This window comes from Sorex araneus, chromosome 2 (assembly GCF_027595985.1).
Source record: "Sorex araneus isolate mSorAra2 chromosome 2, mSorAra2.pri, whole genome shotgun sequence".
Classification (NCBI taxonomy): Eukaryota; Metazoa; Chordata; class Mammalia; order Eulipotyphla; family Soricidae; genus Sorex; species Sorex araneus.
The window spans coordinates 37,028,366-37,089,929 of NC_073303.1; the positions used below are offsets into that span (position 1 = coordinate 37,028,366).

At 49.2% G+C, this 61,564-nt stretch overlaps 1 long non-coding RNA gene and 2 pseudogenes across 1 annotated transcript; 2 read left to right on the forward strand and 1 right to left on the reverse strand.

Annotated features, from left to right (window-relative positions):
- Positions 1–34,526: 34,526 nt before the first annotated feature.
- LOC129402182 (uncharacterized) lies at positions 34,527–54,860 on the reverse strand. Its single transcript, XR_008628576.1, has 4 exons — positions 54,790–54,860; positions 53,979–54,045; positions 40,025–40,191; positions 34,527–34,620 (listed from the first exon to the last, which is right to left on the reverse strand). It is a non-coding gene; the product is annotated as an uncharacterized LOC129402182 (long non-coding RNA).
- Positions 54,413–57,440, forward strand: LOC129402173 (patr class I histocompatibility antigen, A-2 alpha chain-like; annotated as a pseudogene).
- A 2,444-nt stretch (positions 57,441–59,884) lies between these two features.
- LOC129402175 (U2 small nuclear ribonucleoprotein B''-like) lies at positions 59,885–60,567 on the forward strand (annotated as a pseudogene).
- The last annotated feature ends 997 nt before the right edge of the window (positions 60,568–61,564 follow it).

Below are 61,564 nucleotides of genomic sequence, written 5' to 3' on the forward strand. Positions count from 1 at the left end.
GGCTCAGTGACCACGTGGGGTGCTGGGGATGGAACCTGGGTTGGCTGCTGCAAGGCTCACGCCCTCCCTGCTGTACTATCGCTCCAGTCCCCAAAACTTTCTCTCTCTCTCTCTCTCTCTCTCTCTCTCTGTGACTATATAAAATTTCAAGTCTATGACCAAGTTGCAGAGCAGAGCAGAGAACACCTGGCAACCCACCATTCGCGGCCCCTCCCCTTTCCGCGGCCCCCCACCATGCTCTCACTCATGCTTTAGGGGTATCCAGCGTCACACCCCTCACTTCCTATGCCTAGGAGGCCTCCCGAGTGCATTTCCCGGAAGAGCCCTCCGTGCTCATGGGCCACTTAGCTACATGTCTCTCGGGCTGCCCAGACCCTCCTCTTCCTCAGCGCAAGGTGCCCGGAGGCCCCTCGCCACAGTGGACACCCCTGCCCGACATGGAATGGGGCACAGCCCCTTCCTCCAGCAAGGCTACACACACAAACGATGCGTGCGCTCCCCATATTGCTCCGCGCGGGCACCTGGGGAGGGGGCTTCACTGGGCGCCCTTGGAGGGAGCAGCTTCCCTCATGGAGCAGCGCCAAGACCCCCAGAGAGGCTGGTTCCCTGCCTGGACGCTTCCCTCCACCTCCTGCTTCTGGAGCCGCCAGGTCCCTGGGGCGCTGCAATTCCAGGCCCTACCACCAGGTGGCGCCACGCAGACCGCGCCCCGCAGAATCATTTCCAGCACCAGCCCTGTGAGGTGACCAGTGGGCTTTCTGGCCCAAATGTGAGGGTTGAGGGGAATCACCCTCTCTGAGCACGTCACCCTCTGTTTGCGGCTGGGGAAACTGAGTCCAGCCGGCCCATGTGCTCGGCGGGGAAGCCTCAACATTTTGAGGTCGCAGCCTCTTCACTTGGGTCCTCGGACACCTGGGGCGTCAGCTGCACTTGGGGCGGTGGCCATTGTGTGTTGTGTGTGTCCTGCGCCCAGATCTGTTCCTTCTGGCACTCTGCCTCGGGCCGGGCACGCGCAGCCACGGCCAGTCACAGGGACCTGGGCACGTGGGCCTGGTTCCCAAGGCAATTTAACGCTGAGCACCAACAGCAAACCCCCCTTGAAGGCTCTGCAGGTAGAGCGAACGCTTCCCACGGGAGACGGGCACCTCTCGGGTCTTCTGCAGTGACTGCCCTGGCCCAGTGGCTAGGTACCTGTGGCCCTTGGCCTCTGGCCTGTGGCAGGTGCTGTGGACACCAGGCTGGACAGGGCCGGACCTTGAATGCCAGAGGGAGGACGTCAGGACTGCTCCTTACTCTGGAGCTGAGTCGTGGGGGGCAGGCGGTACCCTGGGGGACTTTTCCCAAGGGTCCCCAGGAGAGCCCAGCCAAGGGGGGCTCAGTGGCTGGCTGGGCCCCCCAGCCCTCCTGCCTCTGCTGCCCGCCCTCAGGTTTATGCACGGGAATTGGAGGATTTGGAGAGGCAGCAGCGAGTGAGACCAGGAGGACCCTGCTGGCCCGGGGGTGGGTCAGCCCTGTGTGACGGACAGTGAAGGGCAGCGGAGAAGGGACTGATGCTTCAGGACAGACGGTCCCCCGGCTCCTTCCCCTCACAGGCAGCGCTGTCCCCACCTGCCCCGTGTCTGTCCTTCGAGGAGAGGGCCCTGCCCACGGCAGGAGGGGCCCCCCGGGGGCTCTGACAGTGCAGACGCACGGTTGGCCAGGCCAGGCATGGAGCAGCAGCAGCATCTGCTGAAGGTGTTTCTGGGTTTGGGGAGGGTCAGCCCACAGGCCCTCTCTGACCCCACCGGCCTCTGGCTGCTCCCGTCTAACTGCCGGTCTGCTGGGGCCCCCTGTCCTGCCGTCCAAGGCTGGCACCTACTTACCTGCACACGAGGGTCCCTACCCTGTGGTCCAACACTGGCACCTACCTGCCTGCATACACCTACCTGCCTTCATACGGTGTGGGGGAGGCTGCCCTGCCCTCCAGCACTGCCACCCACCTGCTCTGTACATGGGGGTCCTGCCCATGTCCCCCAGAGCTGGCACAGCTCCTGGTCCTGTGGGCTTAAGGGTGGCACCTCCTGGATTCTCTACTTGACCATCAACCACGAGCTGGGGCAGAGCCCGGGGTGAAGCCTTTGTCCTGGCGGTCTGGCAGGGTGGATGGGAAGCTGGAAGGTCTCGTGCCTTCTCATCGGTCACCGCACGCTGGGAATGTGTCTCGAGGAAAGGGTTTAGCAGCAGCAAATAAAAAAGGGGGGGTGAGGAGATAAGGAAGGAAAGAAGAAAGGGCTAACTATATATTCATCAATTGTATTTTTGGTATTTGAGGGGGGTGCACCTGGCTGTGCTTAAGGCTCACTCCTGGCTCTGTGCTCAGGGCTCACTCCTGGCTCTGTGCTCAGGGCTCACTTCTGGCTGTGTTCAGGGATCACTCCCGGCTCTGTGCTCAAGGATCACTCCTGCAGATGGGACTCTATGTGGTGAGGGAGATTGAACCCAGTTCAGCCACTGCAAGGCAGACACGCCTTGTCTCTGTACTCTGCCTCTGGCCCCTCTGGCAGAGTCTTTTGTGAAATTGATGAGCGCGTCTTTCTATTTTGGTTCTGTGATTCCCGGAACCAAGTCCAGACCCTCTCAGGTGCAAGGCCAGAGCTCTACCTCTGAACCACAATGAGCACAGGTAGGTGGAAAACACACTACTCATGTGGAACTGTGGAAATTGGAAACACAAATACTTGGAATGTAGTTTTACTCCCGCAGATTTTTGCTTCTGTATCTGGGTAATAGTCTGGTTGATGGATTTTACTTGGAGTCTAGGAAATAAATGGTGGAAGTTTCTAGTTCAGGATTTGGGGTAGGGACAAAGAGTTAAGAAATAGAACATAGAATGTCCAGACCCCGCGCCAGGCTCTCTTCACTGGGGCAACTAGGAGGGGGCAGTTGAGTTTCCTTCCCCACCCCAACAGGGCCCCTGCAGCTGAAAACCTCCAGAAGCCAACCACCACCATACTCACAGCTGCTCTCCACAGCTTAAGGAATCTTCAGAAAAACCCAGGTATGTGGGACCCGTGACTGAAATATCCAAGCTTGCTCAGAACAGGTATGGGCCTCCTCCCCCCAGCTCCCCAGTTTTCCGGTAGCTTGGCAGTCACACCTACAAACTGCCCCCGGCACCATAGAATCTCATCAATGGCCAAGACCCAGCGACTCAGAAATAAAGCTCCCGGGAGAGAGCAACATAGGCCTCACCCATGAGTGAATCTGCTCTATAATTGCATTCTAAATTTTAGAATTCCTGGAACTCTCATACTCTACCCCACTGATGTACCAAGCTTTGGGGGACACAATTTGGGATTTGGGGTGGAAACATTTGAAATATGTTGGTGGGAAGGGGCAACGGTGGTGGGATTGGTGTTTGAATATTAAATGTAATGAATTATTGTGAACAACTTTATAAAAATAAAATAAAATTTAGGGGAAAAAAGCTAAGAAATATTTGTTTCACCCTTTTTTTCTTCTGGAAATGAAAATCTGAGCATTTCAGAGCATTTGTAAATGCTAGAGCAAGTGCATTTGGTGTGTGTGGGGGGAACTTGATTCCTTTCACCTGTACCAACTCAGGAGCCCTAACTGTGGGATATTTAGAGAAGATCATGGGGTCTGCTCCATGGGCTGTCCTGAGTGTGGGTGGGCCACGATGGGCCTGGATGAGTGAGCACATGGGGGCAGCTTTCCTTATTAAGATTGGAAACAGTGTGGGTTGAGAGGGGAGGAGAAGGCAGGTGGGATAGAGAAGAGATCACTAAGAAAATGAGGGTTGGAGGAATCGGTCGGGACGGGAGATGTGTGCTGAAAGTAGATAAAGGAGCAAGCACAATAACGTCTCAGTATCTGCATTGCAAACCATAATGCCCAAAAGTAGAGAGAGAGTGTGGGGCAAATTGTCTGCCATGGAGGCAGGGGGAGGGTGGGAAACGGGGGGTATACTGGGGAGATTTGTGGTAGGGAATGTGCACTGGTAGAGGGATGGGTGTTTGATCATTGTGTGATTGTAACCCAAACATGAAAGCTTGTAGCTGTATCTCATGGTGATTCAATAAAAAAAAAGAAAAAAGATTGGAAACAGTTACACAAGAGGACTAAGCTGATCTTTCTCCTTCCCCTCCCCTCCCCCTCTCCTCTCTGCCCTCTGCCCTCCCCTCTCTCTCCCCTCCCCTCTCTGTCCCCTCCCCTCTCCCCCAAGATGGGAAGAATCAATATTGTCAAAATGGCCATCCTAAATTATTATGAAGTCCAATGTAGTCCCCATTCAGATTCCAATGATATTCTTCAAAGACAAGTTTGTGTGGGATCATAAAGCAGCCCGAATAGCTAAAGACATACTGAGAAAAAAGAAATTGGGAGGTGTCTCATTACCTAACTTGAAACTGTACTATAAGGTGTCATGGTATTGGAGTAATGAGTTATTTTTTTTAACCATTATTGGGTTAAAATCAAGTCCACAGAGATCAGTGCCCAGATTCTCAGCAAAGGACCTGGGTGTGAGGCAGAGTGATGACAGAGGGTGTTGGGAAACCGGACAGCTGCAGGTGAGGAGAAGAAGCTGGATCTGCATCTTGCTCCTTACACAAAAGCCAACTCAAAGTAGACCAAAGACTTTGAGATCAGGCCAGCATTCATTAAATGCACCAAGGAAAATAAAGAATGCTGCAAGGTCTGGACCTCAGAGGTGTCTTTAATGATAGGATTGTTTCGGCAAAGGCAAGAGAAACAAAAATAAGCAAATGGGACTATGTCAAATCAAAAGTTTCTGCATGGCTAAAGTAACATGGGCTAAAACTAAGGTGACACCCAGCTGGGGGTCAGAGCAATAGTACAGCAGATGGAGTGTTTGCCTTGCACGTGGCATACCTGGGTTCGATCAACAGCATCCCATATGGTCCCCCGAGCACCTCCAGGAGTAATTCCTGAGTGTAGAGCCAGGAGTAACTCCTGAGCATCACTGGGTGTAACCCATAAAGCCAAAATTTTTTTAATTAAAATATATAAAAGACATCCAGTCGAATGGAAGAAAGCATTTACATTCAGCACACCAGATAAAGGTCTAATATATATCCAAGGTATATAAAGACCTCATAAAGATGAACAAAAATAATTCCAAAACCCTATCAAAAAATGGGGAGAGGGACCAAACAGCCATTTCTTTGAAGAAGGCAGAGGGCCAGTAAGGCGCATGAAACAATTCTCATCATCTCTCATTATCAAGGACTACAAACGAATGAGATGTCATCTCACGCCAGTGAGCATGGCAGGGCGAAAAACCTGGAAACGATCGGTGTTGGTGGGGATGTCGTGGGAAAGGAACGCTCGTGCCCGCTGGTGGGAATGTGTGGCTCAGCCCTGTGGAGGACAGGACGGGGATTTCTCAGGAAGAGAACAGAGCTGCCGCAACACAGCGATTCCTCTTCTTGGTGTCTACCCCCAGGACACAGAATCATTCATTCAGGAGGACGTGTGCACCGCTCCTCACTGCGGCACTCCGCACCATCGCTAGGTGTCCAGCGTCCACCACATGAAGGATGTTTGCGCTGCCAGCCCCGACGCAGTTAGCTGTGGCCTTGATGCAATGGAGCATCTCGTGAAGTGTGTCAGAAGGACAAACACCAGATGATCTCACTTACCTGTGGGTGTAGAATTAACAGGTCCAGGGAATGCGAGGAATCAGAGGGGCACTAAGATGACCCTGATCCCTGGATTATAGAACTGAGAACAGAGAAGGAAGGAAACTGAGGGAAAGAGGCAGGCAGGAGGTAACGGGCGGGGCGGGCCCGTGCATGTGTTGGCGGGAAAGAGCTGTGGTACCTCTCACCCACGGGACAAACGCACTAGGAGCACAAGGCCCAAACTACGAGAACTCAGCTTTTAAATGTGCCTGTCGGGGAGGCAGGCTGTGGAGTGGGCAGGAACCCGGGACTCAGGTGGAGGGAAGGGACACTGGGATGGTGTTGGAGCCTTGTGTGCCCAGAACTCTCTTATGAACAACTCTGTACATCACAGTGACTTAATCAAACCCCATAAAGGGGGGCAGGAAGGATAGAATAGCGGGGAGGGCATCTGGCTTGCACATGCCGACCTGGGTTTGATCCGCAGCACCCCAAGGGTCCTCTGAGCACCACCAAGAGTGATTCCTGAGCACAGAGCCAGGAGTGAGCCCTGAGCACAGAGCCAGGAGTGAGTCCCGAGCACAGAGCTGGGAGTGAGGCCTGAGCTCAGCTGGGTCTAGCCCAAAAGCCAGAGATAAATAATAAACAACAGCAACAGAAAAACAAAACTGGAAGCCTGCACTTTGGACACTGTGCCCCCATTTTTGCCTGCCTCTATGTCCAATTCAGCAATTGCGAGCTGCCATTTTTCTAGACTGGGACCTTGGAATGCCCCCTCGGAGGGCTGCGAGCACTTCCTTCCCAGCCCAGGAGACATGGCAGCTTCCTGCCTCTTCTGGGTCAGTCCTGGGCACTTGCTGGGGGAGCAGAGTGGGGCGGCATCTTTTAGCTGCCCCAGGACCTTGGACCTGTCGCAGCATCATTTCATATCACTGTACTCTGGAAAAGAGATGATTCGGTATACCTGGTGCCAAAGCAGAAGAGCAGGGTAAGCGCAGGACTCAGAGTACTGACTGAGGCTGCACATGTGCGTGTGTGTGTGTGTGTGCGCGTGCATATGCCTATATGCCTGTGTGTGCTTGTGTGTATGCATGGGTATGTGTGGGTATGCAATGTATTTGTATGTGTGTGTGTGTTTGTGTACCTGTGTGCATATGTCTGTGTGCCTGTGTGTGCATGTGCCTGTGTGTGACTTGTGTGTGCATGTCTATGCATGTACCTGTGTGTACATGTGTATGTGTATGTGCATGTGTGTCTGTGCCTATGTTTCCATATACACGCATACTGTGCACATATGAATGTATGTATCTGTATCTGTGCATGCATACTTGTGCATGTGTGTATGTGTGTATACATGTGTGCCTGTGTGAGCGTGTACATGCATGGGTGTGCATGCACGTGTGTGTGTGTATGTGTGTGAGTAGTAGCCGGGAGAGGATGTGGCCTCTTTTAAGGTCACTTCTGAGCAGTGGGAGCACAGAAGGCAGCTTTAATTCCGTGTCTCAATTGTTTGCAGTTTTGACAATGGGCTCTTTAACCTTCAAGGGACAAACAATAGGACCCCGCCCCGCCCCCCACCTCCCAAGGATATGGAGATATTTGTGAACTGGGCTTGCAAGGACGAAGCGTGGACCCGAGCCAGAACTTGGCTTAGAACAGTGGAATCCACTCCTTATTATTATTGTTTTTAAATTGGGGGCATTGTTGTTGTTTTCTGGAGTTTGGAGGCTGCACCTGGCTGTGCTCACGGCCGCCATCAAGCCCTCGTGTGCCCACTTTCACTCCCCTCCCTCCATTGTGGCAGCGATGCCGGGTCCCACCCCCTCGGTGCAGCACATCCCTCCAAGAAACGGGCCACACTGGGTCCTGGCCATGGCACCGTGCTTGCCTGTTGATCCACCACCCACAGCTGGGCTTTCTGCCCCTCCGCAGGGCTGGCCACTGTCCTGGCTGCAGCTTCTGACCTTCTCCCGGCCCCTGCACATCGGTTCAATTGCAGTGCGGGAACTTTCTGGAGTGCCGGAGGGGGGGGGTGCAGCCATGCGGGGCAGAGCCGACCTGTGCTGGCAGCAGCTGTGAGGTGCTCGGGTCACAGTGCATGGGCTCTGGACACCGAACTTGTGACCTCATGCTCTCAGGATGGGCACTCGACCCACTGTGCTGTTTCCATGGACTCCTATTTTCTATTTTTTTCCCTCTTGGATGGGGGGGAACATCTGGCAGTGCTCAGGGGCCGTATGGTGCTGGGGACCGAACCTGGGGCTTGCACGTACAAGACATTTGGCCAATGGGCTCTGGCCTGAGCCCTTCCCCCCTTTCCCTCTGTTGACTCTTCTGCTGCGGGGAGCTCGTAAGTCTGGGGTCGCCCATTGACTTCTTTCTGCCTTTGCTGCCCACACTGTTGTGCCGTGGCCAAGAAATTATCTCCCAATACGCCGTGAGGAAATTCGTTTTTGGGTATTTTTTTTTATTTTAAATTTAATTTTATTTTTATAAGGTAGTTCACAATATGTGATTACATTTAATATTCAAATACCAACCCCAACACCATTACACCTTCCCACCACCATATTTCAGATGTTTCCATCCCAAACCCCAGCCCCTGCCCCAAAGCAGAATCGAAATAATTTATTTTGTATTTTTTGTTATGGATAAGCTGCTGAAAATGATCCCAAAAAGTTACCTTAGAGGAAAGTGTGTGAAGATTGTTGTATTTCACCAAGGGGCTATTAAGCCCTTCTATAAGAGATTACTCTCATATTGTTAAAGGTTGAGTCTTGTGTGATTATACACATATATATGTACAAATATATTTTCCCCTAAGATTGGTTGCCTTCAACTTTAAACCTTATCAAATGTGGTGCGCTGCTCTTGGAGTACGAATGGTGTGAGGCATGAGATGTCTCGTGGCCACAAATGCAGCCACGCAGTCCAGGGATAGGTTACTCATGGGTGAAGCTCGGCCCCAGCATGTGGAGAGTGGCCAGGAGCATGGCAGCAGGTGAGTTCTGGAGGTTTTGGGCTGCCGGGGCTGGATCCCCTGGGACTCGGAGGAGCCTCACCCCGCCACCTCCAGGTTGTCCCGAATGAAGCAGCCTGGTGCAGGGTCCAGTGCGATGGCTACAGCGTGTCATTTTATGCTCTCTTGCTAGAGATTTATCATGAGTCTCTGGATCAGGCTGTTGAGATTACTTGGCACCAGCCAACGGTGGCTTGTGGGTGTGACTGCCAAGTTTCCAGAAGCAGGGGTAGACGGGGAGGTCACCCATTCCTGGTTCCGTTGAACCTGGAGTTTTCAGTCACAAACCCCGCATGCCTGGCTTTGCTGTGGATTCTCACCACGAGGAAGTTCTTGCCCTCTGTTTCCTGAGAGAAGCCTGTAGAGTCAGGGCTTCCGCCCTGGGCTAGCTGATTTCTCTCTGTGCTGTAAGAGATCTCATTCCGTTCCTTCCTTCCCCTTATCATGATTGTTGGGGTGCTAGGGGTTGCCCACCTGGTCATCGTGCTTGGAAGTACACCTGGCAGTGCCCCGGACTCACACTGGCTGCTATGGGCTGGGCCTGGGAGCCAGCTCGAGGCCACGCCCCAGGGACCCTCCCTTCATTCCTGGGCATGTGTTCCCAGCACTATCTTTTTTTTTTTTTTTTTGCCAAACGATATTTTTTTAAGGTATTAACAAAACCAAACTTCCTTGAATATATGGAATTGGATATTTCCCCAGAGTTATATCCAAAGTGGGTTTGTGGTTTGGGGGCTACACCCAGCATGCTCAGAGCCTACTCTGGGTCTGTGTTTATGGATTCCTGGCAATGAAGTTGTCTATTTTGTTGTTGTTTTGGGGTCATGCCTGGCCATGCTCAGGTCACACCTGGCAGGACTTGGGTGTGGAGAGCCTCCACGGGACCATGCTTTGTAGCATTCTTCGTAATTAACACCTGTGTGCTTCGAAAACAACTCCTAATAAGGAAAAAGGATGTCTTGCCACGCCCATAAGCTGTAACTAACCTATCAGATGCAGACACGTGGGCGTAAGCAGGCAGCGAGAGGTATATAAGGGGGGAAGTCACCGAGCTAGTCGGTTCTCACTCATGCGTCCCCCTTTCCTCCTTCCTCCTCGTCCCCGTTCCTGATTTCTTCTCTAACGCATGAGAAAGTTCCTGAATAAATCGCAGCCAAAAGGATCTCCGAGTTGCGTGTTTCTTCGCTGGATGAAGCGGCGCGCGACACTTGGGGACCATATGAAATGCCAGGGGTTGAACCTGGGTTGGCCGTGTGCAAGACAAGCACCCTGCCCGCTGTACTATCTCTCCAGACCCTAGCTTATATATAAAGGTTTAGTTCTGATCACTCATTTCTTTTCCATTAGCTTCATGCCTGGGATTTATGCCAGTGCCATATTTTTTTAATTAGCGTGGCCTTGTAATATAGTTTGAAATCAGTAAGTATGAGGCTCCCAGTTTTGTTCTTCTTTTTTTTTTTTTTTTTTTTTTTCTTTTGGGTCACACCCGGCGATGCACAGGGGTTACTCCTGGCTCTGCACTCAGGAATTACTCCTGGCGGTGCTCAGGGAACCATATGGGATGCTGGGAATTGAACCTGGGTCGGCCGCGTGCAAGGCAAACGCCCTACCTGCTGTGCTATTGCTCCAGCCCCAGTTTTGTTCTTCTTACTCAGGTTCTAGTTCAATGTGGCAAATTTCTGCCAGGTAAAACTTTATCTGATAACCCTAGGTAACCTAGAGTGACCGGCTGGGACAGTCCATTCCCTTGGTAGGTGTCAATTGGGTGGGTGACGTTTCGCCTACATGACTGTCACTGCAACCTCACCTAGTCTGCATCCTGCTCTGGCCCTAGGTTGCAGAAGTCATCCTCCCCCTCCTGCCTCGCTCCACCTCCCTCCTCCCTCTATCCCTCACCCCCTTACCTCCTCCTTTCCTTCCTTCCTCACACCCCTAATTCAGGAGCTGGGGACCCTGTGGCTGTCAGAGCCCCTGAGTGTGCATCCCGCCCTGCCCCAAGTTGTTCTGCCAGTCCTGCCATGCAGTCGGATTGGTGAGTCTCCCGTCAGTTCTTGCTGAGTTACAGCACCAACTCCATTGGCATGCAGAGACAGATGACTCTGCAGCTCGCGTGTCTGTGGCTGATACCAGACACAGGGAGGTGTTACAGCCTGGCCCATCCAGAGGAGCCCCACGCCTCATGCTGTGAGGAAGGACAAAGCAGCTGGAACATGCCTGCCTGCAGTGCCTGCGCTTCTAGCCCGTCGAGCCCATAAGCAGTGAACCCCGAGACACGGTAACTGTGACTCTCTGAGTTGGCAGATGAGAAGCGAAGATGGGACAGTCTCTGAAGGCTATGCAATTTTCTTATCAAAATTTCTGTGTTTCTACTGGGTTGTCAGGACTATGAGATTTGAAGGTGTCGCTCTAGGAACTGGAACAATTTGGTGGCTTGGCAACTCTATGAGGTTTAGCATTGGAGTTGGACCATTTCTATGCAGGCAGATGTTGGGTCTGGGGCAATGGCTTATGGAACTTTCAGCGAGGGTGGGCAGCTGGGGGTAGGAGGAATCTGCCCACCCCCATCTGAGAAGGCCCCAGAGTTGTGAGCCCTGACTGGTCTGCCTGGGAGACTCAGCAACTTGGCATTCTCTCAAGATCAGTTATGGAGCGGAGCCATTTCTATGCTGGAAAAATAAACTAAAATAAGTTTTCTTTTCTTTTTAAAAGTACTTAGTTTTCACGCTCCACCGAGGTTAGACCCTGGTGGCCATGCTTTTGCACGGCCACTTTGCTGCTGAACTACCAAGATCCAGAGGCCAGCTACACTATTTCTGGTTCCAGCAAGTGCTTGCAGCCATGTCCCTAGACTGTGAACTAAGCCTTTGCCCCATGCCGGCCGAGGAGGGGGAAATATCTTTCTTCCTCAGTTTCTCTTTCCTTTGTGGGAAGAAGCGGCATGGTGTCTGCCATATTATGGGATTTTTAAGCAGGTATGAACTTGGTGGCGCGGGAAGGAGGAAAAAAAATGTATTTTGAACTTGAAACAGTGGGACGCTTGGGCAGTCTCGGGCTGGGACCGATACCGTCTCGTGCTCCGCCGAGATTCGACCCAGGTGGCCATGCTTTTGCATGGCTGCTTTGCTGCTGAACGACCAAGATCCAGAGGCCAGCTACACTACTTCTGGTCCCAGCAAGTGCTTGCAGCCATGTCTCCAGACTGTGAACTGAGCTTCAGCCCCATGCTGCCCCTGGAAGGGAAATGATGCGATTTCCAACATAAATCTCCCTGGACTTAATTACTAAAATACAGAAATCCTAAACTGTGCGGCCTCGACTTCATATCTCTTCATTCTCATCAATGGAAAACTAATTATCAAATACTTCCTTGTCAGTAGAGCCGTATTTTTTGGGGGGGAAACTCCAACAACAATAGTGAGTTGTGTGTTGAAATTCCAACAACAATAGTGAGTTTTGTGTTGAAATATGTAATGTAATCAAGGTAAAGAGAAAATGAAGTGAAATTTATCAGTTTTGCAGGCGGGGGTGAGGGGGTGGGGGTGGGAGGTATACTGGGGGTTTTTGTGGTGGAATATGGGCACTGGTGAAAGGACGGGTGTTTGAGCATTGTATAACAGAGACATAAGCCTGGGAACTTTGTAACTTTCCACATGGTGATTCAATAAAATAAATTTTTTAAAAAGTACTTAGTTTTATTCACTAACATATTTCCAGCTCACAGGTATTTTTAAAATTTTTTCAAAGCACCATGGTTTCCATTGTTATTTATAGTTGAGTTTTAGTCATATAATATTTCAGCACCAATCCCACAACCAGTGTCACCATTCCTTCCATCATTGCCTCCCATTCCCCTCCAGCTCTCCTTAACAACCACTTTCAAGTTAGGTTGTTAAAGTTTGGATCATTTGATTTTAGTATTGTTGGCTCTGGTTTGCATATTTAGCTCTATAATTCCTTAATATCATCAATGTACCTGAATCCCCTTGACATGGCCCCATTTCTTCTCGTCTGTCTCTTCTCCCCCTCCCCTCTACCCTATTTCTTTCCTTCACCCCATACACCGGGGCCAAAGGTGATCTGGGTTTCCTCCCTTTAATACGCTGCATTCCCTCGTCCAGATATTCTAAATACCACATATAAGTGATACCATCCTGTGTTTATTCTTCTATCTTACTTCACTTAACAGTCCCATCTATGTTGCTGCAAATTGCATGATTTCATCATTCATTCCCGGCAGCTGTGTAGTGCTCTATCTTAGCTATTGTACTGAGTCCTTTAATGAATAATGGTGTGCATACATTTTTTGAGTGAATGTTTTTTGGTCCCGTGATAGAAACTAAAAAATGGAACTGCTGAGTCACAGGGGAGCTCAGTTGTGAGTTTACTGAGAGCCCTGCATACGGTTTCCACAGGAGTTGGACCAGGGACTTCTCCAGCAACAGTGGGTGAGCCTTTCCCACCGCAGCCCACCAACAGGGACTGTTCACAGTATTTTTGACAGGGGCCGTTCTCACTGGTGTAAAATGGTATCTCATTGTTGTCTTGATTTTTATTTCCCTAATGCCAAATGATGTTGGGCCTTTTTCATGTGCCGCTTTTCATTTTCTCTTTTATAATTTTTGTTGCTTTTTTTTTTAAACCCTGGAGAACATATGAGGACATTCCAACCCTGATGACTGAAGAAAAATAACCACACCCTGAACCTCCAGAGCTGGGCGATCTGATCAGACCTCACAGAGGTGACTCTCTGTGGGTGGCAAGGAGAAAGGGAGCCCCAAATGCCAGTGAGCTGAGGAGTCACCTGGATGGTTCCTTCAATCCCAGAGGGTCCGGCTGGAGGAGAGTCTGTGTTTAAAACATGGTTGGAGGTGAGGTTGCCGGTTTCAGACCCATGTTAGCAGGAAGAACAGAGACCAGAACACCAGTGACATTACTGACTGCCCCTGTCCCCAGGTGGGCCCTTGTAAATAAGTGACACCTGCGCTCCAGGCCCCACATGCTGACAGAGACTTGGGAGAGGCCCGAGTATGCAACAAGCCCAAAGCAGCCCCGGGGTTCAGCTAGATGGGGAATCACTGAGTCATTCACCAGAGAGTACCCCAGGTGGTGTGGTGCTTAAAATACATGCTTAATTATGTTCAATTTTCATATCTTCTGGGAAGAAAAATGCAAGAGATCCCTGTGATTGGAGATCCTGTGTGTTTCTCTGTGTGGGGTGTGGGGTCTGGCCATCGGAATTAGGAGGTTGGTGTGAGCCCAGCAGCAGGAAAACATCTGAGTCTATTCCCTAGGTGGATTTCCTATCAGTGCAAACAGTGGATGACAAATTTTCTTTTTAAAAATTGTTTTATTTTATAAAGTAGTTCACAATATTTGATTGCACTTGATATTCAAACACCAGCCCCAAACCATTACACCTTCCCACCACCATATTTCAGATGAGATAATATATTTTGTATTATTTGTTATGAAAAACCACTGATAATGCTACAAAAAAATATCCTAAGAAGAAAGGGTATGAAGATTGTTGTATTTCACCCAGGGACCATTAAGACCTTTTATAAAACTGTAAAAAAAAAATTCCCTCTAAGATTGGTCGCCTCCTACTATGAACCCCGTAAAGTGTGTCCTCTTGGAGTGCACGTAGGGTGTGTCTTATGGAGTGTCGCTCGGTCCAGGAATAGGCTCACTCTTGGGTGAGACTCGGCCCGAGCGTGTGGAGAGCTGCTGTGCACAAGGCGCTGTTGAGTGCTGGAGGCTTTCGGCTCCTGGTGCTCGGTGCCTTGGGGAGGGGAGGGGTCTCACCCACCCGCCTCTGGGGTGCCCCAGATGAAACAGCATGGCGCGGGGTCCAGCAGCATGGTTATGGTGAGCGTCTGACAAATTTTCTTTTTCTTTTTTTTTTTTAATTTTATTTTATTGAATCACCACGTGGAAAATTACAATGCTTTCAGGCTTAAGTCTTAGTCATAAAATGCTGAAACAACCATCCCTTCACCAGTGCCCATATCCCACCACCGAAGGAAAAAAACAAAACAAAACACAGTACACCTCCCATCCCGCCCACCCCCGCACCCCCCCCACCTTGTAACTGATAAATTTCACTTTACTTTCTATTTACTTTGGTTACATTCAATATTTAAACACAAATCTCACCATTATTATTAGGAGCACCCCACTAGAGTCAGACCTGTTGTGAAGAGAAATGGTTTTGTATTTCTGTACTTTAACAACTAAGTCCAGGGAGATTTCGTCCGGAACATTGCAAGCTGGTAAACCCCATCTGTGGTCGTCATAATATGGCGTCCCCACGCCCTTCATCCCGGGGAAGGGACAGGCGAGAGAGAGAAATACCTTTCCCCTCCTAGACGGGCATGGGGTCGCAGCTTAGTTCTCTGGCTGGAGACAATCTGCAAGGAGCTGCCCGTGTTGAAGTTGGTTCAGCTGGGTCTGGATTCACGCTCGTGCAGCTGCGGAGGAGCCTCACGCGCGTGCGGCCCCCGGGGTCACATCTCAGCAGCGTGACAAATTTTCTTAATATCAGATTTAGTAAAGGGCTAGAGAGACTTGAAATGTATCTGTGCATCAGGCAACACATGATACTTATACATGTAACATGCAAAACAGACACACTCAGAGCAGACATGGAATACATAACGATATCAGGATAATTATGTGGACGTGGTCATCACAGTGACACAGAGCAGGCTGGAGGCCACACAGGAGCAGAACCCACCATCCTCTCTCGTCCCCTCTCACAGGACACACAGTTCCTGCTGCAGGTCACAGAGTCACTGCCCACACCCCTGACTCCCTGACACTGTTCACTGGGCTCTACACGAGGTCACAGCTGCTTCTGGACACTGAGGACACTGCTGTCACTCACCTCCATGACAACTGCACCTGCACTGGCCCAGCTTCTGAGCCACCATGTCCTGAGTCAGAGTCCATCATGTGGTCTCCTGTCACGGGGCTCATGTGTCCATGCAAGAATGTGTGGTGGGGTTTCCTCTCTGAGGGAGGGAGGGGCTCTGCCTCCCCCCCATGTAGACTCCCCTCATGGGGGAGGGTGCAGGGTCTGAGGATGGGGGTGGAGGGTGAGGAATTCGGAGTAAAGACAAGTTTCCGTTTTCTGAGCTTTATTGGAGCATTTCCCCTCATCAACTGTGTGTAGAGGCTCCCCCGTGCCTGTCCCACACCAGAGACTAGGGCTGTGGGGAGGTGACTTTCTCTCTTCACAGCCCGGTCAGGCGGCTCAGGACCGTGGAGGCGTCACTCACACACATGCTCTCAGCAGCCTCCTCCGCGCCCGCCTGACTGAGATGTTGACACTCGGGCCTCTGCGCTGAGTCTGGAGGGAAACAGATTTTAGGGCCTCGCCTGAGGGAGTTTATTTTGCGTGTAGAAAAATGCAAATGATTTGTGGTCATGGTGGCGTGTGGTGGCTGTCAATACTCCCCACACCCTTTGCCCTGAGAGTGGAGACAATCCCCTCTCCCGAGGTGGCTGGACTTTCGGGCTCACTCCCCGTGGACAGAACAAAGCCAGGGGATGTGCAGCTCCCAGAAGACTGACGAGCCCTGTGGGCCCTGCCTGGTCTACACTCCTGGGCACTCATGGAGATCAGTCACCGTGTAGTGTGGACACGGCTGAGGACACCCACATGACAGGAACTGAGGCTTGTCTCCAGCAGCGCATGGGTGAGCTGTGACGCTCTGAAGCAGACCCTTCCTGCCAGAGACCCAGAGTCAGAGCCACAAGCCCGACACACAGGGGCCTCCCACACAGTGACAGTGAGTCCTTGTTAGTCCATCTCCCAGGGTGGGAAGCTTGGGAATCATTTGTCTCAGAGGGTAAATAGAGGATCAGTCTGGTGGGTTCCTCCTTTAAAACAACAGGGACAGAAGATATTAATGTGATATATTTAAATTATGATATAAAAAATCTTCCAACAATACCCCAGAATGACCAGCCAGATGCCCAGAGCTGTGAGCTGGGATGAACCTAGACCCCCTTGTAAAGTCCTACTGTGCGCCCCAGAATCAGGAACCTGGACTTGCCCCCAGGGCACAGAGGCCTTGTCCTCCCTCCCCTGGGTGTTCTGGGTCTGGAGAGACAGACAGAGACAGAGACAGAGAGAGAACATCTCTGAAATTACAGAAAAATTCCTTCAACTTAGTATTCTTAATAAATCATAGAGTCCACATCTCTGTGACCACCTCCATGTGAAAATAAAGACTCTCCACTCCCCAGACACCCACTACCCCTCCCCTCCAGCCTATGTCGTGCCCAGTTGTCCGCACAACTGATGCTGTGTCCTGTGCAGCCAACTTGAACTTTAGCTGGAGACAGGAATGAGAGCTGAAAGACAGGGTCGGGAGGACTGTATGAGACATACAGCGACTTTATTCCAAAGCTCATTTTCTTTTATAGTATGCAGTGAACACTCCGTGGGAAAGTCAAGGGTTACAAGCTGAGTGAGCTACGTTATCTGTTACTCTGTTTTGCAGCCGTGCATGCGGGCAGTTCCTTGAACTCTCTCAGGAATGAGAATGTGGGTCCTGGCCCGGCCAAGGCAGATCAGGCACAGCTTCCCATCAGCCCCCTTAACAGGGTCAACTGCCAGGGCATGGCGCCCCCACATGCCCAGTTTTTCCTGCTCATTCCCTTCTCAGGGAAAACAAGCAGGGGCTACCAAGGCCAGTCCCCAACACTGACCTTTCCCTGCAACTTTTGGTTTTTGCTTTTTTGGGTCACACCTGGCGATGCTCAGGGGTTAAGTCCTGGCTCTGCACTCAGGAATTACTCTGGGCGGTGCTCGGGGGACCATATGGGATTCTGAGGATCGGACCCACATTGGCCACATGCAAGGCAAACACCCTCTCTGCTGTACTATCACTCCGGTCCCCCTTTCCTGCACCTTATTTCTCTGCTACCCACCCACACTGTTCTGAGTCCCACCCCACGATGTCTCTATTTACTGCCTTTCCTCACTTCTCCAGGAACCCCCCATCCCCATTGCACTAGCCAGGACCCTGGACACTTCCTGACCCCTCCACGCACACTAGGGATGGAGAATCCAGGGCTGGTTCCCAGGAGAAGGCGCCTTCCTGCCTAGAAGCAAAGGTAGAAGAAAGTATGGGGACCCTGGGACCTATATTTCATCTGTGAGCACCAGACATTCAGGGGAGTCAACCTGGAACGTGGGAACCAGCTATTATGACCTGCTCTTCCCCGAGACATGAGCATGAGTGCTGGCTCCCCAGATTGGGACAAAACATCGTCAGACCCCTCAGCTGACAGGGAACACCCGCTTAGTGCACCAAACCCTGTCTTTCCAAGACACCCAGGGAAGGCCTGGCTGAGCAGGAGAAAGGGGCGTTCTCATCTCTGCCACACGGGGGCGCTGTCGCGCTGGTCTCCTGCTCTAAGCAGCTGTGGACCACTTAGGGGTCTGGGCCAGCAGAGTTGATTGACCTGGAGACCAGTAGTCAATGGAGTGAAGATTCTCTGTGAGGAGCCCTAGAAGCAGGACTCAGGAGGGAAAGCTCAGGAGTCCATCCTGTTCCTGACATTTACATCTTTTATTCCCAGAACGCGGCTCTCCAGGCCCTTGATGGCAAGCCCTGAAAAAATTTAAAATTAAATCCATTCCCTTCATGAGGGTTATTTTTATTTATATTTATTAAAATTACATAATAATTTTGGTTTGCAAAATTATTCATAATACAGTGGTTTCAAGCATTCAATTTTCCAACATCAATCCCACCACCAGTGTGACCTTCCTTCACAAATGCCCCAGTTTCCCTCCCACCACCCAAACCTCCTCCTTATTAGGCACATAACAAATTTATTCCATATTTCTTGCTCCAAGAAAACTGAAAGGAATGGCACATGGAATGTTGTGAAAATAAAGCCATACAATTCCATTTGTGAGGATTGATTTTGATAGGATTTTAACTCATGTAAATAAACTAAAATAATTTCATAGAGTAGAATGCCTACTCTCCACTATATAAGTAAGGTTTCAACTCTGATGTCTAATACATATTGCATTAACTTGTATTTTGTAGTTAGGTCTCGTTATGACAAGAATCATGTCTTCCTTTTTGTTTTTTGCTTATGTATTTTGGAATTTACACTAAGTGGGTAACTCCTGCAACTATAAAATATAGTAAGAGAGAAGAGAATAAAATTTAAAGGGGAAATATGAATATGCCTATATAGTATAATGTGTTTTATCCAAAGAAAGGGAATATTGGTTTATATTAGAAGAAATTATATTATAGATACTGTTAAGTGTCTGCTAATGAAGATGAGAGATTGCTATAAAATCTCTATTGATGCATAAAAAGTCTGATAAGACATGAAGACATAGAACATTCAATATTAATGCTATGTTAATTCATTGCTGAAAAGATATAAAATCCATTAGCAACTTAGGAGCAAACATGCCCTCCTTAACCTAGTAGAGGGCAACCATATACACCACGAGTGAGTGCCACACTCGATGGCACGTGCTGAGAAATGTGTCCATTTGAGAAACTCCCTTTTTTCTTTTAATTGAATCACCCTGAGAAGAGTTACAAAGCTTTCCAGTCTAAGTCTCAGTCATACAATGATCAAATACCCATCCTGTCACCAGTACACACCCTCCACCACCAAGAACCCCAGTATACCCCCATCCCACCCCTCCCCGCACCTATGTGGCAGATGATTTCCACCTTACTCTCTTCGTAGAGTAGCTCCTTCTAAGCTTCCTTTACAACTGCTTTCAGGGATGTGCATTCCCTAAGCCTGTCCCTGAAGCTTTATATCATTCCCACAAATGTTTATGATAGTCTAGCTGACCGGAGTATAGTTGATGAGATGTGTGTTTTGTTGAGGTTTTCTACGATATCCCTCTCTTCTGGCTCATTTGATGATCTAATGGGAATTATATGGGCGTTCCTTTGCATGTATGTTGCTTTATTGCACTTGCTATTCTCAATATTATGTCTTTAATTTTGGAATTTGTTATTTTGAAAATGATGTGTATTGGAGTTTTTCTAGTTGAGCCTATTTTCTCGGGGACCCTTCCGGTCTCCTGGATCTCTATGACTATAATCTTCAAATCTAGGTAATTTCTACTTACGATTTTTCCAAATGTTGTTTCTTCATCAAATTTTTGTTCCTTTGTCTCTTTTCAAAGACTCAAGTGATTCTTGTATTCTTCCTCTTGAACTCAACACATAATTCTCTGGTAGGCTGTTTATTACTTTTGACTATTTTCCACCTTCTGTTATTTTCTAGTGTTTTCCTCTTGAGATCTTTGAGATCCTTGATATTTTATTAAGTTGCTATTTGTAGGATATCATTGGTTTTTCCTTTCCCTCTTGCCACAGAGTTTAGGCATATTTGGTAATAATCTCTAAACATTTTAAGACTACATTGGTATGTCCTGATCCCCTTGCTATTAGGAGCTTAGGTATATCAGTCACGCCTATCAAGGCGCTCCCGAGTCACTTTCGTTCCATAATCACTTCTATGCTCTCTTCCCCAACTAGTTAATCAGCTTTTCCCCTAATCAGACTCTGTTAACTTGTAAGGTCAGACCTTGCTAGGACAGTGAACTTGTATTGTAAGTTAATATTGCCTTGCTCCTCTCCTCATGTCTTTTGAATAGTTTACTTTAAAGCAATGCTCTTTTTATATGGACAAAGAAAGACCGTTGTTAATATGCTTTGGTAACATGGGATTTAATTGGCTTCAAATATTATTCACTCCCGGGCATCTGCTTTCTCAACGTAAGCCTCAGCTGCCCTTACTTCCTAGCACCCCCCAAAGCAGGGTCCCTACGAGGGACGGGACGGACCCAATGCAAGCAGTGAGTTATGTGCTACCCTGGCATCAAGATGGGTCTGGCCAAAGTGCCTAATGCTTAACTATAAGTTAAGAGCTTGGTCATGGACATGTCATATCATGATCCAAAAATAATGACGAGACTAGGGCCCTGCTAGGGATAGGAAAGACTAATCTGGCCTGAGCACTGTAGTCTGAGATCGAGATGACCCCAGGAGAACAATTCTATAAGCTTAATTCATCTCTTGCTATGTCCATACAAAATGATTAATATTATGAATACTTTTATGTTAGTTGGACAAGGAGAGGAGAAACACACCCATGGGATTCTGCTTTTGGGTGGGTGTCCTGCTGAAAGAGAATCTGTCCTAGAAGAAGCATCCCCTGAAGGAAAGAACTTTATCCCTATCGATGGTGACCACACTTATGTGTAAGCCCCAACCCCTCATGCTTGGGGATTTAACTAGGCTGTAAGAGTGGGCTGGGGCCCTGCCAGTTCCACTGCGAAATCTAGAGAAGCCAGATCGAGATCCAGACCCAGAGGAGAAGGAGAATGAAGTAGTGTAGGGAGCCATTTTACAGAGCTTGGCTCTTATCTTCTAGTCAAGCGGAGGCTGCTTGGGATTCCTGTAATAAGGAGGCCACTGCTGTCCTTACTGATCTTATCATTTCCCCATTTCTTTCTCACTAGCCAACGGCCATGCCTAATCTGCATTTTACTACTGTTCATATGGGGGTCCAAGCATGCATACTATACTACCTCCTCCCAGCAGAGAGGGATAAGTATTGTAACTGCAGTAGAATAAACTCTCTCTCTCCTCCTCCTTCTGGCGCTGCGTCTGTTCATTCAGCTGCATCCCCTCCTTAGCCCCACAAAGGGTCCTCCCTGTTGGACAGGATGGGACCCCCACAAAGTAGCATGGGGGAGGAAGAAGCAGGAGGAGAATTAGAAGAGAATGGAGATGGGAATGGAATAAACTGCAACTGAGACCAACCAGCCTGGCCCCTCGTTCCTTCCTTCGCCTGCCTCATCATCGCCATCAACCTCCCCAGGGTGGGGGAAGTGGCTGAGACTACTGAACGCGTGCGGCAGGAGAGATAGAGCACTGCTTCCCTGTGCCCGGTGTGGTGCCCTCTCCCTCTCCCCATCTTTTTTGTGTGTTTACACACTATTAATCTTTTGTTCATAGCTTCTATTGAGCTTTCTGTATCACCTACCATAGTCTGTATTTCTGCTGGTAGGATTCTCATTTTAGTACTCATTCTTCTGCACTGCTGACCATGCTTAATACCTGTACTATTGTTTCTTTGACCTCATCCAATATCCTCACAATGGTGTTACTAAAATTATTGTCTGATAATTTGCTAAGTTGATGGTGCTGGTGGCACCCTCAGTGTTCTTGTTTTCACACATTAAGCTTGATGGCTTCTGTGTGTCTTCCCCATCAGGCTTTCTGTGCTGCTACTATGTTGTGAGTAGTGAAATTTGGAAAAGCTGTTACTTTAGGAGTTGTGGAACTGACCTGTTGATATGGTGGAGTTAAGAGTTTGTGTTTGCAAGACTGGAGCGATAGTACAGAGGGTAGGGAGTTTGCCTTGCACGGGGCCGACCCAAGTTCGATTCCAAGCATCCCATATGGTCCCCCAAGCACCACCAGGAGTAACTCCTGAGTGTAGAGCCAGGAGTTACCCCTGAGCATTGCGTGTGTGACCCAAAAAATAAAAAAAAGGTTTTGTGTGCTCCTGGGAATATACTCTAGGGGCCCAAAAACACACAGCAGAAATGTCATCTGCACTTCGATGTTCATTGCAGCACTGTTCACAATATCCAGAATCTGGAAACAACCCCAGTGCCCAAGAACAGATCACTGGGTAAAGAAACCATAGTACATCTACACAGAATAATACTGTGCAGCTGTTAGAAAGACTCACTGTATCACTGTCATCCTGTTGTTCATTGATTTGCTCAAGCAGGCACCAGTAATGTCTCCATTTATCCCAGCCCTGAGATTCTAGCAGCCTCTCCTTACTCATATTTCCTAACTATTGGAGGCTCTTTCAGGGTCAGGGGAATGAGACCTGTTATTGTTAATGTATTTGGCATATCGAATACGCCACAGGGAGCTTGCCAGGTTCTTCCGTGCAGGCGGGATACTCTCGGTAGCTTGCTGGGCTCTCTGAGAGGGACGGAGAATTAATATCAGAGAATACAAGCAAGTATGTTCTAGTCTACCCAATGATGTGCCTAAAGCACCACACATGTGTTTGCTTTTAATATACTTGCTTGGTATATCAAAAATAAACAAGGACTTGGCTGGAGAGATCATACAGCAACTAAGGCACTTGCCTTGCACACACCCAATGAGGTTTGATCCCCAGCATTCCAAAGGGTCCCCCAAGCACTGCCAGGAGTGATTCCTGACAGCAGATCCTGGAGTAACCTCTGAGCATTGCTGGGTATGACCCCAAAACAAAACAAAGAAGGAATAAATGAGGGAGGGCCAAATTGAAGAAATTGTCTTACATGTAGCTGACCCTAGTTTGATCTCTGGCACCACATATGGTCCCCATATATATATTCAGGTATAAACCCTAAGCACAGGAGGTGAAGCCCCAAAATAAATAATTAAAAATAAGTGAGAGGCTAGGTATGGTTCAGTAGTAAAGCACTTGCTTTGCCCGTGGGAGGCCCTGAGTTTGATTCCTGGCACTGAAAAAAAAAATTGTAGTCATATTTCTCCCAAACAAAAATCCCAGGCAATTTAGAAAAATCAAGAACTGATACTAATGCTATTCCCATACACTATCACAGAGAAGAAAGAAAATTTTGTTGTTGGGCAGGGCAGTTGCTAGTGAGCATTAAGATAGCGAACATAAAAGATCTTGATGCTCACTTAGGTGACTTATGAGATCCATGGGGGTTGACAGATAATATAGCAGGTAGTTCGATTCCAAGCATCTCATATGGTCCCCCGATTACCACCAGGAGTAACTAGTCTAGCACCCCTTAGAGCCCCCAGCACCTCACCAGGAGTGATCCCTGAGAACAGAGCCAGGAGTAAGCTTTGAGCCACCAGGAGTGATCCCTGTGAATAGAGCCAGGAGTAAGCTCTGAGCAAAGCCAGGAGTGGCCTGAAAAAGAAAGACAAAAAAGAAAAAGTAAAAGAAAGAATAAACCCAGAAAGCCACAGGTCACTCGTCCATAGCTATTCATTATCTCCTCTCTTTTTTTGCCTTTGGACAGTTGCTAAAAAAACTTTTCAAGATAGTATGTTTGATCAAATAAATTAGTAATAGCCCTGCAGGGGCTTTTTTCTTTAAAAAAAAGTTTTGGTGTCACATATGGCAGTGCTTAGAGCTTACTCCTGACTCTGCACTCAGGGATCACTCCTGGCTGTGCTGGGATCACATAGGATGCCAGGGACCCATGTACTACTGCTCTGGCCCTTCTTATTGATTTATGTATTTTTCTTGCCCAGAACTCCAGTTCTGTTCTCGACTCACAATACTTCTAGTTCTGGTTTCCTCCTATAATAGTCGAAATCCCAATATTTGGGTTCGTATGTGGTGGTACCAGGCATTGAGTTGACTGTCCAATGTTTGCCCTGGACACTGAGCCCTCAAATTTTTTCTAATGGAAATCAAGAGTTTTATTTAGGAAATAAGAGTGAGAAGAGTGAACCCCATAAAGTAAAGGAATGATGTATCCAGAGCTGGGGTGTACAGACAACACTGAATGAGGCGTCTCGTAAGGTAAAGGGAAGAGCCACACACCTAGCATGAGTAGCTTTGGGCACCCCGAAGTGGGGTGCTGACATGTTCATGCAATTATACTTTACTACAGCATCTAAGAATACAATGGTTTTTCTAGAAATTTATTATGATACTGTATATTATTATTATCATCATCACCAGTTAATGATCAGTTGGGAAAAATATATTAAACTATCCTTTTGCCACATATGTTTTTGTTTTCTTTCTGCAGCAGTGGCTCTGCACTCCATGGTCATTCCAGTTGGGGATAGAACCAAGGCTGGCTACATTTACTGGCTGTGCTAGCTCTGGTCTCTACTTTGGCCACAGGTAATTTGAGAAGTACTCAAAATAATCCAGCTGGCCATAGGTAATTCAGAGTCTTGAAGTGAACCTATGGTTTTGCTTCGGTCAGATAAGATCAATAGATCATTAGAAAGGATCATTAGAAAGAATGAAGTCATGAAATTGGCTTAGAAATGGATTGACATGAAGAGTATTGTGTTGAGTGAAATGAGTCAGAAGGAGAGTGATATTCATAGAATGAATGTACTCATTTGTAGGATATGTAAATATGTGTGCATACCTATATAAAGGAAGAAAGAGAGGAAGACAGAGAGAGAGAGAGAGAGAGAGAGAGAGAAGAAAAGGGCCTACCGTTGTGCCTGGAGATGGGACTGGTTCAGAGGTCAGGAGGTAACTGGTACCATTGGTGTTGGGGAAAGAACACTGGTGAAGGGATGGGTGTTGGAATATGATATGACTGAAAACCAACCATGAACAACTTTGCAAACATGTATATCACTGTAATTCAATTTAAAAGATAAATAAAAGGGAAAAAAGAGTTTGTGTGTGGAGACTGTAAGGGAAAAGCTGTAAGGGAGGGGAATTCAACTGCCCGATTCCAAAAAGACCTTGGGGTTGTCTTTTGTGCGATGGAAAGCTGTGTGGCAGTGTGTAAAGTTCTAGGAGCCACTGAGACGATGCAGTTCTCAGGTAGAATCGATGAGAGGTTTTTTTTTTTATTAAAATGTCAAGCATATTCCACCATATTCCAAGGCATTTACTAAATTATACTTCTTTTAAATGCATCATCTCCTTAGCCTGACAGACTATAGATAACAGGTCTTGTTTCACACACAAACACCTGAGTTCTTTTTTCAAATATTGTTTGCTTTGGTTTTTTATTAATTTGGTTAGTTGTAGTTTTAAATTTTTGCTTGTACTTTTTTTTTTTTTGCTTTTTGGGTCACACCCAGAGATGCTCAGGAGTTACTCCTGGCTCTTCACTCAGGAATTACTCCTGGCGGTGCTCAGGGGACCATATGGGATGCTGGGAATCGAACCTGGGTCAGTTGCATGCAAGGCATATGCCCTACCCTCTGTGCTATACTCCAGTCCCTGTTTTTAATTTTTTAATTAAAAATTAATTTTAATTTACTGGCTGTCTTCACCAGGGCCCCTTGAAGGGGGGCGGGTTGAGTTTCCCTTCCCTCCTCGAGCAGAGGCCCGGCAGTCGAAGCCCTCCAGAACCCAGCCACAGCCATGCTCAAGGCCACTCTCCACATGCTCAGACGAGCCTCACACATGAAGGAACTGGCAGAGGAACCCAGGTGTGCAAGACCTGGGGCTAAGATCTCCAAGCCTGCTCGGATTGGGACTGGGCCTCCTCCACCCAGGTCCTCCATTTTCCAGTAGCTAGGCAGCCACATCCTCAAACTGCCCCCAGTGCCGTATAATCCCATCAACAGCCAAGATCCGGAGATTATAAAGCAAAGCTCCTGGAGCTCGTGGATGCATTCATGGCTGTGCGACCTCTTATTGTCTAGTTCTCCCTCTCAGAGAACCCAGAAAGCTATTGAGAGTATCCTGTCTGCACAGGAGAGCCTGGCAAGCTCCCCGTGGGGTATTCAATATGCCAAATACAGTAACAATGATGGGTATCATTCCCCTGACCATGAAAGAGCCTCTAATATGGCACTGCTGGGAAAGACAAGTAAGAGAGGCTGCTAAAATCTCAGTGCTATGACGAATGGAGACGTTACTGGCGACCGTTTGAGCAAATCGATGAAGAATGGGATGACAGTAATACAATGACAGAATAATTTTAATTTTTTAAATTTTTAATTCTTTGCAGTTCCAAGAACAAAATCCAGGACCTTCTCACATAAAATCAGTGCTTCTTGCTCCTTCTTCTCCTTTTCCTTCTACTTTTCTTCCTTTTCCTCTTCCTTCTCCTCCTTCTCCTCTTTCTCTTCTTCCTTTTCCTCTTCTTCCTCTTTCTTTTTATCCTCTTCCTCCTTTTCCTCTTTCTCTTCTTCCTCCTCCTCCTCCTCTTCTTCTTCTTCCTCTTCCTCTTCTTCTTTCTTCTTCTTCTTCTTCCTCCTCCTCCTCCTCCTCCTCCTCCTCTTCTTCTTCTTCTTCTTCTTCTTCTTCTTCTTCTTCTTCTTCTTCTTCTTCTTCTTCTTCTTCTTCTTCTTCTTCCTCCTCCTCCTCTTCTTCTTCTTCTTCTTCTTCCTCTTCTTCTTTCTTCTTCTTCTTTTTCTTCTTCTCCTCCTTTCTTCTTCCTTTCTGTCTTCTTCTTCATCTTTCCCACCACCAATGTCTGTCTCTTATTACCTTGTGATCCATTCACAGACTGCCTCTGTGGCACACACCCAGCCACCAACCACAACCACTTTTTAGGCAGTATACTACCCTGAACGCGCCCAATCTCATTTGGGTCAAACACATGCAAGGCAAATGCCCTGTGGGTCTATGACCTCTAGGCCCTGTGGTTGCAATGCACAATCGCTTTGCCTCTTTTTCACCTCTCAGTCTTGTCCACAGTGAGCATTTGCCACTATCATTGACCTAGTGACCTCTTCTCTGTCATAACCACTCTTCGGCTCCAGTAACCAACTGTGACAAGCTTCCTAACATGGAGCACAGAAACTTCAGTATCCTGCTAGCTGACTTTAGAGCTCTACTTCTCATCCACATTCCCCTTCCAAACTCATGATTTGGGGAGTGGGGGAGAGCGACACCTAGTGGTACTTGGAACTACTAGCAGTTCTGGGAATTGGACACCTGGGACTGGACATGCAAAACTGGTGCTCCAACACTCTGAGCATCTCCCCTGGAAGCTATCTTTTTATTTTTTTCTCCAGTTTGAAAGGGGAGGATAGCAATCTGAGAGAGAAAACTGTGGCTTTGTGTCTCACTGGCAAGGGAAAAAGAAGTTTCCTCTTTCACTACAAAGGTCACACACAGCACAGAGATTAAAGCATAGTAAATGCAGCAGGGAACCGGTTCAATTCCCTGAACCAAATATGGCTCCACGAGAGATTCCTGAGCACAGAGCTAAGAGTTTTAAACTCTGAACAGAGGGGTGTGGCCCCAGAAAAGAAAGAAAAAGAGACTGAAACTATAGAGCAAAGGTGGCTGTTACATAACCCCGGAGACTTTCCAGGCTGAAGGGCGCTTTCCGACTCTGGGGGTGGGGAAGGGGAGCGGTCACCAGGGCTGGAAAAACACTGATTTACAAGCAATCAAAGTCGTCCTTGATAGACAAGCAGAGCTGCCTGCAGCGCGGGAAGCGGGCGGCTGCGTTTGGGTTTCTGGCCGCCAGCCCTGGGCACGTCAGGTTGTGATCACGCCCCTGGGCAGGTCCCTGGGAAACCTGGCATCTGCTTCTCCACAGCCCCTGGGGATCCCGGACTGTGGGTGGGAGAAGCTCCCTCCAGCTCCTCCCGAGGCGCCCGGGATTCTCAGACCCGAGAACGCGTCCTGCTGCCCCAGCCTGGGGAACCGGGAGCTGCCGGGCTGGAGAGAAGCGGCTTCCAGCCCGAGGGAAACAGCGGCCACAGAGTCGGGAACCGCCGGTCCTGCCCGCGTCACTGAAGCACATAGTGCAGATCTGGGCGACTCCCACAGGACAGAGTGACTTTCCCTGAAACAGAAACGCGAGACAGGGACGCTTTACCGCTCGCAAACGCCCAGGCGCGCATGCCCGGGACTCTGTACCCGCCTGTCCTAGGGGGACAAGTCAGCGGGTTTGAACCGCGCGGAATAAGAGCTGGATTCCAGATTTACCAGGAGCAGCTCCTCCCAGCAGGGACAGTTGTGTCCCCTGGTCCTTCCTAACAAATCTGAGAGAAGGACAGAAATCTCTGGCTCGCCTCAGCCGGAAACCCCTGGCTTGGCTTTGCACATACAAGGGAATCGAGCTTCAGGGGGCAGCCAGGGGGCGTTTATTGATGGTCCTGGTGCCCACAGCCTGCAAATTCCTGTCCTGAAAATGTGCTTTCCTGGTTCCTTTCTCTAAAAACCCACTCTTTGGACCTTGTAGACAAGGCAGTTACTTTGCTGTAGGTTCCTAAACCCGCCCCCTTATATGGGGGGGCGTGGAGATGGGGGGACGGGACTCCCACATGCAAAGAAGAAAAGAATGTGCCCCAGACCTCTGAGCCTTCTCCCAAACCCCCTTTACTTGCTTTATATCCCTTGGGGAGGGGCAGGGGTGGCGTCTTGAGGAGAAGACAACTCTAGAACACCACCATCTCTTTCTTGATTGGCCCTTGGGTGAATATGATGTGAAGGACAAAGTGGGGAAAGAGGAAAGAGAGAGAATGAAGAGAAAATATATGGAAGAAAAAAATATAAGGAGGAAATACTTTTTGTTTGTTTTTGATACCTAGGGCTTTCTTCTGACTTTATTCTCTGGCAGACTTGGACCATATTGGATGCCAAGGATCAAATCGAGGCAGGATAGATAGCTTGTTTAATGCAAGGCCCTTGGTTCCACCCCTGATGCTATACATTTTCACTTTGACAATGATACAAAGGACCAGACTGTAAGTTCAGCTCCTTGAACTGCATAGTTCTTAAGCCCTGTGGAGAATATCACACACACACACACATGCGCGCGCACGCACACACACGGTAGTAAGAGAGATGGTTCAGAGGGCTGGAGTGCATGTTTTGCATGCCGGAGTCCTGGATTGGATCCAGCAGTGCGAGTGGGACCGTGCAGTGCTCCACACCCTCAGCACCAAGGCCCCCTCCCCTTGCAGGGCAGACACTGTGAGTCAGGAAAACAACCCCATGACTTCAACTTTTGGGGGCTTTGGTTGGTTTGTTTTGGCTTTGGGCCACATCTGGTGATTCTCAGGACTTACTCAGATCCAACTTTACCTTTTTAAATATGTTTCTCTTCTGTTGTTTATATATATATATATATAACAGGTATGTTTTATATATATAAAGTATATATAAAACAAGTATATATATACTTTAAACACTCATATTTGTGGCTAGAGTGACAATACAGTAGAAAAGGCTCTTGCCTTGCAAATGACTGACCTGGGTTTGATCCCCCACATCACATGATTAGAGATACACCAGGAGTGATCCCTGAGTTCAGAGCCAAGTGTAATTCCTGAGCACTGCCAGGAGTGTCCTCAAAGAAAATAAAACACATCATTTTATAAATGTATACAATATTAGAAGGGAAGAATTCTCTCAAATTTAATATTTAATATTTAAGTATGTCTAAAAGTCTACTAGTCAACTATTCTGACCTGTTATTGCAATCAGTATGTGAACTCTTTCATTTATTTGTTTGGTTTTTTTTGTTTGATGGTCACATTCAGCTGTGCTCAGGGCTTTTTCCTGGCTCTTTGCTCAGGGTTCAGAATGGGTATTACTTGAGGGACCATAATAAGTTTGGGGATTGAACCCAGGTTGTGTTTGGAAGACAAGTGCCCTACCTGCTTTATTATTTCTCCAGACCCCCAGTGAAATGTTTTATTTGCTGTTTGTTTGTTTCAGACCAACCCAGTGATGCTTAAGATTTACTGGTGACTGTGATCAGGGATCACTCCTGGTGATATTCAGGTGAACATATGTGGTGCTGAGTATTAAACTGTGGTTGGTTGCACACAACGTAAGCACTTTAATGCCTAAAATAGGTCTCCAGCCCCTGAGTTCTTTCTTTGTAAGCCTCATGACTCTCTTTGGATGTATCTCACTTCCTTTCACGCTATCAAATCCCCTCTGTATGGGACTAGAGGTGTGGAGAGAGTGGAGAGGCTGCACAAACAGCTTCTGTAGGACGAATTCATAATTGAGGACATGAAACACTTGTGGGTACCCTAGTGAGGGCAGAGGGAAGAAGCAAAAAAGTACAGAGTTCCAAATATCTGGCACTTGCAAATTTTAAGAATAAAGAGTGAAGGACCAAGGGGAGAACCACAGTAGAGCAGGTGGGGCACTTGCCCTTGCCTTGCACACAGCCAGCCTTGGTTCAATCCCTGGAGCCCCATATAGTTCCCTAAGCCCTGTAAGGAATGATTCCTGAGCACAGAATCAGGAGTCATCCCTAGGCACTGCTGGGTGTAGCCCAAAATCCAAACTAACAAACAAAAGCAAGTGAGGCACCAGAGAGATAGCACAGATTGTAGGTCTCTTTAATCAACCTGTGTTAAAGTCCTGGTACTCTATATGGTCCCCCGAGCCTACCAGGAGTGATCCCTCAGTACAGAGCTGGAAATAAATCCTGAGCACCATTGGGTGTGACTCCAAAACATACATATATACAAGCAAACATACACACATACATACATACATACAAATACACACACATGCATACATACATAGTGAGTCAGAGAGAGAGAGAGAGAGCAACAGGGTTCAGGCACTTGCCAGCTGACAATGCTCCCATGGCCAGCTCCACACGCACTCCTCCAAACACCACCAGGGGTCATTCCTGAGTACCAGGAGTAGCCTCATAACTTCCTCAATTCCACCCCCACCCCATAATAAGTCCTAAGAGTCCAGGGATAGGTCAGTAATAGAGCACAACCTTATAGGCATAAACCTAAGAGCTGGCACTGAACCACATATGACTAATGTGATCCCAGTGACACTGCCCTTTGGAATCCCAGGAACAAGAGCAAAATATATGATCTAAGTGGCTCCTGCCAAAATAGAACAATCTTCACACTATTTCCTACATGAATATTTTTTGTAAGCATGTTCAGCAGTTCTTCATAACAGACAATATGAAATGTATTATTTCTGTTGTGTTTTGGGACAGAGATTGGGACTTGGGATGGAAACATCCTGAATTTGATGGTGAGAAGGTATAATGGTGGTGGGATTGGTGTTTGAATATTGAATGTAATCAAACATTGTGAACTAACTTATAAAATAAAAAATAAACTGTTCAAACATCTGTGGATTTTCTCAGATCTTAGCTCTGAGGAAAGATGCTTTAATCAGTCATCCATCTCCCAGGCCAGTTTATATGATGCCAGAGGAAATTCATGGATGGACTGCCAGGCTCCCAGAAGAACCAGGGAATGGGGGAATGTTGCCCCATCTGGGCCTCATTTCCCTACAATTTCATAAGCACTGTGATTACAAAAAGGATGAAAGGACAGTCATGACCAGAGACAGAAATACTCCCAACATGGCGCATCCGGGACACCAGGCCCCGCATGCCAAACAGGCTGTGCTTTGTCTTCCCTCAGGGTCTAACATTCTCCTTTTACTCTGTCTGAGCCTCTGAGTCAGGAGAGAAGCCACAGCCCCGCTCCACGCTTGGGCAAGGAAACCGCAAAGCTGCAGCAGTATTTTTTTTTTTATTTTATTGAATCACCATGTGGAAAGTTAAAATGTTCTCAGGCTTATGTCTCAGTTATACAATGCTCAAACACCCATCCTTTCACCAGTGCCCATATTCCACCACCAAAAAGAAAAAAAAAAGTATACATCCCACGCCCCACCCCCCAACCACCCCCCCTGCATAACTGAAAAATTTCACTTCCTATTCTCTTTACCTTGATTACATTCCATATTTCAACACAATACTCACTAGTGTTGGAGTTTCAACACAGAACTCACTATTCTTGTTGGAATTTATCCCCCAAGAATATGGTCCTATTGACAGGGAAATATTTGATAATTAGTTTTCCACTGATGAGAATGAAGAGATATTAGGTTTTAGGAATTCTGTATTTTAGTAATTAAGTCCAGGGAGATTTAAGTTGGAAATTGAATCATTTCCCTTCCTGGGGCAGCATGGAGCAAAAGCTTAGTTCACAGTCTGGAGACATGGCTGCAAGCACTCGTTGGAATCCCAAGTCATGTAGCTGGCTCTGGATCCTGCTCGTTCAGCAGCAAAGCACCTGTGCAAAGGCATGGCCACTGGGGTTGAGTCTCGGCAGAGCTCCAGCCGGTACCAGCCCCAGCCCGAGACTGCCCAAGCATCCTGCTGTTTCAAGCTGAAAGCACATTTTTTTTTCCCGCGCCACCAAGTTCATACCTGCTTGAAAGTCCCATAAAATGGTGGACACCACACCTCTTCCTCCTGGAGGGAAGAAAAACCAAGGAAGAAGGATATTTCCTCCATTAGCCGGCATGGGGCAAAAGCTTAGTTCACAGTCTGGAAACATGGCTGCAAGCACTCGCTGGAACCCCAAGTCATATACCTGGCTCTGGATCCTGCTCATTCAGCAGCAAAGTGGCTGTGCAAAGGCATGGCCACCCGGGTCAAATCTTGGCGGAGCTTGAGCCGGCACCAGCCTCAGCCCAAGACTCCACAACAGTATTTTTTATTTTAATTTTTTAGTAAAACAAAATAGTTTTTATTGAAAGAAATTTAGCGAGAAGAGATGTGAGGGGTAAGGAAGAGAGGAATATGTGTTCAAAAACAACTGCTCCAGACAGGAAAAAGCAGAGAAGAGAAAAATTCATGTTCAAGAGAGAACAGTGACTTGGAATAAAAGAAAGCAGGCCTCATTTTATTGAATGTGTGATTTGTTTTCATTTTACCCACAGCACCAAAATTCTGGTTCACAACTAAACTAAAAGTCACACTATATTTTTTGGCCAAAAGGTCTTTCCAGTGTGGTGAAGAAGACACACTCCATGGTTAGAAATAGAACCAACATGTGGGGCCAGAGTGATAGTGGGTGGGGCATGTGGTTTGCAAACAGCCAACCTGGGTTTGACCCCCAACATCCCATCTGGTCTCCTGAGCACCACCAGGAGTACTTCCTGAGTGCAGAGCCTGGAGTGACCCCTGAGCACCACCGCAAGGCAAGGCCTTTAAGCCCTGTACATCACTCTGACTCCCAGTTTGTATAATGTTTTCGAATCTCTTCAAAATCATTGGAAGCGTTATGATTATTACCTTTAAGCTATTCACCTTTTCTATTTTAAAATATAAACCTCCCATCAAACCATAATGTTACTATTGCTTTGTGAAAATAACTAAGATTCTCTTCCTCCCCAAATTTTAGGGTTACATGAAATCATAGTAATTTCTTCCAAAGTTTAATTATTGCACATTTTTTTTTGTTTTGGGGTCACACTGGAAGTGCTCAGGGCTTATTCCTGGCTGTGCACTCAAGAGTCACTCCTGGCAGACTAGGGGACTATATGGGGTGCTGGGGATGAAACCTGGGTTGGCAACTTGCAAAGCAAGTGCCCTCCCCACAGTACTATCACTTCGGCCCTACATACTATTTTACAGTCATTCCTGAGGGCAGGGAGTGGCCTACAGGGCTGGGCATATGCTGTGCATGCAGGAGTCCTGGGCCCCACCCAGCAAGCACAGAGCTGGGAGTGTCTGTCGTTATTTCTGGGGTCAGGGGCAAAGTGAAAATAAGTATTGAAAATCCTCTGCTATTTGAAACACCCTCTAACATCTACATGATGCTCCTCCAAGGTGTGGATGTGCACACTGAGGCGTCTGAAGTGAGGGCACAGCTCGCCCGGCCTCTGTTCCCTCAGCAGGAACAAGAGGGGTCCCTGTACTAGGGTCACACTGCAATCCCCGAACTCTGTGTCCTGAAACAAGTGTTAGGGAGACCTGGCCTGCTTCAGGTGTCCCCACCCTTGCTCCCACAGGATCAGGAGAGAACCCAGGGCACCCCTCCCCTCCTCCCCAGGAAGAGCACCCCCTCATCAGCGGCCAAGAAAGGGTCCGTGACACAGTCTCATAGCCCATTTCCACCATTGTCTGCAGGGAGGGCAAATGGGTCTGTGAGGTGTGTGTGTGTGTGTGTGTGTGTGTGTGTGTGTGTGTGTGTGTGTGTGCGAGAGAGAGAGAGAGAGAGAGAGAGAGAGCAAATATGTGTGCATGTGTGTGTACACGTGTGTGCATGTGTGTGTGTGCGTGTATGTGTGTGTACATGTGTCCGTGTGCATATGTATGTGCCGGAGTTGGGGACACTCCAGGCTTACCAGAGGGTCACTGAACATGATTCAGTGCTTCACTTGGTCCCCGAAGGCCTCGAAACACAGTTTAGCGAAGTCACGAAAGTAGGCAGCCATGCTCACAATCTGCCAGCCGCCGAACCTGGCCTGGAGCACCTGAGAGAGTGGACAGAAGCTGGTTATTCTGTGTCCAGGAGGGACTCTGGAGCTGCCCAGCCGTGCTTGTGTGAGAAACATGGGTGATGACGGTGACAGAGTGCAGCCAGAGGCACAGGCACTGAGGGGCAGGGGTGTGGGCTTGAGATGTGAAGAGCCATGAAAGGGTTTAAATGTGGAGCTGGGGGCTGGAGCGATAGCACAGCGGGTAGGGCGTTTGCCTTGCATGCGGCCAACCCGGGTTCAATTCCCAGCATCCCATATGGTCCCCTGAGCACCACCAGGAGTAATTCCTGAGTGCAAAGCCAAGAGTAACCCCTGTGCATCACTGGGTGTGACCCAAGAAGAAAAAAACATGTGGAGCTGAGGCATGATGTGGAGTGATAGCACAGCGGGAAGGGTGTTTGCCTTGCACATGGCCGACCCGGGTTCGATTCCTCTGTCCATCTCCGAGAGACCAACAAGTAACCGAGGGTATCCCACCCACATGACAGAGCCTGGCAAGCTACCCGTGGAGTATTTTATATGCAAAAACAGTAACAGCAAGTCTCACAACGGAGACGTTACTGGTGCCCGCTCGAGCAAACAATTGAACAACTGGATGACAGTGCTATAGTGCAGTTGCTACAGAGGGCTGACAAGAGAGAAGTGAGGGTAGGTGTTTGCTCTGCTCATGGCAGATGCAGGTTCAATTCCTGGAACTTCACACGCACCTCCCCTCCTCCCCCGAAGCCCAAGAGCCAGGAGTAACCCCTTGCGGAGTAACTGCCAGGAGTGACCCCAAAACAAAAATATTGAGAAAGAAGCAGACAAGGAGCTGACCTGGGAGGAGCTGGGAGGAGCTATGCAAATGAAGGGCGGGGCGGGGAGCTGAGCAAGGCTGAGGCTAATACTTAAGAGTAACTTGGCAGGGGCCGGGCCTTAGCACAGCAGGGAGGGCGTCTGCCTTGCATGTGACTGACCCTGGTTAGATCCCTGGCATCCCACAAGGTCCTCAAAGCACTACCGGAAGTGATCCCTGTGCAGAGCCAGGAGTAAGCTCTGAGCACCTCATGGGCTCCCAGCTCCCAGCTGGGGGCACAGACAGATCCCAGCTTCCGAACCAGGCATTCTGCAGCTGCCTGAAGGGGAAACTGAGGCACATGGCAGAAGTTTGATGAGGGAGGAGCTGGACCCAGGCTCTGTCCTGCCTGGGCAATCCCACCTCTCCAGCCCCACCTGTGGAGCTGAGCGCCCGGCTGCACCTTTGCTCACCTGCGGGAGGTCCCAGTGGTTCAGGGTCACGAGTGGGGTGATGTTGACCCTCAGCAGGGCGTCGATGAAGTCGCTGTAGAGCCGGACCCCCTTTTCATTCACCTGCTCGGCGAGAGCAGACAAGCAGGGCTTCGAGGGGCGCAAGGCCCTGGCTCATCTCGGGCCACAGCTCCCCCACCCCTTGCCCTGTTGCCCCCCGTGTCCAGGCCATCCCCTGGGTCTGTGGCTCTTCCTCCTCCCCCAAGTGACCTTGCAAAGCCAACAGGACACAGGGCACCCCATGGGCTCCTGGGACACCGCCCTCCTCACCGCGGACACCCGTGGGCAGGAGTTGGGGCCAGGACACGGAGAATCGGTCATGGCTCATGCCCAGGCTCCGGAGCAGGCCCACACCCTCCTGCACAGACGGAGGGAGGAGGCAGATGGACGGAGAAGACCGGGGTGGGGGTGTCCCTGTGGGGGGGCCGAAACTGTCCACCCTGCCCCCACTCCAGCTCACTCCAGCCGGCCTGTCCTCATCAGGTGGGGGTGGGCTGGGCCCTGTGGGAAAGGCCCCCCCACCCCCCTCCCCCAAGCGCCCACAGTCACATCACTGAGGTTCTGCGAACAAACCTGGCGGGATCTGCTGAGAAGTGGAGCCAGAGGGGAGCAGGACGCAGAGCGAGCGCGGTCTGGGCACTCCGGGCCTGGGAGGCACCAGCAGGCAGTGGCCCAAGGCCCTTCAGGTGGACCCTGACCCTCCGAGGCCACACTCTGAAACCTCAGGGTGCACCCCAGAACCACAGGAGTGGGGGTGCTGAGCAGGGCACTGTGAGGGGAGTATTAGCTGGACCACCCCAGCCTATCTGTCCCAGGAGTGTGCCTCAGTCATTCTCACTTTTTCTCTTCTCCTCCCTCCCCCCCCCCCCACACTCACCTGGACCTTGTAGCCATCACCAGCCCCCTGGGCCTGCCCGTGTCCAGGAGGGCTCCCTGCCTTGCACCGGGTGAAGTCGTCCCAGATGCTGGGCCCCTTCCCGTCCTGCTCCCACACGCTCTGCTCTTCGTCGGGAAGGCAGAACTGCCCACGCCCCAGGAGAAGCCGACAAGCAGAGACCCCACATTGGGCCCGAGGGCTCACTCCCCACCCAGGCCTGGCCCTCAGGGATGTGGTTCTGTGAGTGTGTGTGTGTGTGTGTGTGTGTGTGTGTGTGTGTGTGTGTGTGTGTGTGTGTGTGTGTGTGTGTGGAGGGCTGCCTATCTCCCAAAAGGGCAGGAGAGTGAGGAAAGCGACTTCACAGGTGTGGCATGTGGCAGTGCAGGGGGCAGTGAGGGTCGGATTAGACATCACACGCCAGCCTGTGCCCCCCACTGAGCCTCATCACCCTCTTCCTGCTGACCTGTATCTCCGACCAGCATCTCCAGAGAACTGCACTGAGGCAAAGAGACAGAGAGCAGGGAGGGCTCGGGGTCCCATCCCCAGACCCCCATTTGGTCTGGCGCCCCCTGCCAGGCTCGCCCTGAGGACCTCCCCGACCCTCCCCAAATAAATGCATGAAAACTAAAATTGCAAAGGGCTTAAGGAGCCTTTTGTTTCCCAGCCCCCACCTGAGTTTCTTTGTCCCACCCTCTCTGTCAAGAAGTTAAAACAACCAAACTCTCCCGCAGCCACAGATGGGACAGACGGGTGGACAGACAGCTGGACAGACCACCCAGGACGAGGACGTACCCCAAGGGAAGATGCCATAACAGAAGGTGTCTTCTGGGGGTCCCGCTCTTGAGGCCCCCCGCCTGCACAGCAGCAGCAGCAGCAGCACCCCCCCAGGGGGACACCACGCCGGTTTCATGCCTCCGGGCCCTCGGCCACGCCTGGGGAAAGCACAGCCGACAGTTGGGCCAGGTGGCAGAGAGGACAGGTGGGGACAGGGACTCAGGGGGCAGGGGGAGCTCGGCTGGGGCCATTACCATGTGGGTCTGTAACCCACATGCAGAGCTGAGCCTGGTGTCTGAGGGGGCTCTAGGGGTCCACACTAGGGGCAAAGCTCGGGGAGCCCCAGGGCTGATGGGAGTCGGCCCAGAGCTGCGAAAGCCACATCTCAGGGGCACTCCAGTCTGATGGCAGAGATGGTCTGCACACACACTCCCTCCCCCCTGCCCTCCCACCCCCAGGATACAGCCTGAGGGCAGGACAGAGCAGATGGGCCCCTGGATTTCAGCCCCGCCCCACCCTCAGGCTCCAGTCCACAGCTTACCCCTGACTGTGCTGGGTCCCAGAGGAGTCCAGACAGAGCCCCCGCCTGCGCTGGCCCGGACAACAGGACCCACAGTGCCCTGAAGTCTGTGGCCGAGGCTGTGGTCAGTGGCAGAGCCCCACAAAGAGGCCCGGGGGGACAGGGACGCTGAGCTGGCCAGCAGGGCCTGAGTCAGCAGCCCCAGACCTGGCCCAGCCCAGCTGGTCACGAGGGACAGGGACAGGGACAGCTGCCTGGCTGCAGGGGCCCTGACGGGGGCTGCGGGGTGGGAACCTGCTCCTGAGCCCTCCCCTCCGCTCAGGTCACTCCCTGCCCAGTCAGGACACCTGCTGCAGCATCTCCCCCGGGCGGCTCAGCAGCTCCTGCTCCGCCACAGCTGCCCATAGGGCCACACGCCTCCCTCCCGCCTGTGGCCCCCTGCACCTCCACTCCACTTTACTCTTTTTTTTTTTTTCTTTTTGGATCACACCTGGCGATGCACTGGGGTTACTCCTGGCTCTGCACTCAGGAATTACTCCTGGCGGTGCTCTGGGGACCATATGGGAAGCTGGAAACTAACCCGGGTCGGCCACATGCAATGCAAACGCCCTATCCGCTGAGCTATCACTCCAGCCCCTCCACTCGACTCCATTTAACCAATCTCGCCACATGGTTCTCTCACTGGGCAAGTCTCACCTCTTGGTGCTCAGTTCATTTCTTTCTACTCCTTTTTCAGGTCTTAGACAGCACCTCCTCCAGGAAGCCTTTCGAGGCTCACCTTCCATCCCCTCTCCCCAGCAAGTTAGGTACTGCTGGCTTAGGCTGGCACCTCCAGATCAGCCACGTAGCCCCTGGGAGGCGCAGACACACTTGCCTTGCTCACACAGAGTTCCCAGCGCCAGCATGTAGGAGCCACCGGGGATGTGAGGGGAACATAAATCATAACTCATTGCCCTGAGCAGGCACTTAAGGTCCAGGAGTTTGTATATGTGGATTGACCGGAAGCTCCGACATCCCCTGAGCTGGAGGGGATTTCCAGCCTGAGCCTGGGCAGGTCTGCTCTGCTGTGACAGACCCCTGTGGGGCAGCGGGAGGTTGTCCCCCACCTCGGGGGCCACAGGTGAGCTCCCTACCTGCTCCCACCAAACTCCTCCGACTGACACAGGGCCGGTGCTCAGAAGCTGGCTTGGAGACCTGGACACTCACAGGACCAGCTTCTCCGCTACGGGCGCTGGGCCCTTCCCCTGATGTGGGGGGCGAGGCATCTGCCGGCCAAATCCTGAGGTGCCCCAGCACATTCGCCCTGTCGGGAGGAGAGATGGGAACCCCGCACTGGGGAGGTGTGGGGTGGAGTGGGGGCTCCCTGCCAGGGCTCCTGCGCCCTCGGAGGGCGCTTCCTGTGGTCTCTGCTGACACTCTGGGAGGGGGCAGGGGAGAGGGACATGAGGTTCACCTGTGTCCTCCAGGGACCAACTGTGGGTGCAGTGGAGAAGGGATGGGGTGGCAGGAGAAAGAGAAGGATCTGTTCCAGTGTCAGTTCCAGAGCAGAGTGTCCCAAAGTGGGCAATACCCCCTCCCCCCAGGGGCTCTGGAACTTTCCAGGGGCAGAGGTTGTGGCAGTGTCATTGAGGTGCATCTGGTTTTATTTGTTTTTGAGCCACACTCAGTGGTGCCCAGGGGCTCCTGGCGGGGCTCCTGGACCATACATGGTGCTGGGGCTCAAACCATGCCAGGGAAGAGCCGTAATCCCTGGACTACCTCTCTGGCCCCCATAACAGCTGATTAGTTAAATAGGTGTTCGGGCCACACCCAGCTGTGCTCAGGGATCATTCCTGGCAGGGTTCAGGGCACACTTGGAGTGCCAGGGATCATACCAGGGTTCCTAACACGTGCAAGGCAAACACCTTCCCGGATACTGCCTCTCTCAGACTCCCACTGACCTCTGCTGGGGGTCTTCAGGCTCGGGAGCCCTGGCTGTCCAATTGCTGGAGGAGGAACCACCCTCAGGTTCAGGTGCAGCACGAACTCCCTGAGGAGGCACCAACCTTGGCTCTGAAAGGGCACAGCGGAGCTGCCAAGACTCAGGTGACCTCAGCGCACTTGGACCCTGAAGCGGGGAGAAGCATCAGATGCAGTTATCTGAAACTCAACCTGATGCCGGCGCCTCCTCCCCCGCCCCCCCCCCCCCACTAGGCCGCTCCGCCAGCCAGCTTGCACGCAGCAGATCCAGGCCACTGCCAGGGGCTGTGCCTCTGTGGGCAGCTAGGGCTGATTTCCTGCCTCTCTTCCAGGGCCACCGCCTGGCGCGCTCTGGGTAGCACAGACCTGGCCGCAATACGTGCCCACAAGGCGCTCACCCTGTGTGCATGCGCGCCCCGCCCACGTGCTCCTGTGTGCTTTGTGTGCTTGTATCCTGCTCACTTGCTTGTGTGTGCTATGTGTGCATGTGTGCCATGCCCGAGTGCTCATGTGTGCTATGTGCACATGCGAGGGCCCTGCCACGTGCTGGTGTGTACTGTGTGCTCTTGCAAGTACTCTCCACTGTGAGGCTATAATGAATCATGACAGGCTCCACTTTAAGACCGAAACTCAGCAGGCCTAAGTCTCAGTTTCCCCCATCAGAAGGTCCCGACTTCTCAGGAAACAGTATCACCCTGGGCAGATAAACCGACCCGTGGCAACAATCTATCAGAGCAGGGGGCACGGGCAGTGGGGCCTAGCCAAGGAGAGAGGGCTGAGATGTAGGATAACATAGCCTCACTTAGTTTAGGTTTATTAAGTTACTCCCATTACAGTGCTCCTATTCCTTTCTTTATTTGTAGCTTCTTTCTTAGTGTTCTGTTGACTTGTAAATAATGTTTTTCTCTTCTCCTTGAGTCCGTTGCATAGTTTATTCATAGCAAGTCTGTTTTGTATAGACACAAGAAGACAATATTATGTTTTTATAACTTGGGAATTAATTGGCCTTGAATATTATTCCCTCCCGGGCATCTGCTTTCTCCACTTAAAGCCTCAGTTGCCCTCAGTTCCTAGCACCCCAAAGTAGGGTCCCCGACGTGGGACGGGAAGGATCCAGGGCAAGCGGTAAGTTATGTGCTACCCTGGCATCGAGATGGGCCTGGCCAAAGTGCCTAATTCTTAACTATAAGTTAAGAGCTTGATCATAGACAAATGCTGTCATGACCCAATAGTAATTATGAGACTGGGACCCTGCCAGGGATAGGAAAGACTGATCTGGCCTGAGCACTGTAGTCTGAGATTGAGATGGCCCCAGGAGAGCAATTCTATAAGCTTTAATGCATCTCTTATTGTGTCCATACAAAATAATTAATATTATGAATTCATATATGTTTGCTGGCTGAGGAGAAGAGAAACACATTCATGGGACTCCGCCCTTGGGTGGATCCTCCTGCTGAAAGAGAATTAAGTCCTAGGCCAGATCCACGGGGGCAGATCCATGAGGGCCAGATCCACGAGAGCGGGAGAGAAGCGGAGAGAGAGAATGAAATAAACTGATCGAGCAACCAGTTTGGCCTTCTTCCTTCTTCCTTCCGTCGCCTGCCTTTGACCGACAGCACACACAGCGGTTCCGGGGCACCGGACGCGGGCAGTGAGACAGAGCTGCCTGGAGAGCCCGTGAGTGTACGCGCCCCCTTGGCGTTCTTTAGTTTTTTACACTGAGGGAGTGGAATCTCAGGACAGGACTGGGACCAAGAATTGGAAACATATTGCCAGTTACTGGAAAAATACTGTTATGTAACCAAACCCTATATAAGCTGCTCAGAATTTGGAGTCCGGGTCCTTGTCAAGACTCCACTGAGTTGGATGGGACTCGGACCCCAGCTCGAGCTAGCAATAAAGGGGCCTTGCATTCGCATCCTGCATCTGGCCTGGTCAATCTGTGAGCGAAACTCCCTTCCCGGGACAGAACAGCAGAGATTCCATCTTCCTCCAAGTCTCAGAGCCCCGTGGCCAAGAGCTACTTCAGCTGAGTTTGTCAGTGTCACCAACGGGCAGATTCACTTCCTAGGGATGGGGAGATGGTCGGACTGGGGGTGGGAGTGTGTGGCTGCATGCACGGCAAGAACTACCTCTCCAGCACTATCGAGTTCTTTCTTTTCTAATGCACCAATATTAAGACATTCTGCCACACTCTCTCCTACACAAACAAATATGGGGGTGTTGCTTTAACAAGAGGATTTTTGTGTCACTGACAGAAAAGTGTTTAAGAATCAACTGTCAAGTCTGTGCCTTACACTCAGAGACTGTTAATCTGTGCTGCAATATGTTTTCTTTCTTTTTATTTGGTGATTGAGAAGCTACAAAGTTATTCATGATTTGGCTTCAGGCAGACAATGTTTCAACACTGATCCTTTCACAGTGTCTAGTATCTCCTCCAAACCCCCATCCCCCACCACCCCCAGCCCCTTTGCTTCCAGGAGAGGCACTCTTTGGGGGCCATACCTGGCCCTACTCCTGGCTTTGCACTCAGGAATTACTCCTGGTGGTGCTCAAGGGACCGTCTGGGGTGCCTGAGATCAAACCCAGGTGGGCTGTGAGCAAAGCAAACGCCCCGCCCACTGTACTGTCACTCTGACGTCAGCTATTTTACCTTTTGCACTGTGGTTTACAGCGCTGCTCCTGGCAGGATTCCATAAATAACACATTACCGCCTTTCATATCTGGATTTTTTTATCCCCTCTCCCACAAAAGTTTCACGGTAGCACATGCCATGGCCTACAGCTGTCACTCACATCTGTGGAACTCTGGAAACTGGAGAACCGGTGTCCAGGGCTGACTTCCCAAGGGTGCACGGGCCTTGCTCCCTCCCGCCCTCTGGGTCCCTTTATTTTCCCATCAGCGTAAATGGGTCTTACTCTAGAGGGGAAAAGTCTTTAATATCTTCTGTCCTCTCCCCTCTCCTCAACTCCAGTTCCCTTCCCTTTCCTTCCCTTCCCTTCCCTTTCCTTCCCTTCCCTTCCCTTCCCTTCCCTTCCCTTCCCTTCCCTTCCCTTCCCTTCCCTTCCCTTCCCTTCCCTTCCCTTCCCTTCCCTTCCCTTCCCTTCCCTTCCCTTCCCTTCCCTTCCCTTCCCTTCCCTTCCCTTCCCTTCCCTTCCCTTCCCTTCCCTTCCCTACCTCTCCTCTCCTTTCCCTTATACTCTGCTCTTCCCTGTGTTTGAGTTATGTCAGACTTCAAAGCATGGGGAATTGCCTGAAAGTTCATTGTAGTTTCCCAGTCAATTGCAGAGCAAACTCCTGATCCAATAATTGACCTCAGATGACAAACAGACTCTATTACTCCGCCTTCCTGTGCCTGATCCACACAGAGTCCATCCCTCCCCACAGGCGTCCACTAGCTGGCCCTGCCCTGCCCCTTTCCTCTGCTTCTTCCCCCTCATGTTATTTGGCCTCCATCCCTAAAGTCACTCTTTCTTCCTATCTCCCTTCTCCTTGAGACATTCTCCTATATCCCTAGTCCAGGGCCTGGGGCTCTTTTTTCCTCCTTCTTCCTCCACCTCATCCTGGGGATGAAATTTTAGAGTTGGTTCAGAGGCGTCACCAGCAGTGGAAGTGACAGAGACTGGGGATCAATATCTCATCTCATCGCGGGGGTGGGGGGGCACCACTATGTTTGTGGGGCTCACTCTTGGTCTGGGTAGAGCACTTAAGGCCTGGAGTCCTTGTTTATTTTTATTTAAATATTTTTATTGATTAAGATCTTGTGGTTTACAATGCTATTAACAAGGATTTCTCAGGCACATGTTGTTTGATCACTCTTCTTAAAAAAATATTTTTATTAAATCACCGGGAGATAGTTACAAAGCTTTCATGATTGAGTTTCACTCATACAGTGATCAAACACCCATGCCTCCACCAGTGCGTGATCACCACCAAAGTCCCCAGTAGCCCTGACCCACCCCGACCTCTAGGCAGGCACCTTCCTTTTTCTCTCTCTCTGCTTTTGGGCTGTTTAATCACTCTTGAAACTAGTGCTCACAATTATGCAGGAAGAGGAGCCCTCCATGTGAATGTGTTTAGCACCTGACCCCAATAGAGCGCCCCCTAGTGAGCACAGCCTGTCCTGTTGCTGAGAGCCCGGAGATGCCCCTGCTGAGGAAGCACCATTAAAACTGAGTTATCTTGTTCCAAATGGCCACACGGGGGCGCCGCTGCTCTGCTCGCTCCTACTTTGCAGGGGCGGGGCTGTGGTCTGACTCAGGCTGAGATGCTGACCTGGAGGAGGACACCCATGGGATGAAGGTGCCCTCAGGGCAGCCCTGGGGTCAGGCTCGGGAGCTGGGCAGGGAATAGAGGAAAGGAAACCTCTGGGGCCTTGTGCTGTGTCTGATATTCCATCATGCCCCCATAACCCCTCTCTCCAGCCCATGATGCCAAACCTAGAGACTACAAGGGAACTTTCCTTCCACTCCCTGTTCCTTTTCCTAGGAACATTCTTCATCTTTTATCGCTACTATATTTCTCTAGCCACACTATACTTGGATGTTACTGTTTTCTTTTTTCTCCTCAGCTCTACCCCAGGATCATGCACCTGAATTGAGGACCCAATCATGTCTCCCAAAGGCACCTCTGGCTGAGTTGGTCTCAGATTCTGTCTTGGATGACGTGAGATTGTAAGGAGGCTGCTCTGCTATATATTGGAGAAAGCCCCTCAGTTTGGGTGTGGCAGCCAAGGCTAGGGGTGTGGGGAACCCACAGACACAGTATCATTCTCAACAACACTTCAGGGAGAGCAGGAGCCATTTGGTCATCACTGATGATGGTCACCCTCACCCCCTGATGACACATAATCCTCAGTTTCTTCCTTTGAAGACACACATTTCTTTTATATACAAATATATTCATTGTTGCAGTAAAGTAACATGTGTACAGATAGTGTTAATGTACCCTTACTGCATCTCACCACCAAGAGGAGCCTAATACCATTCACCATATCCTTATGGTACTTTTAAAAAATTTATTAAATCATTGTGAGATAGTTATAAGCATTCATGTTTGGGTTACAAACTCACAATGATCAAACACCCATCCCTCCACCAGTGCACATTTCCCACCACCAATATCCCGGGTATACCCCCTTTTTCCCAACCTCCCCCTGCCTCCATGGAGGACAATATTCCCCATACTTTCTCTCTACTTTTGGGCATTATGGCTTGCAACACAGACACTGAGAGGTCATCATGTTTGGTCCATTATCTAGTTTCAGCACGCATCTCCCATCCCAACTGGTTCCTCCAGCCATCATTTTCTTAGTGATTCCATCTGCCTTCTCCCCTCCACTATGAAGCAGTCTTCCAGCTATGGGGCAATCTTCCTGGCCCTTGTGTCTACTGTCCTTGGGTGTCAGCCTCATGTGATGCTACCCTACACTCCACAAATGAGTGCAGTCCTTCTATGTCTGTCCCTCTCTTTCTATCTCATTTCACTTAGCATGATACTCTGCATCTCTATGCATTTATAAGAGAATTTCATGACTTCATCTCTCCTAACAGCTGCATAGTATTTCATTGTGTAGATGTACCAAAGGTTCTTTACCCAGTCATCTGTTTTAGGGCACTCGGGTTGTTTCCAGATTTTGGCTATTGTGAACAGTGCTGCAATGAATACATAGGTACAGATGTCATTTCTACTGTGCTCTTTTGCAGTCCGTTTTTTCTATATCCAGCAAAGCCTGGTCCAGTCCTTCTATGGAAGAAAGTCCAGCTTGGTCCAATTTTTCCAAACTGGCAAAATCTGTATAAAGTTCCTATATCGTATGTGGAGGGATCTCCACCACTAGAGACCCAGTTACACACACAATAATGCAAAGGAAAAGGAACTTTATTACTAGCCTGAGCCATTGCTAGCTCAAGCTAGGGTCCAACTTTCATCTAATGCAGTAGAATCTTGACAAGGACCCCGACTCCCAGTCACAAGCAGATTATTTGGGGTTGAGAATAAAAAAGCAATTTATATACTGGTCTATTTTTAGCATCAGCCCTATTACAACAGTGGTCAGCAATTAGACCATGGCTAGTAACAGTTTCTAAGGGGGGGGGGTACAGTGACTCTTCATGACTTGCCAGAGCCAACTGCCCAATTTCTTATCTCAGCAAATTACTCAACTGGGAGTTTACCAGAAACTGCAAGTCCTGTTCTGGGGAAACAGAAACTGAGGCCTAGTTGAGACTTAATGTTGGCTAGAGGCTGTCCTGGCTGCTGAGGACCTGCTTTTGGGCTGCACAATGCTTCTCCCTCAAGTAGCAATTCCATGTCCCTCCAAGTCACACAGCCCCATGGCCAAGATCTTCTTCATCTGGATCTGTCAGTGTCACTAATAGGCAGATTTGCTTGCCAGGAACTGGGGTGATGATCAAACTGGGTGTGGATGCATGCATGCAAGCACTATCTCTCCAACCCCAAGAGGTTCATTTTTAATTTTTTTATATGTTAGTTCACAATATTTGGTTACATTTAACATTCAAACATCAATCCTACAACCATTACACTTTCCCACAACCATATTTTGGATTTTCCATCCTGAACCCTAATTCCTATACCAAAGCAGAACTAAAATAATGTATTTTTATTGTTATGAAAACCACTGAAGATGCTCCAAAAGAGTATCCTTATTTCGGTGGTGGGATATGGGCACTGGTGAAGGGATGGTTGTTTCAGCATTGTATGACTAAGACTTAAGCCTGAAAGCATTGTAATTTTTCACATGGTGATTCAATAAAATAAAATTTTTTTAAAAATGAAAAAAAAGTATCCTTAGAGTAAAGAGTGTAAAGGTTTTTCTATTTCGACAGGGGCCATTTGGACCTTCTATAAGAGATCACTAACATTTTGTTAAAGGTTGAGCCTTGTGTGCTTTTTTAAATATATCTGTGTGTATATATATGTATATATATGTATATATTTCCTTCTAAGATTGATTGCCTGCTACTGTGGACCCCATTAAATGTGGTGCGGTACTTTTGGAGTATGGGTAGGGTGTGTCCTATGAATTGTTGCATGGCTGCTTTTGCAGGCGCATGGTCCAGGAATAGGTTCACTTATGGGCGAGGCTCAGCCTGCACTTGTGGAGAGAAGCCTTGAGCGGGGCGATTGGGTTCTGCAGGTTCTCCACTGCAGGGGTTTGGTCCTTCCGGTGGGGAGGGCTCTCACCCGCTCCCTTTGGGACACTCTGAGTGAAACAGCTTGGCATAGGATCCCGTGGAATGATTATGATGGCGAGTGTCATGTTATGCTCCCCTCTGGAAGAGGGTTGTTTTTTGGTTTTTTTTTTCAACAATTTTAAGATATTCTATTGCACTCTCTTACTCTCTTCCCTAAACAAACAAAATGTGGAGACGCTGCCTCAACAAGAGGATTTTTGGTCACTGACAGAGAAATGTTTAAAAATCAACAGTCAAGTTTGCGCATTAGACTGTTCATCCATGCTGGATTCTGGTTCTCCCTATTTTTATTCAGTTACAGTGAAATGACAAAGTTACTTATGATTTGGTTTCAGGCATACAATGTTTCAACACGGATCCCTTCATCTCTTCCAATAGCCCCTGCCCTGCAGACAACTTGCCTCCCACCCACCAGTCAGCGCTATGATGGGAAGGTTTTGTGGAGCCTTGTCAGGGGTTCCTGTTATGTTTTGGTTTTTGGCCAGAGTTACTCCTGGCTTTGCACTCTGGAATTACTCATGGAAGTGCTCAGAGAATCATATGTGATATCTGCGATCATTCTCTGGTCAAACGAAAGCAAAGGAAATGTCCTACCTGCTGTACTCACACTCCTGCTCCAACATTCTTTTGTTAAGTTTTGTACTGTTGTTTACAGTGCTGTTGTTGATAGGGTTTCATAAACAACACATTGCCACCTCTCATATGCTAGATTTTTGAACATTCACCTCTCCAGCAAAAGTTTCCTGGTAGCAATGTCATGGCCTACAGCTGTTGCTCTTACATGCTGTGGAAATCTGGAAACACTAGAACCAGTGCCCAGAGTTGAAGCTTCCAAGCAACACAGACTTTGTTTCCCTTCCCTGGGTCCTTTCATTCTTCCATTAGTGTTAAGGGGTCTTATTTGAGATGGAAAAAATCCTTAATATCTTTTCTCGTGAGGGGTGTGATGCCGCCAACATGTCGATCTGTACCTGTGGGGCGAGTGCATCAGCAGCCTGATGGTGTCTTCAGGCTTCCTGACATCCTAAAATTGTCGCTGTGCCTTTGGCCGGACCGCAACAACTTAGGACCAAGTTTACCAAGAAATTAAACAGCCAAAATTAGGTATGTGGGACCCAGCCCACAAACCACCCTTGATGCAGCTATATAAGCTCATTTATTGGCCTTATCTCAGAGACCCAGAGATAAATCTCAAAAGAGACCAAAAGCCACAGTTAATCTCGGACCAAAGCATGGCTGAACAGACTGGGGTAGATAGGAGGGAGGCAGGTTGGCCTGTGCCTGCCCAAGCAGAGCCCCCAGCAGCCACTTGCTTCCACAATCCAAAGTTGCTGCCATATCCCCAGCCTGACTCCACTGTCTCAGATATACCTCACCAACATATAATCTGCTGAAAATTTGGGTATGTGGGTTTTGTGACTGAAATCTCCAGGCTTTCACAAAGTTGGTTTGGCTACTTCTCCCCACTTACAATACACATGGTAACACTGGCAGTCACCCCAACAAACCAACCCCAGGCCACCCTGTAAACTCTATTACTGGCCTTGCTTCAGAGACCCAGGAATACATCTCTAAAGACATCAGAAGCCAGAGATGCAGCAGGGAGTTCTGGCAGACACCACAGGGCGCCCCCTAGTGTGCACATCTGGGAGTTCATAGAGAGCTCCCTGCTAGGAAGCACAATTCGGACTGAACTCTCTTTCTGCGCTATGGCCACACGGGGGCGCCGCTGCTCTGCTTGCTCCTACTTGCAGGGGCGGGGCTGTGGTCTGACTCAGGCTGAGATGCTGACCTGGAGGAGGACATCCAGGGGATGAAGATGCCTTCAGGGCAGTCTTGGGGTCAGGAACTGAAGCTGGGTGGAGAGATGCGGAAGGGAAACCTCTGGGGTCTTGTGCTGTGTGTGAGGTTCCAAAATGTCCCCATAACCTCTTTCTCCAGTCTGTGATGCCAAACCTAGAAACTACAAGGGAACTTTCCTTCCACTCCCTGTTGCTTTTCTCAGGAAAATTATTCATCTTTTATCGCTACCACATTTCTACAGCTGATAAGTCCACGTCAGGACAGTATCACGAATCTCTACACTACATTTTGATGTTACTGCTTTCTTTTATCTCCTAGGATCCCATCCCAGGGTCGTTCACCACAAGTGAAATCCCAGTCATGTCTCCCAAAGTTTCCTCTGGCTGAGTCTTGGATGACGTGGCATTGTAAGGAGGCTGCTCTGCCATACACTGGAGAACCCCTCAGTTTGGGTGTGGTGGCCAAGGCTAGGGGTGTCTGAAGCCCACAGACTCAGTGTCATTCTCAACAGCACTTCAGGGAGAGCAGGAGCCATTTGGTCATCAGTGATGATGGTCACCCTCACCCCCTGATGACACATGTTCATCAGTTTCTCTATTTCAAGACATGTGTTTTATTTTGTACATACAAATATATCTATTGTTGCAATTAAGGTGACATGTACAGTGTTAATGCAGTTTCTGCATCTCACCACCACCAAAGTGCCCAATACAATCCAACATCTCCTTGTGCTACTTATGTTATTAACATTAATTCTCCTCGTTCACCTAACCCCGTCCCAAAGAGTACCTATGCTCCTTGTACTCTTTCCCACACTGTTTCTTTAGAATGAATCCCTCTGTAATGCTCACACTAAGAACTGTTCTTCAGGTTGTATGAAACTTTCAATTTTGTTTGTTTATTTTTGGTTCTTACTGGCAGTGCTCTGAGCTTACTACTAGGGGGACTCAGGGAACCACATGTGGTGCCAGGGCTTGAACCCCAGTCAGCTGTATGTCAGGTAAACACCCTACCTGCTGCACTCTGGCCCTGGCCTTAAGAATATTTTTAATTCTTCTGTATGTGACCAGTTTTAAACATTACTTTAAATATTTTAAATGTTGTGACACTTATAAAGTATTTGTCAGATCATACTCAAAATATAAAATTCCATTCTAGTCTATGGCAAATATCTTCCCTGAACTAAACTTTTATTTGTTTCTGCACAGCCAGAATGGACCCCTGCCTCTATACGTGAAAGGCCTGAGCCCTACCCCTGAGCCTTATCCCCAACTCACAGAACTAGCTTAGCTTTCCTGACTGGGAGAGGAGGCTAGACTGAATGTCTGGAATATTGCTCAGTGTAGACATTCTTGGGCATGGGAATGTTGTTCAGTGTAGACTGTCTGCCCTGCAGATATGAGAGCATGAGTTTGACACCTGGCACCATCCCACATGCTTCGTGCGATGCTTGTGACACTGTCTTGTGTGATCCCCGGTCCCAAAACAAACAATAATTCTGTCTTTCACACCATAACCAAATGTGCAGGAGCACCACAACTAAATGATGTTACCTAAATGATGCAACAACTGAACAGTGTGTGAGCACTGTGAGCAAGTGTGTGACCCTGGCAAGCACCACATCCAAGTGTGTGAGCACCAGTGAAGGCACCAACAGCAGTGACAACAACGGGAAGGAAAAGGACAGAAATAAATGAGCAATAAAAGAATCTTAGAAACATCAGACCTCACAAGACAGTGAACCATGCCCAGGGGCCAGTGAGATGCCTTAGCTCAAAGGGCCGGGGCTCAGGCTGTGTGTGCAGCAAGGCCAGCACAAGGCCCCAGGGGTTTCCCTTCGCAACTCTCCATCCGGCTCCAGATCCTGACCCTAGGACAGCTCTGAAGCACCTTCATCCCATGGCAATCTACTTTCGGCCAATCTTCTACCTGGGCCAATCTAACTTGGGCAAATCTATCTTGGACCTATCATCTATCTTGGGCCAAACTATCTTGGACCCCTATCTCCTCCTCCTCCAGGTCAGCATCTCAGCCTGAGTCAGACCACAGCCCCGCCCCTGCAAGTAGGAGCGAGCAGAGCAGCGGCGCCCCCGTGTGGCCATAGCACAGAAAGACAACTCAGTCGGAATTGTGCTTCCTAGCAGAGATCTCTTCATGAGTTCCCAGCTGTGCACACTAGGGGGCGACCTGTGGTGTCTGCCAGAACTCCCTGCTGCATCTCTGGCCTCTGATGTCTTTAGAGATGTATTCCTGGGTCTCTGAAGCAAGGCCAGTACTAGAGTTTACAGGGTGGCTTGGAGTTGGTTTGTGGGGGTGACTGCCAGTGCTTCCACGTGTATTGAGAAGTGGGGGGAGGCAGGCCAAACCAACTTCGTGAAAGCCTGGAGATTTCAGTCACAAAACGCACATACCCAAATTTTCAGCAGATTATATCTCGGTGAGGTCCATCCTGAGACAGTGGAGTCAGCCTGGGGATATGGCAGCGATTTTGTATTGTGGAAGCAAGTGGCTGCTGGGGGCTCTGCTTGGGCAGGCACAGGCTAACCTGCCCCCTTCGATTTACCCCAGTCTGTTCAGCCATGCGTAGGTCTGAGATTAACTGTGGCTTTTGGTCTCTCTTGAGATTTATCTCTGGGTCTCTGTGATAAGGCCAATAAATAAACTTATATAGCTGAGTCAAAGGTGATTTGTGAGAGTGGCTCTCACATACCTAACTTTTGGCAGTTAAATTTCTTGGTAAACTTTATATAATCATATAATTCCATTGTAGTGGCAGTTCTTGCAGGGATAAATGAAGTGGCACTTGAGTTCTACCTCTCAGAGGTCGCACATGCGGCCTGGCTCTCTGAGGTCGCACAGGTTGACTGGTTCTCTGAAGTCACACAGGTGGCCTGGCTCTGAGTTCGCACAGATGGACTGGCTCCCTGAGGTTGCACACAGGCTCTGGCTCTGAGGTTGCACATGTCAGTTGTGGTGTCGGCACACTTGGCTGCGCTGCTCATTATTTTGGTTGCACTCACTGGCATTTCCTCACACCCAAGAGCTTGACCCCCTAACGGGCACAAAATAATTTACCTTATATTGCTTGTTACAGAAAGAAAGTATTGGGAAATAGATCAATAGAAGTCAATCTGTGATCACTGTTCTATTTCACAATGGTGTCACTGAAGCTGAGTGTTTACTGGATGTTTTGTGCCTCTGAGCCTTCTGTGTTACAATTTTTGCTCACTGAGCTTGGTGGGCTTCTAGGAAACAATTTGTTTAATGTTTTGATTGAATCACTGTGAGATAGACCCTTACAAAGTTTTTCATGTCTGGATTTCAGTCATACAATATTCCCACACCATCCGTGCACCAGTGGACATTTCCAGGACCAGTATCCCCAGGGTCCCTCCCATCACCCCCCACTCCCCACCCCCTTCCTGCCTCTATGGCAGGTGCTTTACTTCTCTCTCTCTCTCTCTCTCTCTCTCTCTCTCTCTCACACACACACACAGACATTCTCTCTCTCTCTCTCTCTCTCTTCTTTTGGACATTGTGGTTTGCAATATCCTACACAACTTTCTGTCACATCTGCCATTTTCCTACTGGGAAGGGGTCAGGTGGCTCAAACTACTATGGAATGTGGTGTCCCTCCAGAAGCTGGAAGCATTTGGTGGCTTGGCAGCTTGATGAGGTTCAGGTGTGGAGCTGGGCCATTTCTATGCCTGAAACTTTGGGTGTGGGTGGGTGCTGTTGGCCCCGGGCAGGGGAGGGTGGCTGGGGTGTTCGGGGAATCTGCCCAACCCCATTCTGAGGAGGGCCCAGAGCCCAGCCCTGACTGGTCTACATGAAAGATTTAGAGCTTGGCGTTCTTCTCAAGAGTACTCGAAGAACTGGGCCATTTCTCTGCTGAAAAAACAAAAATTGTTGGGGATTAGATAAATAAAGGAGAAGGAGAAGAGGTTCTTGTGGGACCCCTTGGTTCTTTATGGGACCTTTATGGGACCTTTATGGAACCTTTCAACCCAGATACTTGCACTAGAGGTTCAATATTGCCTTGGCGAGGGGGGTGTAGGGGAGGATTCTGTATCTGCTCTATCTCTACTTACACTTCTGAAAGAATCTCCCCTTGAGAAAGCCCATTACAAAGATGCTTTTCCTCATGATCTAAGGCCCTGGATGTGTAAAAGTCTATCTTGTTTATTACATCATATATATTATATTTAATACAATTATTGGTATTTGCACAAAGAATGTTGTTCTGATGATTATGGTTTCTAAGTAATAAATATGATTCATGGAGAAGAGTCAGGGCTCAGTCCACAGGCTGTGAGCCCCTCACTGCATGCTTTTCGCTCCCATTCCTGCCTCTTTCTTGGTTCTCATGGCGTCCATGTATCAGTCCTGCTCAGCTCCTGCAGGTCCCTGGCAAAAATCTAATATGGTTTTTCTTCAAAGGACTTTCAAGGAGCTGGTGAGATGGTATAACAGGTAAGGTGCTTGCCTTATACCTTGCCTGAAATAGGTTCTATTGCCTGCATCCCATTCATTCCCCTGAGCGCTGCCAGGAGTAATTCCTGAGTACAGAGACAGTGAGCATCACTGGGTGTGACCCCTTGCCCTCCCCCAAAAGTCTTCCTGTTAACATTAATCTGTTGTTGATATTATCCCAGTTGAAGTGATTTTCAGGCTCTAACTCTGCAGGAGAGCTATTACAGAACGTAAGGTGCTTGCCTTGCATGTGACCAACACGGGTTTGATCCAGGGCACCACATATAGTACCATGAATCTGCCAAGAGTGATCCCTGAGCACAGAGCCAGGAGTTGTTCCTGAGCGCTGCCAGGTGTGGCCAAAAGCCAAAAGCAAAAAAAAAAAAAAAATAGTCGCCACCAACAATAAAGGGCTTTAAGTCAGATTTTTCGCACTTACAGGCATAACCTGAACGCACAGACGCATCTCTGGGGTCCTCACGAACTTGTAAGATTGTGGCGAGATACTGAAATGAAAACCATAGAAAATCGATGAGTCAGTCTCAGTCCTGGACACGGGGAGACAGTGTGACAACGATCAGGTGAGGGAGCAGGTGAGAGGGCCAAGTCCCAGGTCCCAGGTGTGGCTCCCAGTGTCCTCAGGGTGGTATTGGGGGCGGGAGATCAGGCCTGGGGATTCCTCATCTTTCCAGAGTTTCACTTCTCCCTCTGCAACCTGTGTCAACGCCTTCTGCCCGGATACTTCTGACGCGTCCCCAATTCTCACTCCCATTGGGTACCGCTTTCTACATCAGCCAATCACCGTCCACGCGGCTCCCGGTTATAAACTGAGGGCACTCGCGAGGGAGTCAGAACCCGCCTGCTTCCTCCAGTATGTGGGACCCGCGACCCCTCCTGCTGCTGCTCTCGGGGGCCCTGGCCCTGACCCAGACCCGGGCGGGTGAGGGCGGGGTCGGGAGGGGAGTTCGTTGCTGGGGAAGGGTGGGGACTGCCAGGCACTGACGTGCAGGACCCCGAGAAGGAGTTTCTCGGGTTCCCTGCCCGGACGCCCCCAAATGTTCCTCCTTGTCCCCCCAACCCCCAACTCCCCCCGCGCCCCTAAGTCTCGCCCTTCTCGGTCCCTCCCACCTTCCCGTCTCCCGAGCCCCTTCCCTTTCCCTCACCCTGGCCTCGGGGCGCGCGGGGCGGGTCGGGCCGGGGGTCACCCCTTCCCCTCCCCCAGGCCCCCACTCCCTGCGGTATTTCCTCACCGGCGTGTCCCGGCCCGGCGGGGAGCCGCGCTACATCGAAGTCGGCTACGTGGACGACACGCAGTTCGTGCGCTTCGACAGCGACTCGGCGAGTCCGAGGATGGAGCCGCGGGCGCCGTGGGTGGAGCAGGAGGGACCCGAGTACTGGGAGCGGAACACGCGGAACGCCAAGGACAACGCACAGTATTACCGAGTGGGCCTGAACACCCTGCGCGGCTACTACAACCAGAGCGAGACGGGTGAGCGCGGCCGGGCAGGGACGAGCCGACACGGGGAACGGGCGGGTCGCCCCGAGGCGGGTCCGAGCGTCCCCGAGGCTGAGGGACCCGCCCCGGACCCTTGACCGTGAGGCGCCGCGGGGCCCGGGCCCCGGTTTCGTTTTCGGTTCCGGGTTAATCTGTGTGGGCGGGTCAGACTCTCACACCCTCCAGAGGATGTACGGCTGTGACGTGGGGTCCGACGGGCGCCTCCTGCGCGGGTACCGTCAATACTCCTACGACGGCGCCGACTACATCGCCCTGAACGAGGACCTGCGCTCCTGGACGGCGGCGGCGGCACGCAGGCTTGGAGAACCCAGCGCAAGTGGGAGCAGGCGGGTGAGGCTGAGCATCGCAGGAACTACCTGGAGAACATCTGCGTGCCTTGGCTCCTCAGACACCTGGAGCACGGGAAGGACACGCTGCTGCGCGCAGGTACCGGGTCCCGGATACTGACGACCCCTGACCTTCCCTGGGAGGGGGGGACTCCCCACAGGGGGCACATAGTGGGGTTCAGTGTCCGAACAGCGCCCCTTCTTCAGTCAGGAGAGAGACCCGCCTGGTTTCCATGTTCTGTACCACAGAGACCCGCCCTCCCCTCAGGCCACCCTGTGTCCTCAGGACCTTGAAGTTTCTCAGTGTAGGAGCGTGGGGGGAGGGGCGACCTTCTCAGAAATAACAAATGTGGCTTCCCTGGGACCCGGCAGCCACCTGTGAACTCTCTCAGGTCTCAGCTCTGACTCCTGCTTCTCTCAGTCCCTCACCCTCCACCCAGGGCAGGACAGACTCAGTGTCTCCTGAGAGACCCAAACCTCCTTCCCAAACCCTGTTCTAGAACTTTCCAAGGAATTAGGATTTTATCCAGTTTCTCCAGCCAAGCTTGTGTCTGGATTTTTACCTTCTATTCCAAACCAATTATCCTGTTCAACCTCAGTGTGGAAGTGACCCAAAGTGTGAATTTTCTCATTGTTCCTCCTCAGAAGCCCCCAGAAGCCACATCACCCACCACCCCTTCTCTGACCAGGAGGTCACCCTGAGGTGCTGGGCCCTGGGCTTCTACCCTGCCGACATCACCCTGACCTGGCAGCGTGATGGGGAGGACCTGACCCAGGACACAGAGCTGGTGGAGACCAGGCCTTCAGGGGATGGAACCTTCCAGAAGTGGGCGGCTGTGGTGGTGCCTTCTGGAGAGGAGCAGAGATACACGTGCTGTGTGCAGCACCAGGGGCTGCCGGAGCCTGTCACCCTGAGATGGGGTGAGGAGGGGGACGGGGCACAGAGCCTATTCTCAGGGAATCAAGGTTGACCCCTCTGGGGAACTGTGGAGGGTCAGGCTGGGACTGGGGTCAGACCCTCTCCTTCCTCCCTTCCCAGAGCCCCCTTCTCAGCCCACCATCCTCAGTGTGGGCATCATTGTCGGCCTGGCTCTCCTCGGGGCTGTGGTCACTGGAGCTGTGATGGCAGCTGTGATCCGCAGGAGGAAGCGCTCAGGTAAGATGGGGGTGGGTTGGGGAGAATCTGTCCAACATGGCAGGTCTTGAGTCTTGTCCCACTTTGGGGGTCTCCCCCTGTATTAGCTCTCCTGCCTCATTAGTGGGAGCACCACCCGCCCCTGTGCTGTTGCTCACACTCCCCTGTGTGTGCCGCTCTCAGGTTTGCTCAGGAAAGACACTTTCACCTCCATAAGCTGAGGATGAACCTGGTTCCCAGGGTCACAGGGACTGTCCCTGTGAGCACAGACTGCTGGGAGAGGCTGGTCAGTCCTGGAGCAACTCCTTTCTGTGTGTTTCCTGGTCCCTCCCTCAATCTTCAGAGTTCTGATGCTACCCAGGGGTCCAGGCCTAGAGAGCTGCTCTGTGGCTCAGGACCCAGTGCTCTCCCCGACCTTCCCTGGATGTTTCCTTCCCGCAGGTGGGAAAGGAGGACAGTAAACTCAGGCTGCAAGTAAGTATGGGCAGGGCTGGGGCCCTGGAATCCTGGGGACAAAGACCGGAGCCCACAGGAGCTCCCACAGCCCTAGATCCTCCTCTATTCCCACCTCCTGTGCTCTGACCTTGGCCTGCTTGTTCCTCCCCAGACAGCGACAGTTCCCAGGGCTCTGATGAGTCTCTCTCAAACCCTAGAGGTGAGACTCTGGAGGCTGGAGTGGCAGGATTGGGCAGAGGGGACAGGACTGGGTTTGGGGGTTCTTTGAGCGGGATGCTGGGAGCTTGCTCAGGATGTCACCACTTCTGTCACTCACTGAGTCTCTTCATTCTTTTCTCTCACAGTGTGAGGCAACTGCCCCGCTGGGTTCCTCACATCCCAAAGTTGTGACTCAAGAAGTGCTGATTCTCCACACTGACCTGCGTTCTCTTCCCTGATGCTCTGGGCTGTGGCAGCAGACAGGACGCAGCCGTCTAAATCTGTGTTAGCTTCTTCTTTTTTTGTTTTCCTGAATAATGTTTCTCCCCTTCTGAAATCTGCATCTGATTTGCATTTTTCTAAACCTGTTTTGTGGGGTTGAGGGTTAATAAAGGAGATCCCTGAAATTTGAGAAGAAACAAATGGAAATCCTGAGACCTTCCATGTGTTTTCTCTTTTGATTTTAGTCTATCCCACATATGACCAAGAGGCTGTGAGGGAAAGGGAGGGGACAGAGGTGTGCCCAGTCTGTCTCTTTCTCAGTCATTGTTGGCTATGATGCACCTCTCACTCCCTTGTTGCGTTGTGGGGAGAGGGGCACAGTCCTGGCTGTGCACTCACGGATCCCTCCTGGCAGGCCCAGGGAACCATATGGGGATCAGATCCAGGTTGGCCACGTGCAAGGTTGTTGCCTCACCGTGTACTTCAGCTCAGGATCCCTCTAACTCCTGTGTCATCTCCTGAAATCCCAGTGTGTTGTTCTATTTAAAAAATTTCTAAATTCTCTATCCCAGAGATTGTTTGACCCACAACAAACACTAATATAATGAGAACATATATCTTACTGTAAATTTTAACTTCAGTTTAGAAACAAGCGTCAGTTGCCACAAACTGCAAGTGCTTCTCTTGGGCAGAGCCTCACCCATGAGTAAACTTTCTCCTGGACCTCTGGCTGCATTTGTAGCCACTCAGAATGTTTACCTACACCTAATATTCCAGGAGTAGCACATTTAGTGGGCTTTAAAGTAGAAGGCAACCAATCTTAGAGGGGAAACATATCTTTACAGACATATATATATAAAACATACATAATACATACATTTTTTATTTATTATTTTCAGCTCTTCTGCGTTTTCAAGAGGTGGGATGGGGGGCAGTACACAATATTCTGTGAGCTGATTTCCAGTCACCAGCTCTTTTCAGGAGTCCATCCACTGTATCCCCCCAAATTCATGAAGTTGCAGGAGCCCTGTGTCAGGAAGCACAGGATAAGACAAATATTAGAACTGAATATGTGTCTAAAGCTCTGACCACAGGAAATTCCAAGAGTTCTAAAGGCTCTCTACCAGAAATGAGAATGAAGCAAAAATGTGTGTTACTATAAACCTCAAAATCACAACCTCAGTTGAGATAATTGTGCAGAATCCCAAGCTTACCCACCACATTCCTCACTTTCACATAGAACTTCTGCCTTGGCTGAGTCCACACATTTCTGGAGTGACCCTCTCAATTGTATTTGCAACTGCCCTTCAGTTCTCTCTGCCCATCCTCTAAAGTTTATTTTTGAGAATATACTTTAAAAAGCTCATATGTAAAGCTGGTTAATAATCCTGGGACTCTCATACTTTTTTAGGGCATCTATGATAAAAATTCCCTTCTTAGGGCTTCCCCTAATAAATTCCTTCTGAGTTTAACCTCATCTTGGCTTCACTTAGAGGATGTAGACTGGACTATCAAAGTCAATTCTGTTGCTACACCCACACTAATGTTTGATTCAATCCTTTAACTCCTTTGTTCCCCTAGATTCTTCCATCACCATCTGATTTTACTGGGTTTTATCTCTTTGAGCTAATAGACAATTGTTCTCCTAAGCCACCAATTTTAGGATTATTGTTACAAAGTATTAAGTATTAATAAAGTTTTCCTGTTTCTGCTGTTCTATAGATATTGCTTACATCAACTTTGTTTTCTGAGTCTTGTAACTGTTATTCACATTAGCTTCAGTTTCTTTTCTTCTACTTCTTCCTTTTACTTTTTAAATGTATATTTTTCTTTTCCCTTCATTGACATTATAATGACAGAAGTAAGAAGTGTGTGCTTGTACCTGTGTGTGTGTGTTTGTTGTTTGTTGGGGTACAACTGTCACAAACATACCTGTTATATGATTAAAAAGGGGGATACATTTTGAGGAAATAAGTATTATGTGAGTGGCAGAAATGTACATTTCCCAGTAAAAGGAAGAATAAGGAGCTGGAGCGATAGCACAGCGGGTAGGGTGTTTGCCTTGGCCGACCTAGGTTCAATTCCCATGATCCCATATGGTCCCCCAAGTGCCACTAGGAGTAATTCCTGAGTGCAGAGCCAGGAGTAACCCCTGTGCATTGACAGGTGTGACCTAAAAAGCAAAAAAAAAGGAATAAGCGGTAACATTTGCAAATATTTCTACTTTCATACTAAAATAATATAGGACATATTTCATATTTTAATATTTTCTCATCATTCAAAGAAAAATTTGTTTAATGTGTTATAAAAATTAATAATAGCTTCTTTACTCTCAAGGATGACTAATAAAATAGTAAAGAGCGCTATAATTGGGCTAAAGATAAAAATTGTGTGCTAGTCAAGCCTCTGAAGAATTGATAGTAAAAAGTTGATGTTTTGCCCTGTGCTCCCGCCCTCTGTCTCCTGGGTGTTTGAAAAGTTTGACTGAAAACATGGATATTAGACCAAATCGTACAATTTCTATCAATAATATGAATGACAAAATTAAAAAAAAAAAAAGAAAAACTAAAGAGATGCCTATATACCCTGTTTTCTCAGTTTGGGCATAAGGTAGATATTGTGGCTTTAAAGACCATGAAGATGAGGGACAAGCTTTTGTTATGGTTAAGGAACTTGGTTAATCCACTAATGCCTTAAGGTGGTTACAAGGATTTCCATTTTTTGGTAAACGAATGTGAATTCAGTATGCAAAAATAGATTCTGATATAATAACAAGATGCGTGGCTCTTTTGCTGAGAAAGAAAAGAAGAAAAAAAAAAGGAAAAAGCCAAAACTGTGGAGCAGACTGCAGCAATTGCAAACATGAAGCCTGGTCTGGGAACCCAAGTTCAGCAAATACACAAGGAAATTAGCACAAAATCCTCAGGTTCCTGACTACCCTTCAAACTATATTTTATTCCTCAATAATTTGCCAGGAGAGACTAATGAGATGATGTTATCCATGCTGTTTAATCAAGTCCCTTAGTTTAAAGAAGTCCATTTGGTACCTGGAAGAGATGACATTACTTTTGTTGAATTTGAAAACGATGGTCAGGCTGGAGCTGCCAAGGATGCCTGACAGGGATTAAAGATCGCACCATCCCACAACATGAAGATTACCTGGGCCAAGAAATAACATTTGAGATTGTTGTCTTTAAAGGACTTGGTGTTATTTATAGGTTTTTTTTTTTTTGGATAGCATTTGTTCTGGGCATTGTGATAACTGGAGATGGATGAGAGAGGAAGGAAGAGTGAAATTTTTGTGGAGTTAAGATTACCTAGTCTTCTGAGGTTGAAAATGTGTAAGGCCTTAGTTTTTTCAATAAGCCTTTATTTGTATTCTATGTCAAAAAAAGAAAAGTTAATGTTTTACTCTGTGTATATTTTTATAATTATTTTTAAAGCAGCAGTCTTATAATACTTTCACACTGCAATCTCAAGAAAAGGGCTTTCTAAATTAGGCATGATCTGTGTCTTGACGAAATTTATTTATTTCATGTCCTTTTGTAGATAGAGCAAAACAGGGCAGAAAGGTGTGCTTTTAAAATAACTATCACAAAATACTGTCATAGAAACTTTGTTTAAAAGAATAGTCTCTCTTTAGTATGTAGGAAACTTTCACTAATGTCACTGTATGTACACATATGATTTCGGAAATATAGAAAAGTAAGGTCCTTGTCTTTATCAGAGACAATTTTTTTCCTGGCCACACACATAGTATCAGTACAATGCTTTTTGAATCTTTTGAATTGAGCTGATATCTTTTTATGTAACAGAATTCAAGTTTGACATGATGTTATTTTAATATCTTCAAATAAGCAATCTTAGCCTCAACACTAAGTTGTACATTGGACACTTGCATTGGCAATACTTGAAAAACATTAAATTAGCTAGAATTAGGTGGATTTCTTAATTTCTTCCTTAATTTTACCTTAAAACATTATTAAATAACTTTTTCCCAGTACCCCACGGAGGAGTCGTAAATTTTCAGCCCTGCCAGCTCCTTCCATGAGGTGTGTGGACCTCCCCGCCAGGGACCCAGTCTCCGCACACACCCCAACCCAGAATTCCGATGCAACACCTCCCAGCATCCCTCTGACCTACAGTATGGCAAGGGGCGTGGTTTTCAAGGG